The 72,089-nt window shown below is 45.9% G+C and overlaps 1 protein-coding gene across 1 annotated transcript; it reads right to left on the bottom strand.

Annotated features, from left to right (window-relative positions):
• Positions 1–42,668: 42,668 nt before the first annotated feature.
• Positions 42,669–48,830, bottom strand: KLF10 (KLF transcription factor 10). The gene is made up of 4 exons (XM_065399613.1): positions 48,720–48,830; positions 45,257–45,496; positions 44,233–45,139; positions 42,669–43,009 (listed from the first exon to the last, which is right to left on the bottom strand). Exons 1-4 carry the CDS (start codon positions 48,753–48,755, stop codon positions 42,750–42,752), a joined length of 1,443 nt encoding a protein of 480 aa, XP_065255685.1. The 5' UTR covers positions 48,756–48,830; the 3' UTR covers positions 42,669–42,749.
• Between the last annotated feature and the right edge of the window lie 23,259 nt (positions 48,831–72,089).

Raw genomic sequence — 72,089 nt, 5'->3', positions numbered from 1 at the left:
TCCCTGAGAAAAGGGAGGTGTGTTTGGGGGGCTGCAGAGATGAGATGCCTAATGTTACTCCCTGGAAGGAGGGCGGGAAGAAATTGGCAAACCCAGAGGAGTGGGGAGGCCTAGGAGGTATGGATGCAGCTCACAGAAAAGCAGCAAGATGCAGAGAACAGACCTTGGCTGTTGTGTAGAGTGTCCGTGAGGCAGAATGCAGAGTAGAAGGTAGGCCCAGTGAAGTGGAAGACTCCCTGAGACTGCTGGAGACCAGGAACCTGGATTACCTCTCCCTAACTGCTCGCCTTGGAAGGGGAAACCATGAAGTGACCTGGAGGGCGGGCTAGGTCACCAAGAGGCTGCAACAGTTCCTAGAGGGAGAGAGGGACTGCAGACAAAGAGGTGGAGGGATGGAATGCAGCTGTGGGAAGGGGCATTGACCTGGTGAGTTAATCCCCAGAAAGGCCAGGAGGAGATGCCATACCTATGGTGAGTAGGGTATCCCCCATCACACACCAATGGCATTTTGGATTTGTGGCCATCCTGGGCTCTGGCCTTCTTTTGAAGGTGAGACGATATTTGTCATGAATGATCTCGTACTGGCTTTAGATTGAGACAAAATTGGCCCTCTCGTTGGCTTTTGATACAACTATAAGATGCTACTTCAACTACTAAGAGGCATTGGGCCTGATTCTCCACTAGTTTGCTACTTACATAGTCATTTATATCTTTGCAAAGGAGTGTAAAGTTGTGGCAGGAGTAAATGGAGAGTCCTGATCTGGGAGCATTTTACACCTCCTGTACTTTGCAAAGGTGTAGGTAATTATGTGAGAAGCGAGTCAGTAGGAAAGTCAGACTTATTTCCAGTGGCCAGTTTTTATTGCTCAGCCCCTCCTTTCTGAAATTCCTTCAGAACTCTTGGATGCATCAGGTCTTGGTGACATTGCAATTTCCATTATCAGTTTGTTATTCTTCACCTGCTACAGAGACTGAAGTGAGAAACGGGATGTATTGGAACAAAGTAATTTATCTTCTTTGCAATTTCCTTCCTTCCCTCTTTATGTATTCCCTTTACTCCATGGTAGTTTTGCAGATCCATTGACTCTCTTGCAGGCTTCCTGTTTCTGATATAAAGAATTTTTCATTTGGTTTTTTTATCTCTGGCCATTTGCTTTTCAAATTGCTACTCTCCCTCCTAGTTTTCATCTTGCATTTTAATTGCTGTAGTTTGTTCCTTTCTTTTGGCATCACTTGGGCTCCATTTCCGCTTCTTGAAGGACACTTGTCACTTGAATAAAACTTTTGTACTGGGCCGTTTAACCATACTGGTTTTCTTCTTGCCTTTGTTTCCATTTTTGTTACGTGATCAGAATACTTCATATAACCAGGGCCGGCTCTGGCTTTTTGGCTGCCCCAAGCGTGCCAAAAAAAAGGGGCGGCCAGAACGGCAAAGCGCCCCCCCAAAAAAGTGATCTGTGCGCGGGTGCAGGGGGACCGGCTAGCGGGGGGGTGGGGGAGGGAGCGGGGGAGAGAGAGAGAAGGGGGGCAGCCAGAGCTGGGCGCTGCCACGCGGCCCCTCCCGCCGCACCGCGTGCCGCGAGGACTCCGCTCCAGTCGGCGGGGAGGGAAGGACAAGGACTGCCCTGCCGGGCTTGCTGCAGGGCGCTCCCATCCTCCGCGCCGCTGCCCCCTACAGGGCGGCCGGAGCAGAACCAAAAAAAAAAGCGGCCTTGCTGCCCTAAGATTGGGCAGAATGTCGCCTCGTTCAATCTGCCGCCCCAAGCACCAGCTTGCTCGGCTGGTGCCTGGAGCCGGCCCTGCATAAACTGTAGTCTGGAGTGCTTACCTAGCCTCCATGCTCCTTATAAATGTTTTCATTTTGTAATTTTGTCTTTAGGGTCTTTTTAATTAAGTCCCCTTTTTCGTTTTAAAATTCCCCTTCCTAAAGGCTCCACTCCTCACTAATGCTTCCAGTAGTGCAGTTACATCAGTGCAACATCAGAGTATACATTGTGACTATTAGTTTACTTCTTCCCTGGAGCAGCCAGGAGACCAGAAGGCATATTGTGATTGGGGGAGTTATAATGTTCCTCCCAGTCTGCCCCAGAGATATCCCAACAAACTGCCCTTCATTAACTGTTATACCACAAGCTGATGATTAGCTCAAAAGTACTAATAATGTAAATTTACATCATGTGGCTTCCTGATGCTTTTGTGTTGCCAAATGATAAAAATGCCCTGTAATGTGTTCTGTTTACAACATTAATTTGAGAAGCGGCGACTAAGGTGGGATATGAGAGGCCTATAAAATCATGGCTGGTATGGAGAAAGTAAATAGGAAGTGTTATTTACTCTTCTCATAACACAAGAACTAGGGGGCACCAAATGAAATTAATAGGCAGCAGGTTTAAAACAAACAAAAGGAAGTATTTTCTCACAACGCACAGTCAACCTATGGAACTCCTTGCCCGAGGATGTTGTGAAGACCAGACTATAACAGGGTTCAAAAAAGAACTAGATAAGTTCATGGAGGATAGGTCCATCAATGGTTGTTAACCAGGATGGGCAGGGATGGTGTTCCTAGCCTCTGTTTGCCAGAAGCTGGGAATGGGTGATGGGGATGGATCACTTGATGATTACCTGTTCTGTTCATTCCCTCTGGGGCACTTGGCATTGTCAACTGTCAAAAGACAGGATACTGGGCTAGATGGACCTCTGGTCTGACCCAGTATGGCTGTTCTTATGTTCTTAATCTAAGGTCTTTAATATCTGTCTTTTCTCCCATCACACCAAGCCCTCAATTGGAACATCTCCTGGAGACAATGCTTGATTGTAATTTGTTTTTAATATAACTTTCACTTGCAGCCAATCAGTCAAAACTATGGGCCAGATCTTGCAGTGTTTTCGGTACCTCACTGGGTTGGGCCTTAACTTATTAGAAAAACAGTGCAGTCTCTAGTTATAGTTTTGTGCATCTATGTTCCCATATCTGAGAGATGTATTTGCCAGAACTATTATTATTCACATAAATTGACATGGCACTTTACAACATGTAAAATAGTCTAAAGAGAACACAAGAACAAAATCCCTTCCCCAGTGAGTTTACACCCCAGAGCCTCAAATGTTTACCTTAAACCACTGCTCCTTTAAACCACATGGCACTTGTTAGCAGTGCCACTTATAATAAAACAAGAGTTAACTAGAGATAAGTGGGGGGAGGGGGAGGCAAATGGTTATAATACAAAATAAAAATCACAAAACATGACTTTGGGTCTATTCTTATCACTAGTTCCCTTTCCTAACTAATAAAGTAGCGCCCCACCCCCTAGTTCAGTAGGCTACAGAACTGGCTGGTTTCTCAGAAACCAGGATCCAAATGTTCATGAAAACACCTCTGCTTCACCACAGGTTTCCTCACTGAAAGGATACAAAGTGCCTCTCCCCCTGTTGTACTGAAAACAGCCTTTTGTTTCTGTTCACACACACGGCAAACCCCTGCCTTGTTGTAAAGTTCCTTTTTTACCTTTACAGTGGCTTCAGTCATTTGCAGTTGCTTTTGATGGTTTCTGATTAAAAAAATCTTAGTATTGTGCAAGGCTAAATAATTGAGCCTTGCAGTGCATCACTGCCCAAACAGGGCTGGGTGGCAACACCCCCTTGCATGAATGGGTCATCACTGAGACACATTATCTCCAGGTGACTAAATTTCTACTCTACAGCCATAAAGTGTACTTTCAGTATAAATGCATTATTCCTTAAGTATTACCCATACATACTGTGATACTCTATACCGTGGGGGAGCATCATGTAACCCCCATATTCTTCATTTATATATAATTGTGATCTTGCATATAAAGCAGGCCATGTGAGGTATCAGGGGAAAGGTTATGATCTACTGAAAGTCATTTTTATATCTAATTATGTATATCATTAATGCATATGAAGTTATGAGAATGTGTTGTTTGGTTGTGACTAAAATATGCTGTGGTTTTGGAAGAGCCAAGATACTAGCTCTCCAGTGACAATGCCAAGGAAAGTAACTGACACCCACCCAGGTGTCTGTCAACCATTGTCCAGCAAGGGAGCTACAATTCAATGACTCACCTGCATGAGGCCATACCAGGGGAAATTCTTAACCTTGCCTGGGAACTCAGCAATGCCCACCAGACATGCCTGGACTTGTGTTCTCCAAGCACATGGGACTGAGGGTATAAAACAGAACACAGGCCAAGCATGGGGCTCCTTTCTCCTGCCCCCACCCATGCTGCAAGCAACAAAGACTCTGAGACGACTGAAGACTCCAACAGAGGAGACTGTCCCTTAAACCTGGGCCAAACATGTATATTAAGGACTGCAATATCTAGTAGGGTGAGAAAGTGCTTAATCTAGATGTTGCCCAGTCTAACAGAGTTTAGAGTGTGCTTATATTTTATTTTGGTAACTAACTCTGACTTTTTTCCTTAACACTTATACTCACTTAAACAAATTTATTGACTACAAAAGATAGATAAACAGTTAATCTATCTTTACCAGTGAGTTTGCCTGAAGTGTTTGGTAATCTACTCATATTTGCAAAGGCTGGTGTATATCCACTTTTCATTGATGAAGTGGTGAACCAATTAATAAATCTGCACTGCTCGTCTTGAGCAGTGCAAGACCGTATATGCCTGATGTACCAGGTTGGGAGCTGGGGGGATTTGGCTGGTGCCTTTCTGTGTGTGATTCAGTTGTGCTGAGTGATACAGCGCCCAGAGGCGTTCACTGCTTGTCATTAGCAAAGCATTGTGAGAGACAGCCCAGGCTGGAGAGTTAAGGGGGCACAGTGGTCCTATGGTCTGAGGCTGCACCCCAGGGATCCCGTCACACACACATCTTGCAATGATTATGAATCTTGACAAATTAGAAGCCTTCTGTTGATACTCTGTATGGATAAATACCCTCCAAGACACATGCTTGGTGTAGTGAGTTTGTCAGGTCTGAGATAAGAGTTGCTGGCAAAGAGCAGGAGACTTTTTGCCAAGGGGCCTCTGTGTCACAGCTTCCACACACTATTCCTTCAGGTCACTGCAGTTCTCTGACAAATAGCAGGAAACAAATAAAAAAGGGCAGAAGACCAGAGGGCCTATGGCTTAGAACTCACTCAGCCATAGTCTATGAAATCTCAGTCACCTGCAGATATATAGTATACTTTAGGTCTACAGGACGCAAAAAGAACAGACACCACTTCATCAGCTAGTTCATTACAAGCAGAACAGTTGAGTGTAGTACACTCGCTGATAGGCCCAGATGTCTACATACAAACTCAGACCCAAATCTTGCCGGCTTCAAAGAGTTCTTTCCTTCTTTGCAGATAAAATCACCCAAAACCAGATAGGGCTTCCTCTGACAGAACTATCCACATGTGAATGGGGTACAGCACACACAACATACGGCTTGATTGCATTTGGACTGTTGATGAAGGAGCTAGGTCAAAAGTTATCTTAGTAAGAAGGGAGAAACATTGGAGAAACTGGCCAATATGCTCACTGTAGCAACAACTAGAAGCAGATTGTCAAAGGAGTGCAAAGCATTGGGGGCCTGCTGACTTATTGCTACTCATAGACAAACAGAATGCCATAGTGGCAAGCCCATCTTCCCTTGACAGCCCACACAAGGACCAGTCACAATTGTAGCCCTTGCACTTGGGCACACCATGGGGGAAGTCAGTCATAGTTTAAAGCCAGAGGGACCACCAGATCATCTAGTCTGACCTCCTGTGTACCACAGACCACCCCAACACTAAACCCTACAACCAGAGAACAACCCAAAGACAGGGCCGGCTCTGGCTTTTTTGCCGCCCCAGGCAAAAAAGCCTCCGGCCACCGCGCCCCCCCCCCCCCCAGCGGGGGGGGAGGGGAGGGCAGCCAGAGCCCCGCGGGGAGGGCGGCGAGCCCCGGCGGGGGCTCCGCTCTCCCCCCAGCGGCCAGAGCGCCGGGGGGAGGGCGGCGAGCCCCGGCGGGGGCTCCGCTCTCCTCCCGGCGGCCGGGGGGAGGGCGCCGGGGGGGAGGGCGGCCGGAGCCCTGGGAGGAGGGCGGCGAGCCCCAGCCGGGGCTCCGCTCTCCCCCCGGCGGCCAGAGCGCAGGGGGCAGGGCGGCGAGCCGGCCGTGGCCCCGCTCTCCACGGCGGCCGGAGCGCCGCGCCGCCCCCCTCCAGGTGCCGCCCCAAGCACAAGCTTGGTGGGCTGGTGCCTGGAGCCGGCCCTGCCCACAGAAGACCAGACTGTCAAATGCCACAGAGACATAATAGGAGGGACAAAGTTGCACCAAAGCCTGAAGCCCCTGCAATGGCAGTGAACTGATTAAGTGAGATATACCCAGATAATCCTGGCAAGTGAACTGCACTCCATGCAGCAGAGAAAGGGGAAAAAAACCTAAGCTCACTGCTAGTCTGACCTTAGGAAAATTCCTTCCTGACCCCACATCGGCAATCAGTTCGATCCTGAGCCTATGAGCAGGACCCAGCCAGCTGAGCACACTTCTGCATTCCTCCAAAGAGGCTAAAGATGGACAAGGAAAGGGGGGAGGACCAGAGCCCCATATCCCCTCCACACTGGTCCATGGCACAGCAGCACTGAGTAAGTTGGCATAGGCCCAGTCTCTCCCTGAGCTCTGATGGGGCAGCGCGGTTCTTCACCACCTAGCCTGGGCAATAGCTAAATATCACAGCTTGGCCGTCTGTTAGCAACAACTTTCCTCTGATGTCAGTTCCAGTATAAACTCTACCTTTTGGTTAATTCTTCTTAACATATACGCAACATGCCTCAGGTGCCATGTGACCAGGATTCATCACCGAAGATCATTCGCTTCCCTGGCCTGGCTACTGGTAGGGAGTGATAATGCTGATCCATGCCCCCTTGGGTTAATTGTTAAGAGACTTTTCCATATAAACAATTAGCTGGATGCAGTGCAGAAGACTGATGTCACAAACAGAAGATTTAGGCAACAGATGGAGAATGTGGTGATAAGCTCTTAAAAACATAGAACCTCTTTTACCACCAGGAACTGTTACAGTAAAAGAGAAGGATGGGGGAATATCAAATGTGGTATGCAATAAGAGTAGAATATAATTTTTAAAGAGAACATTATTGTGGCTTTTGTGCTGTTTCAATGACTGTAAAATACAGTGAGGTTTAGAGAAATTAAAGAAACGAGCATGAATAATGGGAGACTTGGGGCCTGGTCCTGCAAGGTGCTGAGCACGCTCAGTTCCCACTAAATTCATTGGGAGATGATGTTCAGAACTTGGCAGAACTGGGCCATTAATTTGAATACATGCAGAGCAGTTTCACTTGAGAAAAAACCCCAAACAAACACACATGTCTACAGTAGGAGAATGTTGGCAAGGAAACAATATTACCGAAATAAATCCAGGGACTTAGTAGAGAGCATATTGCACAAGAGCATATAAGACAACAAATGCTGAAATGGGATATATAAACAGCTACTAGACACAGAAGCAGTGAGGTCCTTATTAGTAAGGCCACAGCTGGGGTATGGCATGCAGTTTTGGCATCCATACAAAAATGAGCGAAAGATTTAGAAAACATTTTATTATTGCCTATAGATGACAATTAAGCTTTTTTGTCATGTTAATAGTTTGTGCCATGAACAGTGGAGGATGTTTAAAGCCATAAGTTCTTTCTGAAATGTATGAAGTTTTAATACAATTAATCGTCTGTCTTCCTCCTTGCCAGATCATCGTGACCTAAGAATCAGACAGTCACTCTAAATCCCGGGCTGCCACCCAAAGATATTTACTCTTGGTAATGCAGCAGTGTAACATGACCCTATCATTAAAAATAGCCCAAGGGATTGGCCCACTTAGTCTGTGAAACTTCTAGCTTAGCTTGTGCTCCTGTTTTGGATGATGATATTTTAGAGCATGGTGCAGTTCATTTAATGACAATACAGATGTAAGTGTGAATAAAGAACAATATTTTGTATTAAATCAAGAAGGGAAAACAAAATAAATTACAGTAAGCACTGTTTTGTACAGGGCCTAGCACAGAGTGGGGTCCCGGTTCGTGATTAGGGGCTTGCCTCTTAGGTCCTGTGCTAATACAAATAATAATTATGTTCCCCAGAGTAGAATTATTAAATAAAAGAGAGAAATATATATGTTATACTCTTCAGCATTGCATAAGCAGTTAGGTATAAGTCTCACACTTAAAAATAAGGTAGTAGCTCACAAAACCAAACAATAGCTTACTGTACACATGCAGTGTGATGGGGTAGGAGGAGCAGTAGACATATTAAATATTATGTTAGTGCCCAAAGTCCCAGTCTGCTGGGCAATGTACAGCCATAGAAAAGAGACAATCCTGCTGTGAAGAGCTTCCAATCTTTGTATGAGTCCTTTGATGTTGACTCTGGAGGGGATTCTGTTGCCCTCCATCTTAGTGGTACACCCAGAAGGAGCTCCTGGAAACTGGGTAGTGGTCTGGGTTAATACCCAGCTACTATCAGGGCCGGCCCACAACATTTTGGCACCTGAGGCGGGGAGCTCAAATGATGCCCCCACACCCCCTCGCTTGGGCCAAAACTTTGAAAGGTCTCAATTCTGCCTTCTTCCTGTTCTACTCCTCTCATGGTACTGCTCTGCTACCTACCCCAATATCTGGAGCAATGGAACAACTGGACAAAGCAAAGTCATACCTACAGTCTTACTGGTCAGATGAGGGATTTCAAAACATTCTGAAGAGTGCACAGAAGTTGGCAGAAGAACTTCACACTGAAGCTATTTTCTCACCCATTCAAGAATACAAGAGACACCGAAGAAGAAGACATTTTGATTACGAGGCACGGGATAATCCCATAAGAGACCCCAAACAACAATTAAAAGTTGAATTCTTTAACCAGGTGCTAGATTGTGCAATACAGTCAGCTGAAGAACGTTTCATGCAGCTCAAGGAACACAGCAGTATATTTGGGATGTTGTATGATTTCCAAAACTCCTCACTATACCTGAAGAAGACCTACACCAGCAATGCAGGGCCCTAGAGACAGTGTTGACACACGATGACATACACAATATTAATGCGAGTGATTTAGGTGATGAACTGAAAGCTCTTTCAAGATACATTTCAGCAGGATCAACTCAACCTTGCAACCATCTCAACAGAGCATGAGCTGGCCCAGACTGTGGTCCCTCAGGAAGCAGTTCAAATCTTTGCAACCAAGAAGGCACGGAAAGCACCACTTTAATTATCAAACAGATAAAAATGCCAGTGTTTACTATGCAAACAAGAAAAGTTACATTTACTGTTCAGGCATTTGAAAGTTAAGTGTTACTTAAAATTTTTGAACAAGGCATTTTAAGTTGTTAGTTCTCCTTTATTGGGGTAGGTAGCAGAGCAGTACCATGAGAGGAGTAGAACAGGAAGAAGGCAGAATTGAGACCTTTCAAAGTTTTGGCCCAAACAAGGGGGTATGGGGGCGTCATTTGAGCTCCCCGCCTCAGGTGCCAAAATGTTGTGGTCTGGCCCTGGCCATGGTCTCTCCACTTTGTCACCATTGGGGATTTCACGCCAGTAATGTGTTGGATGGAAACTTCTATTTTCATTCTCTTTGGGGAAAATAAAGTTTTTCACTTGCTGTGGCCCATGCAGTACAAGGAAGTCCCTCAGGCTACTGCTCAAGTGGGTCCACAGTCCTGGATCATCTAGACTTAAGGAACTAAACTCAGCAGCAGCTGTTTCTTGCACCTCCACCACAGTCTTCTCTGATCTACACTTTTCTTCAGGAATGTGCATGTTTACATCTATTTGAGATGGAGATATGGATGCTGCAGTAGCTGCCAGGTCACCTGCACTCTGACTAACTGGAAGATAGGCATCTCCTCACCACTCACATCCTCACTGGGGCCGGAAGGCTCACCGTGAACATTTGTGTCTATGCATCTCAGGAGAGCTCCTTCCTGCTTAGATAGAAAAGTTTCCTTTGCTTGCTTGCTTTTTCTGAATCTTGCCCCAGAGGGGCATTTTCTTCTTTCACTCATGACTGCTGTTCTGTGCCAGCTATAGTGGCTCTCAACACTCAATTGAAGGGGACAAATAAGCAGGCTGGTAGCAGGGCCTGAATGAGGGAAGATATCAGCATCTTAAGGGCCTAACTGGCTCCTACTACTTCAGTTGACTGCCTGTTCTCCTCAAGTGGGTTCAGGGAAGCAGCAGGAAACAGGAAGCTCCCTGAGAAGCTGGTGTTAATCAGTCCAGGCTCCTGGGGGTGCTAGAGAGGTACATAAGAGGCTCCTCCTCCTCTCTCTCCCTGCAGCTCCTGCTGCTTTCTGTTATTCCCTCTCACCTTTTCTCCTGCCTGCCTGTTATGTCTCTTGTGCCCTCCTTCCTCCAGCACAGCACTCCACCATCTCTGTGCATCTAGAGCAGAGAGAATACATATGCACCAGCAGCAGACACAATTTTCTACACTCTGGGTCCTAGTGGCGCCCCCCTTCCCCCCCGCCGCACAGTCTGGCACATGAGGCGGATGCCTCAGTTCGCCTCATGATAAGGCCAGCCCTGGCCACTATCCATGTTGTATCTACTCTGCGGATAATTCTCAGTCAGCTCAAGGACACCTTAGCTGGGAACGTGTTTAGGGTTAGCACCTTAAAGGCATGCTGGGTTGCCGCTGGGTAAAGAGATGGGAGTGGCTAGTCAGAAGCCAAGACAGGGCACTCTGGAAACATAGCTACACTGCTTGGCTCTTATATTTTTGGTTCTGGAGTTCACTGCATGTAAAGCTCCATGCAAGCAATGCAGCCAAAGAGTTTTGCCAAATGTGTATCATGTTGGTTGAGCCACCAGAACCCATGAAATAAACCTGGAACTGGCAGAGAATTGTTTTGTTTATATCTGTATCCAGTGAGCATTCACTTGCTTCTCTCTCCCAGCCCTGTTGCACTCAGATATACTGTGCTTTCACAAAACCATATAGCTGACACAGCAGTGTATGCCATGAGTGGGAGAACTATCCAAATAAGATTTACATGCAAGATAATGCCTACTTTAAAAAGAGACAAAAGTTACATAAAAAAATCTAGTGAAGGACTGGCTAGTTAAGGGGATTGGTAATAGACTATAGACCCTTTCACCTCTAGTTTATATCCAGGACAGGTCAGCAGTGACTGTCTAAAAGTTGCTGTCTGGTTTATGTGACATGTTGATTGGTATCACGTCCAGTTCCCAGGGTACTGGTGTCCATATCACAAAAAACTACCACTGCGACTGCTGTCAGTTCACTGGCAGGATCATCCCTTGCCAACATGTGGACACCGGTGAGAGCTAGCTGGTGCACTAAGCATGAGGCGCATGTCACACCACAGCCCTGGTACTAGGATATGTCTGCACTGCAATCGGAGGTTCTTAGGTAGGTATATCCACATGAGCTTTAATCTAGTTAGCCTGGCTACAAATATTTGTAGCCATGATAGCTAGCTTAAAGCTAGCACGGTATGCCTACCCAACTGCAATTGCACCTTTGATTGCAGTGTAGACACACCCATATGAGGCAAGAGTCCCAGCAGCAGCCTCCTGGAATGGGAGCAGCAGGAGCTCCACCTGATGCTGAACAGCAGTAGGAGTTTTACTATGCCCTGGTCTATACTACGAGTTTAGGTTGAATTTAGTAGCGTTATATCGATTTAACCCTGCACCCGTCCACACGACGAAGCCATTTTTGTCGACTTAAAGGGCTCTTAAAATCGATTTCTGTACTCCTCCCCGACGAGGGGATTAGTGCTGAAAATGACACCGCCGGGTTGAATTTGGGGTAGTGTGGATGCAATTTCGATGGTATTGGCCTCCAGGAGCTATCCCAGAGTGCTCCATTGTGACCGCTCTGGACAGCACTTTCAACTCAGATGCACTAGCCAGGTACACAGAAAAAGCCCTGGGAACTTTTGAATTTCATTTCCTGTTTGGCCAGTGTGGCGAGCTCATCAGCACAGGTGACCGTGCAGTCCCAGAATCACAAAAGAGCTCCAGCATGGACCGAACGGGAGGCACTGGATCTGATTGCCGCTTGGGGAGATGAATCCGTGCTATCAGAACTCAGTTCCAAAAGATGAAATGCCAAAATATTTGAAAAAATCTCCAAGGGAATGATGGACAGAGGGTACAACAGGGACTCACAGCAGTGTCTCGTGAAAATTAAGGAGCTCAAGCAAGCCTACCAAAAAAACAAAGAGGCAAACGGCCGCTCCGGGTCAGAGCCCCAGACATGCCGCTTCTATGATGAGCTGCATGCAATTCAAGGGGGGGGGGCCCTACTACTACCCCACCCCTGTCCTTGGACACCTACAAGGGGGGAGTCTCATACAACAGGGATGAGGATTTTGGGGACGAGGAAGATGAGGAGGTGGATGAGGATGAGGATAGCGCACAGCACGCAAGTGGAGAAACTATTCTCCCCGACAGACAGGAACTGTTTATCACCCTGGAGCCAATACCCTCTCAACCCTCCCAAGGCGGGCTCACAGACCATGAAGCCGGAGAAGGCACCTCTGGTGAGTGTACCTTTGTAAATATAATGCATGGTTTAAAAGCAAGCGTGTTTAATGATTAATTTGCCCTGAAGACTTGGGATGCATTCGCGGCCAGTACAGCCCCTCCTTTTAAATGGTCAACCCAACGGGTGGTTGGTATGGGAAAGGAGGGTGCTGCTGTTTGAAACCATTCCCACATGTTATGAAGGTTGAAGAAGCCAAAGACTGTGGCTTACCAGGGCTACCTGCAAGCCGAATTCTGTTGCCCGGCCCTGCGTGTGTGATCTCTCACACCAAACCGGCAGGCCCTCAATATAAGAGGCAATATGTGACCTTGTACTGAAAGCACATGTGCTATGTAATGTTAACAGCTCGGTTCACCGTGAAAGGGTCTACCCATTGTTCTCTAAAATGTGTCTTTTTAAATACTACTCTCCCTTTTTTTCCTCCCGCAGCTGCAAATGTTTAAATGCTCCCCCTATCATCTCCATCTCAGAGGCTAGCACAGATAAGAAGGCGGAAAAAACACACTTGCACTGAAATGTTCTCTGAGCTCATGCAGTCCTCCCGCACTGAAAGAACTCAGCAGAATGCGTGGAGGCAAACAATTCAGAGTCCAGGAAAGCAGAAAATGAATGCGAGGACAGGAGGGACGAGCAAGATGAGAGGTGGCGGGAGCAAGATGAGAGGTGGCGGCAGCACGATGAGAGGAGGCAGGATGCAATGCTGAGGCTACTGTGGGATCAAACTGATATGCTCCGGCACCTGGTGGAGCTGCAGGAAAGGCAGCAGGAGCACAGACCGCCGCTGCAGCCCCTGTGTAACCGCCCGCCCTTCTCCCCAAGTTCCATAGCCTCCTCACCCAGATGCCCAAGAACATGGGGGGGGGCCCTCTGGGCACCCAACCACTCCACCCCAGAGGACTGCCCAAGCAACAGAAGACTGGCATTCAATAAGTTTTGAAGTGCAGCGTGGCCTTGACTTCCCTCCTCCCCTCATCCACCACCCCACCAGGTGCTTCCCTCCTCCCCCACCCCTCCCGGGCTACCTTATCAGTTATTCCCCTATTTGTGGGATGAATTAATAAAGAATGCATGATTTTGAAACAATAATGACTTTATTGCCTCTGCAAGCAGTGATCGAAGTGGGGAGGGCGGTTGGCTTACAGGGGAGTACAGTGAACCAAGGGGGCGGGTTTTCATCAAGGGGAAACAAACAGAACTGTCACACCGTAGCCTGGCCAGTCATGAAACTGGTTTTCAAAGCTTCTCTGATGTGCAGCGCACCCATCTGTGCTCTTCTAATCGCCCTGGTGTCTGGCTGCGTGTAATCAGTGGCCAGGCGATTTGTCTCAACCTCCCACCCCGCCATGAACGTCTCCCCCTTACTCTCACAGATATTGTGGAGCACACAGCAAGCCGCAATAACAATTAGAATATTGATTTCGCTGAGGTCTAACCAAGTCAGTAAACTGCACCAGCACGCTTTTAAATGTCCAAATGCACATTCTACCACCGTTCTGCACTTGCTCAGCCTATACTTGAACAGCTCCTTACTACTGCCTGTGTATGGTTTCATGAGCCATGGCATTAAGGGATAGGCTGGGTCCCCAAGGATAACTATAGGCATTTCAACATCCCCAACAGTTATTTTCTGGTCTGGGAAGTAAGTCCCTTCCTGCAACTGTTCAAACAGACCGGAGTTCCTGAAGATGCAAGCGTTGTGTACCTTTCCCGGCCATCCCACGTTGATGTTGGTGAAACGTCCCTTGTGATCCACCAGTGCTTGCAGCACCATTGAAAAGTACCCCTTGTGGTTTATGTACTGGCTGCCCAGGTGGTCCGGTCCCAAGATAGGGATATGCATTCCGTCTATCGCCCCATCACAGTTAGGGAATCCCATTGCAGCAAAGCCATCCACTATGACCTGCACATTTCCCAGAGTCACTACCCTTGATAGCAGCAGCTCAGTGATTGCATTGGCTGCTTGGATCACAGCAGCCCCCACAGTAGATTTACCCACTCCAAATTGATTCCTGACTGTCTGGTAGCTGTCTGGCGTTGCAAGCTTCCAGAGGGCTATCGCCACTCGCTTCTCAACTGTGAGGGCTGCTCTCATCTTGGTATTCTTGCGCTTCAGGGCAGGGGAAAGCAAGTCACAAAGTTCCATGAAAGTGCCCTTACGCATGCGAAAGTTTCGCAGCCACTGGAAATCATCCCACACCTGCAACACTATGCGGTCTCACCAGTCTGTGCTTGTTTCCTGGGCCCAGAATCGGCATTCCATGGCATGAACCTGCCCCATTACCACCCTGATGTCCAAATTGCCAGGGCCCGTGCTTTGAGAGAAGTCTGTGTCCATGTCCTCATCACTATCGTGATCGCGCTGTCGTCGCCTCCTCGCCTGCTTTTGCAGGTTCTGCACATACTTCAGGATAATGCATGAGGTGTTTACAATGCTCACAACAGCAGTGGTGAGCTGAGCAGGCTCCATATTTGCCGTGGTATGGCATCTGCAGGAGAGCAGAGTTGCAGCAGAAGTGGTGGATGATGATGGTTTGCAGACCTACTGCACCATCTGCTGCCAGCAGCACCCAGGACACAACAGCAGCAGTGACGGTGAGCTGAGCTGAGTGGGCTCCATGCTTGCCGTGGCATGGTGTCTGCCCGGAAAAAAGGCACAAAACGATTGTCTGCCATTGCTTTCACGGAGGGAGGGGCGACTGATGACATGTACCCAAAACCACCTGCAACAATGTTTTTGCCCCATCAGGCATTGGCAGCTTAACCCAGAATTCCAATGGGCAGCAGAGACAGTGGGAATTGTGAGATAGCTACCCACAGTGCACCACTCCGTGAGTCGATGCTAGCCACGGTATTGAGGACGCACTCCGCCAACCTACTGTGCTTAGTGGGGACATACACAATAGACTGTATAAAATCTCTTTCTAAAGATCGACTTCTATAAATTCTACCTAATTTCCTAGTGTAGACATACCCTATGTGTCTAGCACCTGCTTTGGTACTTTATAAATAGTGAAACAAGAATAAAGAATGGGCATCCTTGTTGACTGGGTCAAAAGAGGCCAAGAGCAGGTGGAGGCAATTGGCAAAGGATGTCGAGGAGCACTGCACTGGCCATGCGGTATCTGCTCTGTGTCCGGGGTGGACTAAATGGACATTTCAGGCATTTGTCCATCAATTCAGTTGTATCCCTTTCCCAGGGTTGGTGGGGGGGTGTAAAAAACCACTGCCCCCCAAACCAGTTGTTGTTGCAGTTTCATATATACAGTACTACACACAAAAGTTGCCAAGTCATGCTGTGAGTTGGCCACCTCCTGTGCACCCCCTCATGGCCAGGATGCCTTTGCAGTGCCCTGCTCTTCATTCTTCTTCCAGGCCCCTTTCACAGACACCACACACTTTGCTTACCCACTCACAACATCCTTTTGGGGGAGGGGAGAGGGCTGAGTTTATTCAGACAAAATAAACTCAACAATCTGCCCCAGGGCATGGCTCTTACCTCAGAGCCTGGGTGAGCAGAGAGATTCCTTCACAAAGTCTTTTATCAGTTCTTAGGAAGTAACCTGCTCTGAGGCTCTGGTTGCAACTGTTCTGCTCAGAGCTGATTCCCTTGCAGACTTCCCCAAATTAGCTCCCTCTCCCCAGGGGAGGCTTCATGCTCTTTTATTGCCAAGGTGCCAACCCTTTCACTGGGCCAGGTGTTTCTGGTTGGCTCCTTTAGGAAGCCTGCTCCAGGCTGCAAGACTCCTGCCGAGTGGCTCCCTCACTGCCTCTCACTCCTTTGCTCTCTCACACATGCACTCAAAAGTTAGGAAATATCAGACTTGTGGTTGTCTGTGCAACCTTAATTTGGCTCCTATTTGCATATCCAGGGCCGTCCTTAGGATTTATGGTGCCCTAGGCGGGATTATTAAACTGGTGCCCCTATGCCTGACTTGCTCTTAACAACACAAACATAAGCTTACAGTATTGGAAAACTTGCCACATGCATGTTATTAAACCCAGTTTAACTTAATTAAGCACACTGTAATGCTGATGGACTAGCACTAAAGAAGTAGTGCTATAGAAAAAATTCTGATTTGACAGAATGATGCAAATAATATAATTTTTTAAATTTGTCAACATTTTATTGGAAATTTATATGAAGAGGTATTGAAACAAGGATTTGTTTTTAATTAAAAGCAATCTTTCTGGCTTTTTTGGCTGCAAAATCAGTAATAATGTCATTGTATGACAAAGACAAAGTGATGTCTTGTTCGACTGCAAGAACAGCAAGACCAGTCAAGCGTTCCTGACTCATTGTAGAGCGGAGATCGTTTTTAATGAGCTTTAGTTTTGAGAAACTCCGTTCTCCTGATGCTACTGTTACAGGAATTGTCAGTAGAATACGAGTGGCAATGTATACATTAGGATACATGTCAACAAGTTTGGTGGTATGAATAAACTGTACAATGTCCATCACCGATTTTGCATGTGGCAACATTTGGTGACAGTGTACTCAAATCTTCGTTCAGTTCAAGTCCATTTAAATCAAAACTATCACCATGCTTCAGGAGGCTCTCTAGGTTCTTGCACTGTGACCTTGAGCTAGTGTGAAGACACCTCACAAGGCGCTCCGCCTTGACTGAGACACAGTAGAGTTGGAAATCCATGTCATTTTTACAAAGCCACTTTTTAGTTTTAAATATATAGTGGGCATCAGTCTTAATGTTAGTTACAACTCTATATCAACCTTATACTGTAAATAGATCAATGGCATTATGAAGTTTAATAAGCTGGGTTTCCAAGCAGTGGGAAAATATAACCCTAGTTTTACTCCTAGGTAAAGCACAAAGTGACCAAAATGAAGTCAGCACAGAATCATCTCCTCTTGATTAAGGTAGCACAGAAATGTTACAGAAGTCCTATTGTGCCTTATTTTTGTTTGGAAAGACATTAGCAATAGCAGCACATTTTGGGCACTGCCAGAAATACATGATAAATCACTGCCTCTAAAGTTCCATCAGAAACTGACATTTTCACAGCTTTAGCATGATCTGCTGCACAGATTCTTCACAAGGAAGTGTCCCTGGCCTTTTAAACTCATATTAACCATGTATTTACTTTATGAAAGTTGGACAAAACATTGTGAAAACGTAAGACATCGGCTGCTCAACCTCTGGGCTGGCAAAAGCTATACTGACTCACTGGGAAAAAAAGCAAGAGAATCTTAGTACAACATATGGTCACTCTATACCAGGGGTCGGCAACCTTTCAGAAGTGGTGTGCCAAGTTCACTGTAATTTAAGGTTTCCCATGCCAGTAATACATTTTAACGTTTGTAGAAGGTCTCTCTCTATGTCTATATTATATAAATAAACTATTGTTGTATTTAAAGTAAATAAGGTTTTTAAAATATTTAAGAAGCTTCATTTAAAATAAAATTAAAATGCAGATCTTATCAATTTAGTGTGATCCTTGCCTGGGATCCTTGTCTGGGGTTCCAGCCACCAGCCCCGCTCAGCCCACTGCCAGTCTGGGGTCCAGCCTTTGGCACGTATGCCGTAGGTTGCCGACCCCTGCTCTATACACTAGTAAGGAGATGAGCATATTACAGTTGTTGGAGGGCTCTATTTAGCAGTAACAAGGCTATAGGAAAGTCAGTCAACATTTTTTGTTTCTCTGATGAAAACTGGCCCACTCCCTGCCCCAAACCAAACTTGTCACAAATAATTGTCAACAACTTAATTTTCTGTTTTTGGCTAAGATATTGATTTTTAAAAAAAAAATATTGAAATTGAATTCAGGGATTATTAGCAAGCATTTTTGGCATCCGAAGAAGTGGGTTGTAGCCCACGAAAACTTATGCTCTAATAAATTTGTTAGTCTCTAAGGTGCCACAAGTACTCCTGTTCTTTTTGCGGATACAGACTAACACAGCTGCTACTCTGAAAGTTGTTAAATGACAATCTAAATGGCAACACAATACTGCTTTCATGCTTGGCTCACCCCCAGCCTGCTGGTCCTATAGCTGCAGTAGAGGAGGAGATAGGTGGAAAACTGCAGGACCCCAAAATCCACCTCTTGGGGTGCATAGTAGCAACAGCAGCAGAAAACCCTTAGGTCTGATCACACGCCAATGGGCACCATCACCAGCCCAATGGACCATGGTGAAGTTAGCACAGCATCTGATCTCAGGGATGGGGCACCCATGGAGCCACAGCAGCTCATCCTGCCCTGTGCAGCTCCCCCTGGATGAGATGGATCGCTGCCAGCCCGGGGGAGAGACGCGCTCCCCAGCTAGGGTGACCAGATGTCCTGATTTTATAGGGCCAGTCCCGATAGTTGGGGCTTTGTCTTATATAGGCACCAATTACTCCCACCTAGGGTGACCAAACAGCAAGTGTGAAAAATCAGGACGGGGGTGGGGGGTAATAGGAGCCTATATAAGAAAAAGATCCAAAAATTGGGACTGTCCCTATAAAAGTGGGACATCTGCTCACCCTACCCCAACCCCCATTCTGATTTTTCGCACATGCTATCTGGTCACCCTATCCCCAGCCCAGCCGTGTGTGACCATTCCAATCCTGGCTGGCTGCTGAGGAAGTGAGTTACTTTCACTTTCATTCCTTCCCCCGCCCCCTAGCACCTCACCCAACCCAGCCCTGCCGGAGGGGAGGGGGGAGAGAGAGAGGGAGGTGCTCCTTTGGCGGGGGGAGAAGAATGGACGTTATGGGGGACAACAAAGGATACTGGTGCCAGAGCCGCCGAGCCTGCCTCACCTCATGCTGGGGGAAAGTCACACTCACAGGTGAGTTCCTTCCCCCACCCGTACCTGTACTCTTCCCAGAGACCCCAGCAGCCAATCCCCGACCCTCAGACTGTGCTGCATTCGGCTCTCTCTAGGACCCAGCAGCCCTGCTCTTACATGCTCCACTGCTTCCCGTCTGTCCGGGCTCCGGGCAGAGCGGTGCCCCCAGGTAGCGTGGTGCCCTAGGCGGCTGCCTGTTCTGCCTATGGCTAAGGACGGCCCTGCGCATATCCATTATCATACAGTCTTGAATTACATATTCACAGCGCATACAGCGATTGACAACAGAAGGAGACTCTACAGCCTCATGAAATCCCAGCCTGACCTAGGGAAAAGGTCGGAACAGACCTGTTCACTTTTAATGACAGGACCTGCATGGTCACAGTAGATTACTACTCCCATTTTTGGGCAGCGGACAATCTGGAGAACTGCGATCAGGAAACTGAAGGCACATGCTGCGAGGTATAGCAGCACACCTGACACTCTATGCTCAGACAGGGGCCACAGTACACTGCAGCAGAGTTCAAATGCTTCAGCACCAAATGGGAATTTGAACACAAGATGTCTTGCCCCTGGGTACTCACAAAGCAACAGGAAGGCAAATTTGTCAGTAAAGACAGCTATGGCAAAGGCAAAACTATCTAGTCCTGTTGCAACATGCACTGCCAGGGACTAGATAGTAGCCCATTACAGAGACTGATGGGTCAGAGAACCAAGACTCTCCTTCCCATGTTGGGTGGTCTGCTGCAGCCCAGCAGCAGAATAATGGACAGGACACAAAAACAGGAGAATACCAAGCTAGGCAAACAGCCTACTACTACAAAGGAGCCAAGGACCCGAGGCCATTATTCACAGGTGAGCAGGTCTGGATGCAACCATCAAGTAGCTACACAAAGCAATGGCAAGTAGCAACAATCCAAACTGCAATGGGACACAGGTCCTATGAGGTAGCTAGAGACTCAGGACAATGGAGGAGACAAAACCAAAGACAATTGTGGAGTAGTAGCAGACAATTGGGCCCAAGCCAGGACCAGGAGGACTTAGAACAAACCTCAGCCATCAGTGGGCCTGATGGAGGTGAGTCAGAAGAAATTAGGTATCTGAGCAGTCCGGATGACCAATAGGACGCCACCCAACAAAATGAAGACAGCCACAGGGAAACAAGTTCCCCATCAACAGCAATAATTCAAACTGAAACAGAAGACTGGTTTGAAGACCAGCACACTTGAAGCACTATGAGGCCTAACAGGCTGCATTGAGCTGGTGGTAAAGGCTGTCTCTCTAGGGTGGGCTATGCATTAGTAACCTCTGGCCCCAGCCAGTCAGCAAACACTTGCATAAAAGACATTTTCATGATCATTTTGCAAGGCTATAGGAATACAGACACTAGCACATTTTCTAGGAAGGACTTTTGTTTAAAATAAATGAATATTCAAGTGCATGTCAGTGCTCCTGGAAAGGAATCCTAGCATTTAAACCTAGAACCTGTGTGGTGTGTAAATGCAAGCTTCTGGGTGGCAGTAATTGTGAAGAGCTCCTTCGGGGATAGGTTTAATTGTGTCTATCAATGGGCCAGACTGGGTCCAATTCTGCAGCTCTTAATTGAGCAAAACTCCCTTTGAAGTCAATGGGAGTTTTGCACAATTAAATCCACAGAATTATGTCCAATATTATTTATTTAGGGTAAGATGGCTGGCCCTTACATAGCAGTGCAGTGGGGGTGGAGGAAGGGCACAAGAAGCCTACATCGCTCATCCCTAACATGACTCAGGTTATGCTCAGGAACTGTTTCCTCCCTGGCAGTGGATGTCACAGTGTGTATATCCCCAAATAAGTGTAAGGATGGAACTAACTCCAACTATGAATTTCTTAATTCTTATTATTTCAAGGCTCTGACCTCTTTGTGCGTGGTGAAAACAATATAAATTGTGTAGCAGCAGAACAGGTAAACCCCTAATCAATAAAAACTGGGATATCCCATGGCTGTCCACCAGCTATCATGATAGAGAAAAGAGCAACAGATACCACACTGATAAGCTTTGTGAAAAAATAAATATTTCCTGTTGCATTTCTTGGAGCTGCAAAGACTGCTCTGTCTCTGTACTTATTTCCAGGTCTGATTCAAAATGTTGATAATAATCTTTAATGTTCTAGAGGCCTGATCCAAAGCCCACTGAAGTCAATGGAAAGATTCCTATTGACTTCAATGTACTTTGGATCAAGACCTATATGTCTGGTTTCCTGCTACACAAGAAACCACCTCTCCTTCTGCACCACTGGAGCTCTCGCAGTGTCTAGCTTTGAATGTCTTGGGGCTAAGAAAGTATTTTTGATAGAGGATCATGGACTCTGGAAGTCACTTCTGCATTGATCACACAGAGATTATCTCTGTGTGTGTGTGTGTGTGTGTGTGAGAGAGAGAGAGAGAGAGAGAGAGGGTGGGTTACAAAGTTGTTATTATGATCAATTTCTCATGAGTGTACATATATTCTGGTAAGGCTCTGATTTGTTCCTGTGTCATCATTCTAGGACACAAAATCAATACCAGCGCAGTTGCTACAGTAACTGGAATCCTATTTCAATTTGCTTTATATAAGATGATTTGTTTATTTCAAAGCTAAGAAAAACAAAATGACCATTTTAATGTATTTAATCATCACATGCTGTAAATAGTGCGTAACTAGACCCAGGCTTTACTAAGCATCATATGGAGAAAATCTAGCTATGTTATTGGTAACATTGCATATCGCTGGGGGAGGGGGACATGGACAGAAAATTCCAGTCTAGGATTTCCCATTGACTGCTACTGGTGGAGTGATAATTAAATGTATTATAAGTGATGGAGACTTTCTTCGAGCTAACACTAATGCAGTTTTCTTTGACTTACTATTTGTGCTAGTTTTCCTTGGATAAAAAAACTCACTTCTGAGAGTCAAAGGTAAATCCAGATGTTTGTCATATATTCTCACTTCTTGACTAAAACAGACTTATTCGAACTCTTTTATAATCATTATTCATAAACCATTTTCTGCTTTATAGAAACAGTGTAAAATTCACTACTATTCATGTAACTGATTAGAAGTCATTTATCAAGCATCATTTAACATTATGTAAATACCCAGCGAAATACTGGTCCTTTTGTAATAGCATTAGTTTGTCCTTTTGCATATACATTCACCATACTTCTGCTCTTCCACTGTGCCTATGAAAAGATAATAAACGCCTTTAAAAGGTGTTGTTCTTGATGTACCAGCATCATGTAAACAAGCTAAACTAGGCTGGATAGCTGTGCATCAGTTGCTTGAGTAGCAGGCTCCCTAGGGAGTTACATTCTAAAATTTTCTAGAGGCACAATGGAGAATTTTAGACCCTTTAGGTGCAAAGGAGCATTGCAGAAAATCTTGAAGAAATCAAGGGCCATAAGTAAAAATCCACCTTTGCAGCCAAATAAAGAATGAAACTTTGATGGCAACAGCTTTGATCCTTCTCATCTTCTCCAAGAATAATTATGCTAGAATCATGGCAGATAGCAAGGGAAGGAATGAAGAGAGGAAGCAAGATAGCCTTTCAGCCAGAGCTGCAACTGGTCTAGAGAACACAAGGAACATATTTTGGCTGACCTACCCTCGTAGTCACTGATCAGGCAAAGAACTAGCTTTAAAGGATCCAATTAAAGAGAAAGAAAGATGAAAGAAAGCAGAATGTCACCTCTTGTATCTAATACACTGAGTGATGCCAGAAGCAATTTATAATCTATTAGGTCAGGAGCTTTACTTAAACCAATATAAATAGCCCAACTGGTAAATCATTTGAAACCAAAACTGAAGCAGTGGGTTTGTTAAAGATTTCTGGCTGTAAAAGCCAGACTGGCAAAAGCACTTTTTAAAACAAAAACAAAAACAAAAAATATTAAGTGAAATATCCTTTAGTTCTAGTCAACTCCACACCCTAATGTGGATTAATTAGGGTTTTACCATAGCTTTAGTTATAGTTATAGTTAGTTATTAGTTAGAGGAGGTAACTGGTGCAGAGTCTGGATTATTCATTGTCATAGATAAATGACAGGCAGTTTGGATCTTGGTCTGGCATTTGTTTACAAAGAAGGAGCATAAGAAAACTCCTGCCACACACAATGCTTATCTATTTAGCATGCTTTCCTCCGCTACCTGAAAGACAGCTGCTAGTGGCTCAAATTTATCACAGGGCCAAAATTCATACCAGTGTAACTACAGGGAAATCAATGGTGCTGCTCGAGAGGTAGATTTGGTCTCCAGTACTCCGCATATTCTGTTGGAATACCCAGTAGTGGACTGGATAGTACATTACTTAGTTTAAAAGCTTCCTGTGGCACATGTTCTTTCTCTACACAGGGGACCTGATTCTCATTTTCATTAATTATGTCCTTTTAAAGGCCCCTTTAAACTGCCAAGATGTAAGAGAGAATCAGGCCCTAGACTTTTTCTGAAAGTTTTCGACTCATTTTTGCTTCTGCATTTTACACATGTAGAACAGGAGAGAGGAAGAAAACCAAGGGCATCTCCAGAGACCTACAGTAACATTCACTGGAACAGAGGATGTTTGCTTGGCTGTCTAAACAAGAGACCTCAAGTACCCACGTTAACACAGGAACTACTCAGAATTCAATCAGATCCAGCAACTCTACCAAGAATAACAATTTGCCTATCTAATGCCAAAAGGAAAATCAATACAAGCAGCTTTCCTCTGATTTTTTGGAATTGCAAAACAGAATATCACATGGCAAATATAAGCCCAGGAGGGATGCTGTCATGCATCAAAATATCACACTGATTGATTTTAAAAGTTGTTCTGAATGCTGAGAAGAGGCCCTTTTTTAGCTAATAAGATACCTAAGCATACAAGAGGGTGCACTATGGTAGAGAGACAGGAATAGCATATGTTAGGGTGTAACAATAATCAGATGGGCCCTTAGGGTGTAACAATAATCAGATGGGCCCACACAAAAAGATTCTACTTTCCCCCCATCCACAACTCTTCTATGCCCTGCCCTACCATTCACTCAGCATGTTTGTCCCAGCTGCCCTCCAGTCCTCATGGTCCTGGTAGCTCTGTCTTTCACCTCCACCTTGTGGTGCCTTGACTCATTGGCAAAAAAGGCCATTGCTGTCTGCTGCTCCCCTAGGCAGATGTCAACTGCTTTGCCAGAAATATACACTCCTCCCACGTCTGGCTCCTTCAGGGACTGCTTCAAGGTAGATTGATGGGTGGTGGGTGAGTGAGTGGCTTAAAAAGAGCCACCACCAGCTGCTTTCCCTGCTCAACAGCAGGAGATTCTTGCAGTGGCAGTGGGTGCTTTCTCCCGCTCCACCTCCTCTGGGTAGTCCTAGCTGTTTCTTTCCATCCCTCACCATCTGCAGACTCATCAAGGAGAGGGGAAGGGCATTGCTTGGAGCCTGTGATAGCGGCTCCTACAGGGCCTCCTGGATGCCTGGATTCCAAGCAGCTCTGGGGGATGCTGGAGAAAAATTTGTGTCCCTGAGTTTGTCTCTCCAAACAGGGGGAAAGGAAGAATATTCTCTGGACTACAATCCTTAGTTTATGTTCCCTCTAGCACAAAACCATTTGGGATAAGGGATGGGTCACTTGGGATCCAGATGAGAGAGGGTGAATAACCCCTGCACTAGAACTGACAGGGTTAAGAAGCAACTTGGGGCCCAAGTGATCCTGCCCAATGACACCTGCAGAGCCTGTTCCAGCTGGACATGAAGCTTAAAAGGGAGCCAGACAGCTCAGAGGGGGCCTGACAAAGTGGGGAGTAGGCTCTGTCCTCAGAATACCTGAAGAAAGATGCTTCAGAAACCTTCTCTGGTAGAGGAAGAGGCCTGCTGAGCCCGGAGGGGCTGAAGGGGCAGTCGGTACCTTTTCTCTTATGACTTTGTGACCGTCTGCAAGACTTTGACAAGGGTGGTGGGAGGCAGCCTTAAGATACTCCTTGGTGTTAGAAATTTGGTAACCCTTATAGGCTCTGAGCTGGAGGCTGATGGAATGGGAAGGCCTGGTCTCCCCACCAAACCCTCACCTTCTGGACTTCTCCCTAGAGGGAAGGAAGGAAAGGATTAATACCTCTTGCACCCCCCAGCTGGGATCAGACACTCATGGATGGGGGGGTGGTCCATAGCCAAACCCTGTATCTCCCAGAAACAGATAGGACTGAGTGATAACCTAACTGGAGGGTCAAGGCAACCCCCGATAAAAGACAGATTAGCACCAGGTATGAAGGTGGTCCAGGGGAAGAGTTGAGATGTGGTAGCCAGGGGCCTAAACCCCTAACCACCAGGCAATGCCACCTGCCCATCACACCAAACACTATGAACTTTGACTCTAACCCCTAACTCTAATGGGTTGAACCAATATCCTGGCTCTGAACATCCCCAAACCTTGAGAAAGTTCAGCTCTAGCTCTGAACTTTGAGGGTCAGGCTTGTCTTGATCCTGAGTAATATAAGGGAAGTGTGGAGTATGGAAATGGAAATGAAAATATTCTCTGTGCTTCTTAATGGGATTATTGTCACAGCTTTGCTTTAGTGGAACAATTTGGGGAATCTATACAATTTATGAATTCTGTTAGATGTTATGAGATCTCTGTATGTTTATGCCCTTATTACTCCCGGGGGAATTCTGCATCACTGTGCATGCACAGAATTAATGTTTTCTGAAGATTTTTCCCCCTATAGAAAATAGATTCTGCTGGGCTTTCACTAGCAGGGACTCCTGTGGCATCAGAACAGAGGGCAGCTAGCTCATAAGGAGGGGTGGCTGAGTGGGGGTGCAGAGCCACATGGGGACAGGGGGTGCAGGGCCACATGGGGATGGGGGAGGAGGGATGGCTGAGTAAGGATGGGGGAGGAGGGTGCTGGGACACATGGGGATGGGGCAGTTGTGCTTAACTGACTGGGAGAGACTAGGGGTCAGCCAGGATCTGCATGGGGGAGGTTCCCAACTCCCTAACAATCCCCCCCCCCCGAAAAAACCCCCAACCTGTTCCATACTTCTCCCACCCAAACCCAACAATCCTCCAAGTTAATTCCCAGCAATTACTTCCCTCATCCTGTGCTCCTCAGTTACTCCTGACACACCCAAGCCTTTGTTCTGCTTCTGAGGGGTGCGGGAAATACATTTCTGTATTGTAGTTTAAATTAATTATTCAAAGTTCTGTATTAATGTGCCTAGCAAGGAATCTATTTGTCAAAAAACATTTCCTGAATCTTTCTTGTTGTCTGTATTGTTACAGACATACTATATTGTGCACAGAATGTTTAATTTTTTGGTGCAGAATTCCCCCCAGAAGTACCTTATGACTTTATTGTTGCACCACACTTCTTGTGCTCAGATGATGGGGAGTGGTGCCTGGGTATCTGTCTCTGAATGGGACAGTCATTAAAGAACATCATCAACTGCATAGAGCTTGCCCTAGCAGAACAATGTGCTGGCTACAACCTAAGTGAAACCAGTTCTCTTCAGATTGCCTACAGAGGACAGAGTGAAAATCCCCTCAAAAGGGGAAAAAGACAGGTGTGGGTACGGGCCTTTAAACCCCCAGCATAGAAGATGGTCAAGGATTGAGACAAAGGGGCATGCTTTCTGAGCAAGAGGGAACCTTCAGCTGCTGCACCAGCTGAAGGAGGTTGGCTGCAGGGTCAGAGAGGAGAATCAGTGACCTAGAAGAGAAGCCTGAGCTGGTGGAGTGAGGTCCAGGAAAGGGGACTGGGGATCCTAAAGGACACTGCCCAAAGAACCCTCAAGAGTGGTGAGGAAACTGAGGCAGGGAATGGTGTACAGGTGTTCATTGTTTTGACTACATGTATCTCTCTTGTGCTGTCTAAAAGAGAAGAGTGTTTGTTTTGTGGAAACCCCTCTGCAAAGGCTGAGCCTTATTTGCTTCAACTATCATGTATCCCTGAAGGGTTAAACTATAAATCACAGTCTCCATGAGGGTGGAGCTCTGAGGAAGGTGTGCTTAAGCTAGTGGTGGGGTCTTATGGAGGGAGTGGGGAGTTCAGCACTGGTCTAAGGCTTAAGGCAGCTGGACCACAGGGTCTCCTGAGAAGGGGTACAAGACAGAGTTTGTGCACCCAGAAAGTATACAAAGGGGAGCCTGCTCTGGCCAAGGGAAGCTTAAAAGCACATGAATCCTGCATCTGGATCCAAGCACAGCAGCCTGGTGAGTGTCCAACAAGTGGGAGCTCAGCCAGGTCTGTGACAAAAGAATAAAAGGTGGCTTTGAACCATGGACTCTTGGAAGGGAAGAAAACACAGCAAAAGAAAAATATCCCTCCCCCCCCCCCCCCCGCCCCCGCCAACTTGTTACAAAAAAGTAATCGGAAAATTGAGCTACATCTAATTTTGTAACTTCTATGGCTCTTGTGTATTGCCATAGCAAGTAACCATAGTCACTAATTTAACCTTTACCTGTGCAGCATGGAGAACAGAATCCAGAACCTGATCCTCAAATTCATAACAGCTAAACCATAGGAGTATCTTCATTCGTTATCACCAATATATTCTCTCATAAGCTGATCCTGAATACAAGATGGCAAATCATTTAAAGCCACATCTGTATAGGCCAGATTGCTAAGGGTTTGAAAGATGTTTGGATATGGTGTTACAATACATGATGGTATTTGTCCCTTTCATGCACACACTTGTTGAAAGTTGTGCAGTTACCTATCCGGAGTAAATCTTTAAGCCAAAGCTATTTTGGCTGTTCTTCAAAAAACAAAACAAAACAAAAAACTCCTATACACATCTCTTTGAAAAATAAGATATAACCAGTAGGTTTTATTTCTGTTGCACCAGTAATATTAGAATGTAAAGCGTTTTTAAACAAGAAAACCCTTTGTTTGAACAGAGCAGCAGGAAAAAAGGAGGTTAATTTTCTTTCTGCTTTCTTTAAGTCTGGAGAACTTCCCAAGATTTCCTTACAAAGAGGAATGTAATGAGAACTGAGATGTGTGGGGGAATTTTAAATATTGAAGCATCAATGGATAAATAAGGGAAGGGAAGGACACCACTGTGCTGACAGAAGTCCAGTTTAAATGACTGAAGAGAAATTCTTCCATGTTTGTCTTTTGATGGTGTGAAGATTAATTTTCTGGACAGTTAGGCCTGCAGCTGCTGTTCAGTTCAGCACTTCACAATATCAAGTAGCAAGTTTCCAGATTTAAAATTCATTGGTGCACGCTTCCTGGAAGGAGGGTGAAATCAGTCCATATAACGTCCGGAAGCCAAGCTGATTTGGATCTCTGCCAGAGCAATGTGTGACTTGTTGGAAGAGTTCTTGTGCTGGTGGTCACCTTTACTAGCAACACTAATAAATCATACTTTTCAGGGCTTCAGATCACGGCTGATAAATTTAGCTAGCAACGTTTTTATAGTGAAAAGATTCTTAGAGCATAACTTTGCATTTCTATAGGCTTTTGCAAACTGCTGGAATTAGCAGTAAGAAAGAATGGTATCTTCTATGAGAGCTGCTGAGGACGACCACTTTTCATTTATCTTATGTTTCTAGAGTGATTTTAGTACTGGTGAAAGGTCCTGCTTCATCACCCAAGAGGACAAAGTCCCCTATTTAGCCACAGAACAGTTACAGCAGTGGTAGCAACAGGCTTCTACCCATACCACCCATCCCAGACAATGTGCCTCCCCCAGGAGGGACCACCACTAGGGGAGGGAAAAGGTAGTTGCCTCTGCTAAGAGAGTCTTTTGTGATAGTATTGTTTGTGACATGGATAGGGTCACTGTGAGTTGTTCCATTTACTGCCATAGCACCCCCAGATGTCAGAGCATGGCATTGCAGGTGTTCACCTCTAGCATCTCCTATTGACCACTTGTTTGGCCCTGCCATGGCCAGTTTCTGTCTACATCTTCCATGGCCAAGCCCTCCAGCCAGGTCACCTCTTTCCAGTTCTGTCCCCTTCTGGGTAACAAGAGTCCCACTAAAGAATCCACACCAACATCCAAACAGAAGATCCTTCTGCCCCTCTCAGGAAACATTGAAGTTTACTGCTCTTCACTCTCCGCTTCCAGGGACTACAGATTTCCTTCTTCACTTCCTTGGTTGTGCACTGCCATCCATGGCACTTTTCCTGGAGCAGGAGGCCCTTCTTCCTAGCAGGTTTCCCCACTGCCTCACCTGCTCAGAGATTCTGGCAGCTTTTTCCAGGGACCTCCTTGCTTCTTCCGGGCCCTGTGTCAAGGCTTCCCACAGGAGCCTGACCTGCTCCCTGTAGTTCTCTTCAGCCTGGCTTCACAAGGCCTTTCCCAGAGAGAGGGAGGGAATGCCCCATGCTTCTCATTCCTGGGTCTACTCCTTACTGAGTTCTCCCTGACCTTTCAGAACAGGGCTCATTAATTGTAATTGGGTAACTGTAACATTTTTGGGGATCACTCAGACTAGCACAAGGTTCTGTCACTGCCTGCCCTGTGACCTCGGGTACCTTAATGCTGTGCTGCTATGGGTCAGAGCCCTGACACCAGTAGCCAGCCTATAAGCATAAAGGTCCTGAGTCTCCCCAAACCCATCTACCCCAAGTATTTAACCACTAGACACTTTTCCCCTTTGGTTTGTGACCTCCCAAAGGAGTGAAACCTGCCCCCAGTTATCAGTTCACTTGGGCACATGCACACTTCACACAGTTTGCACTATAGTGACGTGCCTGGGGTAATAATAAACAAAAGGTTTAGTTAATAGAAAAATCAGATTCAGAGATGAAATAGTAAGTTACACAGAAAATAAACATGAAGACAAAATTTCAGGCTTTACACTTCTATATTAGCTAAATTCCCTTTTCTAATATGTTACCTATTGCCTCTGAAGAGTTTCTCCACATACCCCCATCACAGAGGGGCTTCAGCATTTCACAGACAGCACCCTGCCTAGATACTGCCTCTCAGTTTCTGGATGTCCTTCACTTTGAACCCCTTCTCTTCTAAGGGTTTGCATTTTTTTTTCTTTCTCTCAGACTATAGTGATTCGTGGTGGGGGAAATTCTTTCCTCTTAATTTTTCAAGACAGGGGTTTTCTTTTCAGTTTCAAGTTGATTCAGTGTTTTCCCCATTAATTCTAGTGGTCCACCATTATCTCTTTCTGGCTGAACAATGGATAGGTATTTGACGTTAGTCTCATATAAACAACTGGCTTGGGAGTTCCTCTCTCCATGCAGTGAAGTGCACTTGAAATTATAATACCAGTTATGAACATACTATTCTATGTACACAAACACATCATTCATAACCACAGTCTGTGTACATATCTCATGACCATAATGTTCAGACCATTACAAACTTTCACAAAAGCCCTTACTTGATACACTTTCATAGTACAAGAACATTGTATACAATCAGTTGAGTCAGCTGCTTACTCTTTGGGTTTCAGACCCCCTGTTCTGCTCTTGGGTTGTCTGGATCCTGATTGACACAGACACCCAATCAGGATCAGCTGGGGGGCTAAGTGTTTGTGACATACCAGGGTACAAGGCAGACTAATTAATAGCTGTGTCATCCTCTATCTTGGGATGCCCTTTACACTGCTTTGCTGCTGTAGCCTCTAGCCTAGGCTGTTCACAAACAGCCTCCAGCATGTAAGTCACTCCCAGCTCTGTCTCTTACCAGCCTGGGTTGTACTGCAGGGTGACCCCAACACACCCCCAGTCTCAGATTTTCCTCCAGATATGTATATTCTGTACTGCCCAGCCCTTTCCTGGACAATACAAGTGTATATAAAGTCCATTATTTCTGTAATAAAATAATATGCACACAACTTGCCACCCCAAATGGAGATTCCCAAATACTTCAATTTAAACACCCTGGATTAGATGAAACAATAAAATAAGTTTAACTACAAAGAGATTTTAAGTGAGTACATGTAATGATGCATAAAAGTGAGAAATAGTTACAAGAAAATAAAGTTAAAAAGTTATTGGTGCTTAACTTAACAAACTGTATCAGATTCAAGCAAAGTTTCTGCTTTCGGTGGTCTTACTGACCAAAACCTCTAGGTCAGGATCCCTTCCCCAGAAATCAATGAAGGCTTCTTCTATTGTTTCAGGTCCAGAGAATCAATGGGCAGGGAGAAAGGGGGTGTCTTGGGTGTTCTCCCGTCCTTTTTATAGTTTCAGTCCTCCTTTTGAAAAATACTTCCTGCTGGGTACTAGGAGACACAAGTCTATGTGGAAGGATGTTCCCTGCTACTTTTTACTCACTTGTTTGAGCTTATTTTGTCTCCCCTTCCTGCTTGATGACTCTGTTTATTGATTAGATGCAAATTAAGCAGAGCACACATTCCTTTGTTTGAGACAGACCTGATTGCCAACTTCTGTTTGGATCATGTGTTAATAACACCATAGAGTGGAAGCTTATAACTTCACATACAATGTTGCCCCACACATGATATTTTATCCGGACAATATTGACCAGCAAATTATGAGGATTCAAATGATACACTTTGTACAAAGATTATTACAATGGTGTGTAGGGTGAGGACCCAGGGGTACATTCTGTCACACCACTACTGAACAGACAAGGCTGAGAATGACTCGCTTTAAAGGGCCAACTATCCTGTGATAGTCATCAATGCACAAGGGGTGGGGAGGGTGCACGGGGCTCTTTACAGTGGTGTGTGGGACCCCTTCCTTCCCCTTGTAGCCAGCCCAGAAAACCCCAATACTCCATTGCAGCTGTTCAAACACTCCCCAGTTTCTACCCACTTACAAGTATCCTGACTCCCCGTACTGTCTCAGCTACAATGATTCTCCCCAATCCACATTGACAAGCAAGTGATGGCTGCTCATGCACCTCTTCCCAGCTGTCAAAACTCACTCTGACATGCCCCACCAACATCAAGCACCCTTCTCCAGTTTCCCCAAACCTTCTTTGATTCCTCCCCACTGGCAAACACCCCAGCAAACTTCCCACTTAAACCTGTCCCAAACCCTAACTACCCATTGAGATTCCCTCTCACTCCCTTCCAACCTTCCTGCTTTGCCTCTGTAACTCTGACTCCTGTCCCAAGTGCCCTCTTTCCCATCAAGTTCCCTCTCATGAGAAGCAGCCCGACCACCCCCAGCTTCCTAAAACTACTCCAGTTCCCACTGACAAGCACTTAATGCACTCCACTCCTCTTATATCCCATTTCCAACTGCCTAAACTCTTGGATTGCCCCCAAATGTCCCATCCACACACCACAGTTGTGCAAACCTTCTGTTAAACCCCAAAGTACTTTATTCTCCCTTTCTATATCTCCTGACCACAACCCTTGTCTGTAACCTCCCTCTTTTCCATCCACCCACAAAACTGTTCCAACCTTTTTTCCTGATGTCTCAATCCTCAACAACTAAAAACCAGAAGCTATTAACAATATTGTTTATATACCATATGTGCCTCTTGCTGAACTTGTGTAAATTAATTATTGTAACTGAGTTTTCAATTGTTATCAACATTCTATTTGATAAAGTGTTGATTGACTGATTTAGCAACACTCCTCACAAATAACAAGACACTGTACAATATGGTATATGCAGATAACTTTTCCTGCCAATGAAATATAAACACTTTGAAAGGTGAGATGCAGCAACCATTCTATTCTAGCAACACTTCCCAACATATCTGAAGACCGAGAGAATAACTTATTCTGTTGAACAAAAGGGAGAATTTAGGGAACGAGTGTAATCATCCAAGTTGGAATTTGCAGGACAATGTTGCTATCACCTCCACTTTTCTGAGAAACACCATGAGATTTTTAATGTCTCATCTGTGGTGAAAAAAGCTGTTCACAAAAGCAGTTGATATTGTATATTTGTGTCTTTTTCTTTAAAAATGAGATTATGTTCAGTGTATGTGTATCCTTGTATTATTGTTGCCATAGTAAATATTAGTGTTTTTGTGAATACTGTCAAATACAATCGAGTATAAGGCAGCATTCCATTTTCCTCCTGAGCTGAGCTTATACAACAGTTAGAACTATTTATTAAAACGTTAGATTGATCTAGAGGGTTTAACGACTCATTTATTGGGCAGGAGGAGAGGGAAAAAAGAATCAGAACTTGAGACAAAACTTTTTAAAAAGGGCAATGGTTAAAAACCCAAAGAATAAGATTATGGGCTTCATCCTTTCCCCACTGAAGCAAATGGCAAAACATCAGTTGACTTTCAAGTGAAATTAAGATAAAGTTCTGTGGCTCCAAATGCTGTGCTTAACTTACATTTAGCATCAGTGCTTAAGGTTTTAAAGTGGCACAGTATACACCAGTATGTATTAACTTAATCAATGGCTAGACTGTGAGTTGGACTATGTACTCACACAGGTGCATAAAGGGGAATACATTTCCCTCTCATGCCCTTGGACAGACTACATGGGCCTGGGCACACAGGTCTTAACAAGCACAGTATTCCTGTTATTCTCCCTCCCCTGTCAGTTGTTAGGCCTAGTAGCTTTTGACTCAGCAGACTGTATAGATTTTGGTGATCAAAGTCTCTGAGACCATAGGCGCAGGAACTAGAGGTGCGGGGAGTCCCAGCTGCCAGCCCCGCGCCTGGCGTTCCGGCTGCCGCCCCGCGCGCCCAGAGTCCCGGTTGCCGGCCCCGCGTGCCCGGCCTCAGCTCTGGGGGGTGGGGGTGGATAGGAGTAAGGGGACTGGCTTTCAGCACCCCCACTATTAAAAATGTTCCAGCATCACTGACTGAGGCTTAGGTGAACTCAGCCTAAGCTTTTGGGAACTCTCTGAGTTTCTCCTCAGTGTGTTTCTATGGGGACTGACCTGTTTAGATTTAGTTTGTTTTTCTTTATTTGTTTATGTATAAATGTGAAGATAATGTATTTGGATGATAAAGTAGCCATGTTATGTTATAGAAATTAAGGTGTAGTTTTTATTAATTATTAATTAATTATTTATTATTAATTATTATTATTATTTTATTGTTTTTTTATCATATGATTTCGTAAAGTTGGCACTCAAGAATTAATTCCTTTTTGGGCCCTTGAATGTGGGGAGGTTGACCCTGAGCAATCCTTGCTGAAAATCCTTAGAGACCAAATTCAGGGTCTCCAGGTGCTTTTCTATGGGAGTTGGGGGTTTTTAAGCACTGAGAAGGGCAATGAAGTAAACTCTAGCCCACCCAAAGGTTACACTTGCTTCTGATGATGAGTTTGGAGGGGTTGTGGGGGTTGTTTGAAGGCCAGAAGAGGACGTTCAGAAAAGATTTCTTTCAGGATGGGTTCCCCATTGAGCATGGTTGTAGTTAGTTGATGATACCTGTTATGGGTTCCAGTGCGGGATGCTAGGTGACAACTAGGGGTGTGCAGTGCGGGGGGGTATTTTTGTATTGAAGTAGGTTCTCTCAGGGTATTTGTGTGGCCCATTCTACTTCATGATCTATTTCTCTGGTGCAGTGTCCTAATTTGGTGAAAGCGGTTTTGTGTGTGTTGAGATGTGTATCCCAGTCTTGCTCCTCAGAGCCTGTTCTGCGGTATCTGAGTGCCTGGCTGTAGATAACAGATTTATGGGCGTGTTTGGGGTGGTTACTGGCTCAATGAAGGTAGGTGTGGTGATCCATGGATTTCTTGTATGTAGTTGTCTGTAGGGTTCCATTAATGGACCACTTCACCTTGAATGGTCCCTTGAAATACATGTTAATAATTTATGCAAAAAAATCTGTTCCACCTTCTATTTAGCTGCGACACTCTGAGTAAGTTTCCCAGACCTGAAGAAGAGCTCTGTGTAAGCTCGAAAGCTTGTCTCTCACACCAACCAGAAGTTGGCTGAATAAAAGATACTACCTCACCCACCTTGTCTCTCTAATATTCTGGGACTGACACAACTACAACAACACTGCATACAGGAAAGAAATTGTCAGACACAACACAAGTCACTGGCAATCAGAAAAAAAAAGCAGGATTGATATATACTGGCTGATGATATAAAAAACACAGATGAAATCCTCCTGAATGGCAACAAAGTTAAGCAGCTAACGTAATTACTTGACACGTTTTGAAGTTTCTTTTTAAAATCTTGTGCATGGGCAGATTTACTAAAACTTTGTGAAATTAATTAAGCACTCATTCAATTAATCCTTTTATTTTAGCAGGCTAAATATAGCAAGAACAAAATGTAATGAAATAAATGGTTTGTTTATATCCTGTTCATGCCAATCAAACATATTACAAATCCACAGTAATGAGATACTATGACTCCTAACTATCAAGGCTAACTTTATCTTAGGGTATGTCTACACTGGCAGAGTTACAGTGCTGGCAGTTACAGCGCTGCTCAAAGAGCACTGAAGGGAAACCGCTGTTTGTATTCACACTGTCAGCTGCCTGCGCAATAGCATGTTCACACTTGCGGCACTTACAGCAGTATTCGGAGCGGTGCACTCTGGGCAGCTATCCCACAGAGCATCTCTTCCTCTTCTGCCGCTAAGAGTTGTGGGAAGGCAGAGGGGGTCGCGGGACATCCTGCATCCTGTCCCAATGCCCAGTGGTGCATTGCTTTGCATCCCAGAAATCCCTGTGCTTCTGTCCACATTTGGGGCCATCTTTCAACAGTTTGTGTAGTGCGCACTTTGCCTCTTCGGACTGCAGGAATGGATCCCGGACTGTTGACCAATATGCTGCTTACTCTCACTAACATGTCATGAGTGGAAGTGGAGTTATTATTTAAACTATAAAGGCAAGAGGAGTTCGACATTGATTTTGCCACTCATAGTAGCTACAACACAAGATTGCTTGTGGCATTCATGGAGATGCTGACCACAGTGGAATGCTGCTTTTAGGCTTGGGAAACAAGCACTGAGTGGTGGGATCACATCATCATGCACGTCTGGGATGACGAGCAGTGGCTGCAGAACTTTCGGATGAGGAAAGCCACATTTAAGGAATTTTAAGGAATAACTCCACTGCCCCTCGTGACGTGTTAGTGAGAGCAAGCAGCATACTAGTCAGTCTCTAGCTAATTCTAACTCAACTTATTTGCATAATCACTGTGGAACTAATAATGTGATACCTATCAGCAAAGTACTGAAGCCTTCAAAATGGATGAAAAAAGTACATGCACCAGAATTCTTTCTGCAAGGAAATTAGCATGTCTTTCACAGCAAGACACAAGTAAAGCTAGACACAGCATCAAAACAGGCTTCTGGACTTTTACTTTGATACTTTTATTACCAGTGCCATTTCATGAAATATCAGGTTTTCTAGCAAATCTAACCTCTTTATAGGTAGGGCACCAACCATTACAGTATGTAGTTACTGCAAATAGAGAAAATGGGAGGTATGAAGGTGGGCTACATTCTTGCTGTCCTGATGATTCGCTGCTTAAACATTTTAAGATTTCCTTTAATGAAAACAAAACAAAATTCCAGATCAAAATATCCTCTAGAAAAAAATCATATAGTCTATTAAAGAGCAAGACATTTTTCAGCAAAATGTTTTGTGGCATTTGAGTACCGGCTGCCTGACCTCATTTGACCCCGGCCACACACACATGCTCTCACTTCCCCCTGAGGTAAACTCAGGGTTGCGGTGGAGAATAGCAGGAATGGTGGGCTTTTAATTGACTTCTGCATTCATCATTTATCCTGCCTTGCGTAATTGTTTTCACTTTTCTGAGGACTTGTGAGACTCTGCTAAGTGGTGCAAATTTCCTGGCAAAGCAGCCAGTAAGTAGCTTATTTACAGCACAAATGGCAAGGTAAGAGAGGAACCCTATGTTTCTTCATATTTTGTATATGTCTAAGACCAAATCCTCCAATCAGCTCTACAGGCTGATGCCACGTCTGCATTGTGGCATCCAGCCTGGCAGCCAGAAGGAATGCTAGTTTCTGCCAAGACGATAGATCTGGTTGGTTAAGGGAGGTTTGAAATAACACAGTTTAACTGTAAACTCCAGCAGCAACAACCTCAAGAGGATCAGGGTCCAGTGGTCTCGACTGTCATACAGGAAGTGCCATGTTCTAATCTTAGCTGTGTGGCTTGGGACAAATTGCTTAACCCCACTGTCTCCTCATATGAAATAAAGGGATTTTAATTTATTTGTATAGCACCTATTGTTCCAGCAAATAGTGCTCCAGTCTCAAAAATTACCAGTGAGCCATCTGTAAAATGGGAAAATAATACTCTTTTCTCCTACTCTTTATTTTATCTACATAGACTGAAGCCTCCAGGGAAGGGACACAGTGTGTATGTTGTAAAGTACGTTGGCCCATACTCAAGTGGGTCTGGGATTACTTAACTGTTCTACTCTAAATAAAATTAGTTTGATAGAAATGTTAAAGCAGTTTTCCGTCTTTACGTTAGAGGGTGCTGAGATAAGCTATGGACTTGCATCGAGGTGGGGCTCTCAGAGACATTTCCTTAATTTCTTGCCTAGTAACAGTCATGAGTTAATATGAGTGAGAATGGCTGACAAGTTGCTAATTATTTTTAAATAAATGAAGTGTGGGCCCCAAGTCCATCACCCGGAGTAGAAGCCTGTTGCCAATCTCTCCAGCAGGAGCCCCACACGTGTCCTGGTTTTGGTATTCTTGGAAGAGCCCCAGTCTTTGGTCGCCACAGTGGATCTTGCAAGACTGAAATTTTCCATTATGACTGAAGACCTAGAGACTGTCAAAGCATAGGAGGCGAATTATATGGACTGTGGTGCCTGTGCTCCACCAATATTCAGGAACGTGGGCCCGACTCCACCAATGTTTGGGCTTATGTTGTTGAGCTGTCCCATCCATAAGATGGACCAGGGCAACCTCCCCGTGCTTTCGGGGGCCCCGCGCTTCAGGGGGAAGTGGGGTCCAGGGCGGCCTGGGAGGTTAGTAGGGGGCCTGGCACCGGCAGCAGCGAGTGACCTGACCCCAGCCCGCCCCACCTTTTCCCGCCCCTGCTCTGCTCCCGCCCCCACGCCACCCCTTCCCCCAAACCCTCACCCCGCCTCTTTCCAGCTTCTGCCTCCTCCCCCGAGCAACACCGGGATCCAGTGGTGCGGAATGGAGCGGGGCAGGCTGGGGCCAGGTTGCTGGCTGCTGCTGGCACCAGGCCCCACGCTAACCTCCCAGCCCGCCCTGGACCCCACGTCCCCCTGAAGCGTGAGGCCCCCAAAACACAGGGCCTGGGGTGGTTACCCTAGTCTGTCCTATGGATGGGACGGCTCTGCTTGGACCCGTTCTGGGCATCACCAAAAATTATACAAACCTGACGCCCATGTGCCAAAGGCTTGGGGCACAACAATCATATCTAGCATGCAGGGACCATCTAACTAGCCTTTGAAGATACAACGGTGGCCCCTGAGGTGAAGTGAATGGGATACTGACCCCTATAAAAATTAACATCATGAAAATTAAATGTGTCTCTCTCGAGACATTAGCAACACCAGACACTACATGCCCCTGTCCTCCTTTGTCCATGCCCCTTGTCCAAGCCATCCAGAGAAGACGAGGTGAAAGACCTAGGCCTTTGGCCATGCCATCCTGACCAGTCTGCAACCAAATGAGACTCCCCACATACACACACACCAGGTGCCTAATCTTGTTCACAGCAAGTTTACACAACATAGTACTTGAAATATTAGAGGCTTCTAGCACCTTATCCACACAAGCTCACTTACCCTTGCTATCACTGTTGCCGCTCCACCATTGGCAGAAGTTTTAGCAGGAAATTTTAACAAGAATTTCTTAGGCCATGTCTACACTACAAAGTTTTGCTGAAGCAATTACGTTGGCATACGGCCACCACAGTTAGCATATTGCTTTTGTGCAGGCATACCTGACTCCTTGCATCAGCGCTGCACGTACTCACCAGAAGTGCTTGTGTTGGTGCACCATGGGTAGGTATACCACTGTGCAACCTGCCACTGTTCAGTCTTTTGGGTAGTTTTGACAATGCATGGTGGAGCGGAAATGAGTCACAAAGGGGTGATTAGGAGCAAGGGGTCAACTTCCCATGATGCAATGTTGTCCATCCCATAATATCATCTATAGCCCATAATTTTCTAGAAATAGAGACATTGTTCTTTGACCAACCAAGGAAGTAGCAGTCTTCTATGAGGGCCAGATATATTGGAATTGGAAAAGGTACAGAAAAGGGCAACAAAGATGATATGGGGTATGGAACAGCTTCCATATGAAGAGAGATGAATAAAACCGGGACTTTTCAGCTTGGAAAAGAGACAACTAAGGGGGGATCTGATAGAGGTCTATAAAATCATGACTGGTGTGGAGAAAGTAAATAAAAATATGTTATTTACTGCTTCTCATAACACAAGAACTAGGGGTTATCAAATGAAATTAATAGGCAGCAAGTTTAAAACAAACAAAAGGAAGTATTTCTTCACACAGCGCAGTCAACCTGTAGAACTCTTTGCCAGAGGATGTTGTGAAGGCCAAGACTGTAACGGTGGTCAAAAAAAGAACTAGATAAGTTCATGGAGGATAGTCCATCAATGACTATTAGCCAGGAGAGGTAGGGCTGCAAAACCATGCTCTGAAGTGGCCCTAGTTTGTTTGCCAGAAGCTGGAATTGGCGACGGGATGGATCACTTGATGATTACCTGTTCTGTTCATTCCTTCTGGGGCACCTGGCACTGGCCACTGTCAGATGACAGGATACTGGGCTAGATGGACCATAGGTCTGACCCAGAATGGCTGTTCTTATGCTTTTATCTCCGGACAAAAGGAAAATAGGAGCTAGTGAGGGCCAAATTCATAGGAAAGGCTAAATTGATGCAAGACTTCCCCCCCCCCCCGGCCCTTACCATGCAGATTACCATCAACCCTAGTCCCTTGAGACTTACAGCCACTTAGCAACTGTACCTTTATGCTGATTGCCGGTCTAGAGTTGCTTTCTGTGATGTTCATCTTGGTGTGTGTTTAATTTTCTCTTTCTGTAAAATTCCCAGTTAAGACTTTAGTTTGTCTTAAAGCAAAGAACTGTTGGCTGGGTGCACAAAAGAGTTAAGTGCTGAGATGCTGAACATCATTGTGCCTAACTTTTAGACATGTAAGAAAACACTGATTCACAAAGCCTGAGTTAAGCGCATTGGCACTTTTGACTGCAATTCACAAAAGACAGTATGCTAGGCAGGAAGCCACCTAAACTGTCCAGAAAGGTGTGTGCTAAGCCCTGCCCCTCTATAGTGATAGTTGCTTATCTCTGCTAGAGATTTTTCAACTGTGAACCCTCTCCTGGAGCCAGGTGCTTATGCTCTTTTAGCAAAAAGCCAAGGGCAGGGAAGGACCTCTTAACTTTTAGCCCAGTGGTTAGGGTATTCAGCTGGGATGTGGGAGAACCCCAGTTCAAGTCCCTCTCTCCTTGACAGGGAGAAGGGTTTTGAAATGGGACCTGTCACCTCTCAGATGAGCACTCTAACCACTGGGCTATGGGATATGCTGATATGGAACTCCCTCACTCTCTCCTCTTAAAGCTGTTGCACTGTGGATAAATAAAGAGTCATTGGAGCTGGGGAACTGGATCCTACTAGATTGGGCTCCACACATGACTTAGGGGGCCAAATGCCTATCTTACCCCAGTTTGTGAATAGTTCTGGGGCTTAGGTAAGAGATAGGTATCTGGAGGCCTAGAGGGTGAAACCAATACACACATTGAGAGGCAGAAACGTAAGTGCCTATGGAATTTATACGGAAAAAACTTAGGCGCTGAGTGAATTTAAATACTTACAGGGTTCAGAGGGAGTTTTGTGCATCACAGTGGCCCAGAAACTGGGACTTTAGTACCTGAAACAGGGACTTAGGCACCTACCTCCTTTTGTGCATCCAGGCCTTTGTACCTGACTTATATGAGCCAGATTTTGGTTGATGCACTCTCAGAGCTGGTCTACGCAGGGAAATTTACAAACAGAAATACAATTTTACTGCTATAGTCATACCGGTATAACTCCCTACATAGACACTTATTCTGGAATAAGAGTGTCTTGGAAAAAGAGGGCACAAAAGAAGGCTTCTAGAAGTAGTGTATGCTTAACTGTACATTCAATTCAAGTTAGTTTTACAAGGTTTATAAATAAGAGGGCAACATCTCGCCTATCACTAATCAAGACTAATGCTGATGGGCATTGTTGCACTGGCTGTGCTTTGTAAGCAAATAACCCAATCAACATGCATCACACGGAGGTCTGTATTAAAATTGTTCTTTATTGTAAACAAGGTATAAAGTACGACATAAGAAGTATTGTGCAAAATTTTAAAGTAGTCATAAAAGATTATCTAGCACATTATTATCCAACTGTTTAGTTGTCTATATTTGTGTACTAAACATAGTAAGATACAATAGAAATATGGTTAGTGAAAGTTGATGCATTATTTGTCACAAAATCTACACTATTAATTCAAGGCTGGTGTCTTTACTGCCTTATGTTTACTTTACAAATAACTCCTAATGTTCTAATTTAATACAGTATAGATTATATCCTTATTACATAAAGACCATTATTCCATTTCTAATAGAAATCATCTTCAAAAGTGACCTCCACATCAAGTAGCCTAGTATAACATATTTGTTCTTGCCTTCTTAGTAAACCCATGTAATTTATTATTCTTATAGTTACATTTAAAACCAAACAAACAAACAAAAAAACCAACCAAACAAAAAACAACAACAATATACTGTCTCAGTGTTTATGAAAAATGCAGTGGTATGGAATTTTGAAAGGTATAAAGGAAACCATAAGCAACTTGAAAGCAGAAGCATCATAGGATGCCTAAATATAACCTATTGTAATAATCATGAGCTTTCAAGAGGAATAGCAAAAATAGTATTAGCTTTCTATATTATAATAAATTAATGGGGATTTAGGTACTTTTGGCTCTCTCTAGCCACATGGCAGCACTCAATCTATTCCATATTTGGACAGTAATGTAAAACTGGCATGACTGATATACTTGATACATTAAATACTGTATCAAGAGGTGGTGAGCCTCAATGCCCATCTCTCGTACAGATGCATTTCTGATCAACAAGTCTGTACCATACATTGATATTTCTCTCTAGTCTGTGCTCTACTGAAAACTCATTACATCTTTGAAAGCTGTAATTTCGGTTGGTTTCAAGCATTAACATCAGCCAACAGCTCTGCATGACTTATGTCTGACCACTCTATAGTACATACAAGTAATCTGCATAAATTCAAAACCCTTTGCTACCTGTGCTGCTCTGCTCTCAAACCTTCAAGCTCTTTCTCTTTTCACCAAGTTGAAAAGAAACCTGACATTCCATTGTTAGTCGCTGGTTCTCTCAGTAGCATTTCCTGTGACCAAGCACAGACTGCCTTTGCCTCTCTGCTGTAGTGCCATCAACAGCTGGCACTGAAGAACTACAGACCTGGAGTAGGAGCTTTTATACATCACTGGTGGTATACCATAGTGACAACAGTTAGTTCCGGTAACTTTTCAGGAGTTCTTTCATTGTGCAGGTGTAGATGCAGGTGGCACAACAATGTCATTTAGCTTGCTCACTTCCATTTGCCAGTTTGGTAGCTTCTTAGCTGACAAATGCCGCCGTGCATGCTTTGTTAAATGGTCACTCCTCATGAACCGCCGATCACACATTGGGCAAGCAAACTTCTTCTCACCGGTATGCGTTCTGCGATGCCGAGACAGTTCATCAGATCGTGCAAATCTCCTGTCACAGCCTTTCCAACTACAGCTAAAAGGCTTTTCTCCTAAAACAAAATAGAGATGAGCATTTATTTAGCAACAACTTTACTTTTGACTGGTAATATTTGTTTGACTTTTTTAGAACCAATTTCTACTGTGCCAATCAGGACACAAAAACAAACCAACAAACCCAGAGACATAGAATATTAAGATGGTTTTGACTGTGCTAATTCGAAGAATCAGCATCACCAGGTAGCCAGCTGTACAAAGAAAGGGTCATTGCACTAGACCAGGGGTAGGCAACCTATGGCACGTGTACCTAAGGCAGCATGCGTGTTGATTTTCAGTGGCACTCACACTACCCGGGTCCCCCCCGGGTCTGGGGGGGCTTTGCATTTTAATTTAATTTTAAATGAAGCTTCTTAAACATTTTAAAAACCTTATTTACTTTGCATACAACAATAGTTTAGTTATATATTATAGACTTATAGAAAGAGACCTTCTAAAAACATTTAAATGTATTACTGGCACGCAAAACCTTAAATTAGAGTGAATAAATGAAGACTCGGCACAGCACTTCTGAAAGGTTGCCGACCCCTGCACTAGCCTTTCATCACTGGAAAGCAGAGTTCAGCTTGTGCTTTATGTTTCAAAACAGTTTTATTCTCATCCTTATCTTCATTTATATAAATTATAAAACCACGACAGCTTTGCATGACCAGCACCCACTGCTGAAAATGCTATCTGTACTAAAAACAGGAGGGATGTTACATGACAAGGCTGAAGTGTGCTAGTACAGCTGTGTAAACATACATAGCCCCTTATCCTTTGCTAGTGTGATTAGATTCACTACCATATTTTTTTTTTAAGAACTGCGGGGACACCTGAAGGAACGACTCTCTGGGGTGTTAATGTTGAAGGTGAGAATGCTGGTCACCTCTCCTTTTTGAGGCATCCTACCAAAGATTATGCCATGTATTAACACCTACTGGCAAAAGCAAGCAATAGCACTCTGGGGCTGCCCCACAATGCTAGATTCTGTTCGGTCAAGACAAAAAAAAATCTTTAGAGATGTATAATGTTAAGAGAGCATTGACTGAGGTAACTAGAAAGGTCACTATTATCAGGAAGCCAGCTGTACAAAGGATTAGTGCACTAGCCTTTCACCTCTGGAAAGCAGCAAACACAAACAAAATCACAACTCACTAGAACATTGATTAAACATTAGCATAAATATACATGAAAAGCTTTCTTTGAAATTCCTGCTATCCACTGATTAATGACTTACCTGTGTGTGTTCTCACATGGGCCTTCAAATGAGAGCTCTTGAAATAAGTCTTTCCACATCCTGGATAGTTGCAAATGTGGCTTCTTATTCTTGATGAGTCAATTGGTGGAGTGATTTTTGCTGCAGAAGGTGTAAAACCTGGAGCAGGAGCAATAGGAGAGAGTCTAGTGCCATTTGGACTAATGATTGGAGCCTTTGTGTTCTGCACAACCGGCTGGGGCACAACAAACATAACGGCACCTTTAGGAACTTGAGTTCCCATGAACACCATAGGCTGGCAAAGGGTTGATTGTTGGCTAGAAGGAGTGTTGGGCACTATTGCTGTCACAACAGAGTTGTTAGTAGACAGAGGAACCATCTGGCAAATTACTGGCACAGGTGAGACACCACTTGCTTGCACAGCAGGTGAAGATACTATCGTCGATGACTGCTGTACTGATCCAGGAACAGGCTGAGGTTTACTGGTTGAAGTCTGGATCAGGGACAATGGACTGACAGCTAGTGCTGTACTTGTTTTTTCTTCTAAAACTGGCAGTTTGTCACTTTTGTAAGTTGCTTTGTTTGGTGACACAATTGCACAAGGTGGATTTTGTTTTGCAGTTCCATTATTCTGTACATTTATTTCCCTTGAAGTATTGTCCTGATATTTCAACACACTAGCTGCTCTCACTGGACATGTTCTGTGATTACAAAGCTGAGCATCAGCTGTATGGCGAATAACACTTGTTGCTTGAGCTTTCATTGGTCTGGATGCTGGAGACTTTTCAGTCTCTTTAAAAATTGCTGAAGGAACAGGCTTTGAAATATCAGAGAATAATCTGCATTGTACAGCAGATGGCGCTGCTGCTGGCAGATGAATTACTTGAGACATCTCAAAATCAGAAGGGCTGTAGGGTGGAGTCAAGCACTAAAAGGGGAAAAAAGATGCAAGTAATGAGACAGCTATTCAGCACGATTATTTCTCACAGTTAATGTGATCTAAAAAACTTTAATAAGGCGGGTACAATAATAGAATAAAGCTTACAAATGCTGGTATTGCATGAAAGTCAGCTGCACCAGGTAGCAGGTTATCATCAGTTTCTTCTGACATATCAGATGCTGGTGTTATAGGTCTCAGTTCGGCATATTTTTTGAAGTCTGATTTCCAGTTGCAGCTCATAGACATAAGGGCTTCTACGGCTTCAAAATCACTCTTTTCAGCAGTATTGTTCCAGGAACGTCTATTATTGTTTTGCTTTTCAGTAATCATCTCTATTCCTTCCTCCTAAAGGGAAAAAAGGAATATTTTTCAGTTTACTGTTAAATTAACTAATTAACAGTTCCTTGTTTAAAGAAAAATTACAAAAATTAAATGCAACCTATAAAACATATCATACTTCACAGAGCGGATTCAATATTTTTAAAGACACTCTACATTCCTGTTTCTTCCCCTATTATATAACCTTTATTAAAATGTTAATATGATATAGGGAATCAGACTATCTGATGAATATTCTGCCTGCACAGTTGTCTAGTGAAATTAGTTTTTGAAAAGCAACAGTAAGTTAGTCCCTTACTGCAAGTTTTGAATGACTGAAAGAAAGCAAAGCAAAGCAGAGCAGAGCAGAGCAGACAGGGATAGCTCAGTGGTTTGGGCAGTGGCCTGTTAAAGCCAGGGTTATGAGTTCAATCCTTGAGGGGGCCATTTAGGGATCTGGGGCAAAAATCTCTCCAGATTGGTCCTGCTTTAAGCAGGGGATTAGACTAGATGACCTCCTGAAGTCCCTTCCAACCCTGATATTCTATGTTCCTTAAACTTCACTTTGAGTTATTTTGTACTTGCTGTTCCTTTATTCCACCCTACAAGGATTTTAGTTAGGGTACAATCTTAATTTTTTTGTTTGAATAAACTGAAAAGGGTTGAGGCACAAAATTTGACTGACTTGAATTGTGACCTAATAAAGTTTGTCAGATAATATGGAAAGTGTTTCTGTTGTTTTATGCTGTGTGAGTATATATACGCACACACACTCATATCATTTGAATATTAAAAAAAGTTAGGTAACCACTATTTTGTGTAGCTGGAGGGTGGGTAGGGAATGTTTTGGACTCTGCATGATCATATAACAGCCACCATTGCTGAAAAGCCATTGATTTTAGAGTGCTGATGCACAAACAGATGTTTGTGTGCCTGAGCTGGTTGGTGAGTGTCTTCAGTGGACAATTTACACCTCAGAAAGCTGTGCCTAAAGTGCTCTTGCTAGGGCCCAAACTAGTGGAGCTTCAGCATGCATTAAGATGGAGCTATTTTATCAAGCTCTTAACCAGCCTCTGGATTATTCTTAGGGACAGGACAAGTAAGGTTTTATAGATGCTTTATTAAAGGCCTATGTTTTGCAGATTTTTGAATTTTATAAATACAAGAAAATATGGAACATGCAATACTCAGAAGATGGACCCTGAGAGAGCTAGGGAAAGGTTGTCCTCGTTGGTTCTATAGAGCACTGGCCTATATTAACAGAGACATGATCAATGAGCAAAAGCAGCGCAGGAAAAAACTGCCTCTGGCTCACAAGGGAGGCAGCAGAGGCTCACGGAGATCCTCGCAGGCAGACGGATCATGTGTTTGAGCCACGCTCACCTCAGTGAACCTCTGTGACTCACTCTCTCCATCCGTGCACTCAAACCACGCAGTACCGCCCCCGCCTCTCGCCCATTGGTCGCCAAGGTCAGGGGCCTCAGAAGCCGAATGGCTGGCACAGGGCCGAGGCGAGGTTGGGGCGGAGGCATGTGAACAAAGCGTGATCAGCGGCTGGTCCCAGGCAGTCGCGAAACGTGGTGAACTGGGGACTGCCGCTCGGCGACCTTTCCCCTACTTGTGCTGCGTGCGGTCTCCCTCTTCCCCCGCCTCCCTCCCCAGCGGGCGGGGGCTGAGCCAGGGCCCGCCGCCAGGCAGGAAGGGAGCCCGCCTGCTGCAGCAGTGGGCAAGGCTGACAGCCAGCCAGCCGCATGCTTCCCCGCAGCTCCCGCCCGGCCAGAGCCACACATGCGGGAGGGCGGCCTCAGTCCACCCCCGCGGCTCCCAGGAGAACAAGGCGGAAACAGTCCCTCCTCTCGAAGGGTTGGGGCCGAGAGGTTCAGCACCACCACACCCGACGCTTTCCCGCGCCGCAGCTCGGGTTACCAAAGCGAGCCCTAGGAGGGGGCACGGCTGCTCGCGGGGGGGGCTCTGAAGGGAACGGAGACAGGGCGCTCCCTGCCCCCAGGCTGCACAAGAACCATTCACCCAACAGGCACAAGCCCTGCCCGGGGACTCTTGCATGGCGGGAGCTGGCCACGGACTCCCCCGCCCGCCGCCGCCTAGCCTCGCCCGCCGCCGCCTAGCCTCTCCCGCCGCCTTCAGCCAGTCTCGTCTCGCCCACCCCCTGGCTGACCTCCAGCCCCCGCAGCCTCGCCCACCGGTTTGTCCCAGCCTCATCCCTCCCCGTTCCGCTCCCCCTCCCTGAGCCTCGCCCACCGCCTTCCTCCTGTCTCACCCCCCAGGGAATCCCCCAGCGTCGCCCGCGGTCAGCCCCCACTCACCCGCCCCTTTCCCTCACAGCCCCCCTCAGTCTTTTACCGTAACCCCACTGCAGTCCGCCCCCGACCAAACCCTCCCCACCCACCTCCCCGCCCTCCAGACAGGGCTTCTCCCCAACTACCCTCATCCTAGCGGCGTGCGCCCATAACTCCCGGTACACACCACGTGCCCCCTCCACTCACCACAGGACCCCCCAACAACCTTTCCCCGCCAGCGCCCGCAGACTGACACCCTCTGACATCCCGCTCCCCAGTAACCCCCCCCCCACTGCCTCCCTCTCTGCCATCCCCTCTCCGCAGATCACCACAGGTTCCCCAATACCACCCCCCGACTGCCTCCCTCTTTGCAGATCACCACAGGTTCCCCAATAACATTCCCCCAATCCCTCCCCCTCTCTGCAGGTCAGGCTCCCCCAAAACCTACCCCAGCCCCCCCCCCCCACTGCCTCTGTGCAGATCAGACTCCCCAATAACCTATCCCAACCCCCCCCCCGACTGTCTCCCTCTCTGCGGATCAGGCTCCCCAATAACCTACCCCAGCCCTCCGCCCCCGACTGCGTCCCTCTCTGCCATCTCCTCTCCGCAGCGCACCGCAGGCTCCCCAACAACCCCCCCCCCCAAGACCCCGATCCTCTCTCCAGATTCCCACAAGCTCCCAGTATCCTCAGCCCCAGATCGATTCCTCCTCTGCCACCACAGGATTCCCAGCTACTCCTCCCGCAGCTCCCCAAAGGGAATCCCTTGTTCTCGGGGCTCCCGCCCAGAAAGGTGGCATCGTACCCCAGACAACATCTCTCCCCCTCCATCCTCCCTGGGCTGAGCCCCTTCTCGTGCCCCGCATCCACCTCTCTCCAGGTGCACCTGATGCGGGGAGGGCTCGCTGGGCACCAGCCCCCCCAGGACTAGGAAGCTGGAAGAGCCGCACTTACAGCTGGCTGGTAGAGGGAAGATGCGAAATTCAGCATGGCCCGGCTGGGAGACGCGGTGGCTGGGAGCTGCTCTGATGCTGCAGCTGTTGACAAGAGCCTTCACCCCAGGCGCTCTCTGGCCGCTGCCTTGATTTTCCTCTTTTTGTTCGCAGCTGCCCATTCAGCTGGCGGTTCCACCAGCTCGGCGTAGGGGGAGACCGGAGCTGGCCGCGGCCAATCCGCTGCAAAGGTGTGTGAGGCGGCGGCCAATGGCGAGCGGGGGCACGCGTGATCAGCGGCTGCCCAGCGGCATGGAGAGCGTGTCAGCTCTGCGTGTGCACTAGCCCCGGCAGTGTGTTCCCGGCGCAGCCCTTGGGTAAGTCCCGATGCGGGCTGAGTCACTGTCACGTCTCCGCTCTGTCTCTCTCTCCGGATCCATGTGGGAGAGGCGCGCCCGAGCGGGGGAGGGGGCAGCAAGATACTTCCTGTCAAATGAGATCATACCGCTGGGGGAGGGGAGGGCATAGATCATGTCTCCGCATCTCCCTTCTCATCGACTAGCCGGGACTTGTCCTTGCGACTCCCTCGAGGTCTCAGGCTGGGTAGGGGGTACTTTGTCCAGGATTTTTTGGAGGGGGGGGGTATCCTGTGGGAGTCCAAATGGCTATACCTAAGTGACATCAAATGGAGCAGTTTACAGTCACCAGTAATAGCTGCTATTTATTATTTTAGTTGTGGCCTCCTTCTGAGCAAATGTTAACCAACTTTTCACGGCAATACCCCTGTGAGGTATGCAAGTATTATCTTAATGTTACAGATAGGGAACTGAGGCACGGAAAGATTTGTGACCCTGGGGTAAGTGTGGCAGAGCCTGAAAGAGATCTCAGTCCCAGCCTTAACAGAACCATCTGATACGCTTACCATTTGAGTGGGCTGGTCAGTGTGATCCATGGAGGCTCCAAGTTCCAATATTCATTGCTCCTGGGGGGCCTCCAATGCAGTCAAAGGAAACAGCTGCTCAGGCTCCTACGTGTGTATGTCACCACTCTAAATCCAGCCAAGGTTTGAGTCCCAGTGACAATGAGTTTGCAGTTCGTAGTGTAGAATGTGAATGACCATAATCATCTGTAGAACCCAGCTAAAACCTCAGTCCTAGCCTAGCCTGCTAATGGAACACTCAGAGGATAGCCTTGGTGTAACTAGGTTCAGTCAGCTGTCTTTCTAGTGGCTGGGCCCTTAATGAACCCCCATCCAAGGCAAGCTCTACTGGGCCTAGCTCCCTTACTATTACTCAAAGGGAAGATAATTCAATGTTTTACACACATGCTTGAGAAGAGGCAACTTATGGCTTGATTTCTCCTACTGGGAAGTTGGGACATAAACTGTAAGGCCAGCCTCTTCTTAATCGGAATGGTGCAGTTTATGTGGCTGTTAGTACCTATTTTACAGGTTCTTATATTGTTACCAAAACTGTGGTATCTGAGTGCCTTGCATATATTAATGTATCCTCATAACACCCGTTATTTAGGAAAGTATTATTATTATTATTATTATTAATCTTTTACAGATGGGCACACAGAGATTAAGTGACTTTGCCAAGATGGTACAGAAGGTCTGTGGCAGAACTGGGAACTGAAACTAGATATAGTCCCAGTCTAACGCCTTAACCACAGCATGTGCTGCTCTGTCTTGATCTGAGAAAACGACTCTTGCTTGGATCTAGTTGGAGTATCTCTCAGGCTAGGACCTGTTGTCCCCACAGACTATAATTCTGAATCAAAGATGTGATGACTGAGGGTCATACTGTTGCAGTCAGTTGGCTGTGTTTGATAAATGGACCGTGGATTGGTCCCTATATCTCTCGGTGATTACACTGCTTTACTGTAACTGTTGTTGGGGGGGGCTTAGTAGTTAAAAATTCTGTTTCCCTGTGGAGCTGGCTAGAAACTTGAAGAGTGAAAACATCTAAACTTTTAAATTTTACATTTGTCAAACTTTATTCCTTTCTTTGTATTATTAAAAGAGCTGAAGTCAGCACTGTTTTAAAATTAGTGTTCTATAGCATCTTTGTCCAAAACGTCTTTGATAGTGATGCTGTAGAAAATAAATATGGGTCTGACTTAACTTCCATTAAATTCATTGGGAGTTGGATTGGGATCAGTGGCAGTTTAGATGCTAAATAACAAACTTTTTTCTGCATTTCATAAAAATTGTTACTGTTTTTCAATCCTTGAATGTTAAACTTTATTTCAGACATTATAATACTTTAAATCTCTCTAATTTCTTTCATTTTCATTTTGTTCCAAAATACTTGGTTAACTATATACATCTAATACCAATGAAATGCAAGCCTGTCTTGGTTGGAGGCTGGCAGTCAACTGACACATTGCATAGCAACAAGGGATGTGGGAATTTTGGCTAAGGACACTGGAGCAGAGCCTCCTTCTTATGAAAAGTGCTATGGGATCTTTAACTTTCACACACAACAGGCAGGATGCATTCTAAAGGCTCTAACACAAGCAACTTCTTTTGTTGTCTTTGGGAGGATGAAGAATTGCAGTGCATTTTTAGATAGTACAGATATGTATTTAGAATCCAGAGGGCGCCCCCATAATATGTGTAATGATTTAAATGCATACCAAATATTAGGTTAAAATATTCACAGTGTCCTTTTAATTAACTCTAGGGGCCTGATTCTCCACTTAGTTGCACCATTGTAAATCAGAAGTAACATAAAATACACCTCTACCCTGATATAACACGACCCGATATAACACGAATTCGGATATAATGCGGTAAAGCAGTGCTCCAGGGGGGCGGGGCTGCGCACTCCGGTGGATCAAAGCAAGTTCAATAAAATGCGGTTTCATCTATAATGCGGTAAGATTTTTTGGCTCCCGAGGACAGCGTTATATCGAGGTAGAGGTGTATATTGAATGATGTCAGTATAAAACTAGTGTGAGAGGAGAATCAAGTCTTTTGTGCTTACTTTCCTTCGACAGAAACACATTGGTTAATCATTTGGGCTCTAGGAAATGCACACAGAGCAGTGCCAAATTCAGCATTCATTTACATTAAAGTAAATGTGGAGTCACTCCACAGAAGTCGATGGAGTAATCCATCCAGATTTACACCAGTGTACCTGAGAACAGAGTTTGAAACACAAGCTTTATGTTTCCCACCAGAATAAGAATAAATTATTTAACTACTACCTTTCTTCCCATGTTGGAGTATTATGGATCAGGTTTCAGCAACCATCCTTCCAGCCAACATGGACTGGACATGGACTCCTTTCACAGTCACTCCTGAGTCCTAATATCTTCTAGAGAGGTTACTGTTGAGAAATGAATGTATCTTTTCCTCCTTGGCTGTCTGTGTCTTTCCTCTCTGTGTGTCCCATCCTCCTATGCACGTTGTGCTGCACTGGACCAGTGTAGCTGGACATAGCACCGCTTGGAATGAGTGTTGTCAGGTCTGAACTCAGCACTTAATACAGTGCTTTCTGTCATTGATTGACAGGGAGTGCTGCATTCAGCTACGCCAGGGGTCGGCAACCTTTCAGAAGTGGTGTGCCGAGTCTTCATTTATTCACTCTAATTTAAGGTTTCGTGTGCCAGTAATACATTTTAACATTTTTAGAAGGTCTCTTTATAAGTCTATAATATATAAGTAAACTATTGTTGTATGTAAAGTAAATAAGGTTCTTAAAATGTTTAAGAAGCTTAATTTAAAATTAAATTAAAATGCAGAGCCCCCCAGACCGGTGGCTAGGACCCGGGCAGTGTGAGTGCCACTGAAAATCAGCTTGCGTGCCGCCTTTGGCACGCGTGCCATAGGTTGCCTACCCCTGAGCTATGCCATTTCAGAGTGATATGTTGTCGTCAGGACAAGCGATAACTAACTGGTGTTTCAGATAGAGGCCCCGTCCTCTCTGTTGCGTGTGGTAGGGTCTTCCTCTGTCTGTTCTTCTTTACCCCCATCTCTTTAATGGAAATTATAATACAGTACCAAGATGTATTGGGGGGGAGGGGGGAAGCTTTTCTGAAGCCCTCAGGCCCTGGTGCTCTCTTCTCTTGCTGCTTTTTTTTTTTTTTTTTTTTTTTTAACTGTGGTTTCTCATTATCATGGCAAAAAATGTACGGAGTGCAGGACACAAAAGAAGAGCACAAGTTATGAGGATGAGAAGGTGGTTGAGTTTGGCAGCATCTGAAAAAGTATCACCTCCTCCGAGGCTGTTACTTTGGTGGTTCAGTGCACCATCTCATTTCTCCTGCATTGGGACACTCCCCTCACTCCTGTTCTGCTCCTCCAATAGCAGATCACCACCTGCAGATGGGAGCTGACAGCAAGTTGGTTGTATCTTGCTGTTTGCTTGGAAACATCACATAATACTTTGCATATCTGAAGGTGTGAAGTGACATAATAATAGTGCACAAAACACTCTGGGATATTTCAGTCTGAAGGTAGAGTGAGGATACAAAGTGAAAGCTGAATGCACAAATTCAGTGGACAAGAATAATTTAAAAAAATTCTTAAATTATTTATATTTTTAGCTGAGAAGACACATTCTGAGTTGTTACCTTTATTCTGCACTTGCCACTGAAATTCTGTGCATGGGGGTTCCTCTCAACACAACTGTTCATACTCATTTCCTTTTGGGCACGCCTTCCTACTGGGGCACTCCATGCTGGGCACCATTGGTGTCCTTCTGTCTTTCCTCTATTCTGTTCTATTCAGGTTATTTATACTGCTTTCATCACCATGGTATATCTGAGAGACCCATTATCTCTCTGAAATGGGAGAGCCTATGTATTTTGCCTTTTGGTTACATTATGTGGCTTGTAGCAATATTGAGGATCTGCTACTCTTTGGCTGGTTCTTTAAGACCTCTAATCTAATTGTAAGGAGCCCAATCGGCTGAAAAGCCCTTCTCTAGAGGTCTTGAAAGTGATTTAGTATACTCTGAGTCTCCTTCCCTAACAGCAGCAAACAGTTGTTTATAAACTAATCCTCTGGTTCCCACAACTCCAGTTATGCTTCAGCAGGAGAAATTGTATTAACTGTTACTCTTAGGGCTCTCAATCTTTCTCTCGCTGAAGTCCGTGGGAGTCTTCAGTGGGAACAGATCAAGCCCTTAATGTACTGTACTTCATCAAAAGGCCCAAAAAAATCCCTTAGGCATCCTCATAAGCACAGATTCCCCTAGCTGCTGCCCCAAGCCCCCACTCCGAGTTACATAAATAACTGTTATGAGATTGAGGCAGGGGTCACTCGGTGAAATTTTATGGCCTCTCTTATGCAGGAGGTCAGACTAGATGATTGTAATAGTTCCTTCTGGCCTTAAAATCTATGAAATATTTCATTTACTAGTATGCTAGGGATTAATCCAGAATAATTACAACAAATAACAATTGTCTGTAAATGAAATGAGTACATTGTATGAAACACTTTTTCCACTTTTTTTTTTTTTTTAAGAGTTTGTTGACTTACCCCCTGAGGCCTACTGCAATTACAGAAAGAAGTTGTTGTGGTGGTGGTTTGGTTTTTTTTTTTGAGGGGGGGAGGATATTTGGGCAGCCCCACCCCCAAATACAAGGTTCATTTGTAAAACCCTGCTGTAGAGGGAGCTAACAGAAATACCCCTAGGAGATGTTTCCTTTCACTCCTTACAAGAGGGGAATGGCAGGCAAGAAAAATATGGAAGTTGCTGGTATGTCTACACTGCAGCTGGGAGCTACTCATTAAAAACAGCAGCATGGATGTTGCGGCTGGCAGCAGCTCAGGCTCTCAAGTCCACCTGACCCCCTTGGCTTGAGAGCCCGAGCTGCTAGCTTAAGCAGAGCTAGCGTGAATGTGTCTACCCGGCAGCAGTGTAAACAGACCCTCAGTCATCAGTGAAAGCTAGTGATCTACAGTACTCTCCTAGTGGGGAGAAAGAAACTACTCAGATAAAATATCAGAGGGGTAGCCATGTTAGTCTGGGTCTGTAAAAAGCAACAAAGAGTCCTGTGGCACCTTATAGACTAACAGACGTATTGGAGCATAAGCTTTCGTGGGTGAATACTCATGCATCTGACGAAGTGGGTATTCACCCACGAATGCTTATGCTCCAATACGTCTGTTAGTCTATAAGCTGCCACAGGACTCTTTGTTGCTTTTTACTCAGATAAATTACATCGTTATGTTCATACATAGGTAAAAAATAGAATATTTCTTTAGTTTATCTATATTGAGGCTTGATTCAGTGCTCACTGAAGTCAATGTACGGACTTCCATTGATTTCAATGGGCATTGGATCAGGCCCTTAAATTGTACGCACTTTGGGGCACTGTGTCTTTGTATTTATACAGCACCAAACATGATGGGACACCAAATCTGGTTGGAGTCTGTGGGCACTTCTGTAGTATAAATATTAAATCCTAACAAGGGCTCACTCACATTCTCAGGTGGCCTTTCTCAGTCAGTTTTTCCTTTTCTGCTCTTTCTTCCTCTTTTTCTCCCTTCCCCTTTTCTTTCTTCACTGCACTTCGTTATTCTCACACGTTTATTTTGGCTTCCTCTTAACGCTTTCTTTCTGACTCACCCCTTTTTTGTTGCCTCCTCAAAGGGTGACTTGCTGCTGTTGCTACACCATCTTCAGATATCCACTATTCACCCACTGCTTTCCAACTGCCACCCCCAATTAACCCCTCCTAACCTGGCCCCTCCCAACTGCCATTTTCATCTGGCCCTTCTTAATTTGCCCTCTCCTAAATGTTCTCAGATGCTCCTTCCCATCCATCATTTCCAAACTGCCTTCTCCCAGTGCGCTATGTCCCACACAGCCCCCTCCCAACTGTCATTCCCAACACTCTCCCTTCCAACCTGCCCTGTAACAACTGTCGTTCTCAACCCACCGCCTCCCTACTGCCCTTTTCAGTTAAATTCTCCCAACCTGTCCCTTGCCAACAGTCATTTCCAGCTGCTCTCTTCAATGGTGTTTCCCATCCTGCACCTCCAAGTGCCATTTTAAACCTACCCCTTGCAACTGTAATTCCCAGCTGACAACTTCCCACCTGCCATTCTCACTTGCGCCACCTAACCTACTTGTTGCACTCTAATTCCCAGATGAAGCTTTCCCAACTGATATTCTCAACTGCCCCTCCGAGCTGTCATGCCCAACCTGACCCTTGGCTACTATCATTCTCACTTACCCCCTCCCAACTGTCAGTCTTGTCTGTCCCCTCCCTGTTGTCTGTTTCCAGCTGCCATGGCACCTTCAGAGTCCAGCATGCCATTCCATCTCTTGTTCAAGGGACAGCATCCAAAACACACTGCATGCTGCTTGAACATCAATACAGAATAGAATATCACCCTATCACTCCTGTTACAATTCTTCTTGGATCCTTTGGGCTAGATTTCAAATGAGATCTGGCCAGCGGCACAAAGGGGCTGAGTTCTAGCTGCAGTGGCCAGCAGGGAATTTTCCTGGTGTAGAGGAACTCCATGCTGGCATAAAGCTAACACACCTGAGTCCTATGCCAGCTGCTCCTCAATCCCGCAGTGGGGTTATATCAAGGGAAAAGGGAGGGGAAGAAGCATGGTGGAGTAGAATTTTACTACACCTATCCTCCGCTTACAGAGACTCCCTTAAGGACCCTATGCCAGTGTCATAGACTTGTCAGGGCTGGGATTGATGTAGACCAGCCCCTCGGAATGAGAGAGCCGTAACCAGCTCGGTGACACCCCTGCCGTTATCCTAAGGAAAGCTGCGTCTCAAGAGACTCTGGTCCTTTCTGTGTACTCAGAACTTCCTATTGGGCTAAACCGTTGCAGGGTAACGGGAGTGGGCTGGTGTATGTTGTATTGTCATTTCCCCCTACTCTGCATGTTGGTTCCAGGATATTAGAGAGAGGAGGTGGGTGAGGTAGTATCTTTTATTGGACCAACTTCTGTTGGTGAGAGAGAGAGAAGCTTGCAAGCTGCACAGAGCTCTCAGTTCAGTTCAGTGTGCTGCTCAGAAATACCGTCCCTGCTTGCTTCCGAGAGAGGAAAATGTGACAGCTTCATTTTCACACCTAGAGCAGAGCAGTAGGTGTCTGAGGCATAGAAGTTTGAGGGGGTGGGAAGGGACGCACAGTGCTGAAGCAGCAAAAGAGTGTTGAACAGTCAGGGAACAGGAGAGGAGAGAAGTGGGAGGAAAGAGAACAAATTAGAAAGTGAGGAGGGGAAGGGGAAGGGAGGAGACAAAGGGGAGGTCAAAGTGGGCCAGTATGTGGCCGTTGAAGGGATAGATAATATTTCCTCCCTGACTCTAGTCTGACTTGAGGAAAAATGAATTGAAGCAGCATTCATTTCAGAAGTGTTTTGTTGGTGGGGGCAGGTGACAAGTGGTGCAAAGGAGGGGACAGTGTAGGGTGACCAGATGCCCTGATTTTATAGGGACAGTCCCAATTTTTGGGTCTTTCTTATATAGGCTCCTATTACCCCCCACCTCCTGTCCTGATTTTTCACATTTGCTGTCTGGTCACCCTAGGACAGTGTAATGATGTGTGGGTGTTGTAACTGTGTGGTAGAGGTGGAACTTACAGTTTGCAGGGGGGTGGATTCAAGGGAGGTGACAGCATGTGTGAGGATGAGAAAGTGGATAGTGTGCATGGACCTATGGGAGGGAGGGAAAGTGGGGAAAGGCAACAATGTTCACATGCAGGAAAACAAGGCCATGATCAGAGATGATACAGGCCCTAGGAAATGTTTGCAGTGTCGTGGTTATAGAAGAGATTGTTTTAGTGTCAGAGAAAAGACAGAGCTTAATTGTAATGAATATAAAGGGGATTCTTTATTAAGGCTCTGGAGACCGGCAGCTCCCTGTAGTTTCTTCTACCAGCCTGACTCCCAAACTAACCAAGCACTGTTTGGCTGACAATATTTTTTTTGTTTCTTCCCCATTCTACATCGCATAATCTACAGTCATTAAATGTAACTACTTCATATGTGCATTTCCCAGAATACCCCTCATGGCTTAGGGCCTCTTGTCTAGAAGCACTTGTGGCTGGTCCTGAGTCATCACTGCTCTAGTTTTGCCTCTCCTGATTGGTGCCTTTCAAGGGGAGGAATCAGAAGAGGTTCATAACCAGGACATTTTCACTCCTGCTGGTAGGAGACCAAGGCTGCCAGGAAGGGCAGGGACTCTGACACCCATGATGATCCTTCCTGAAGCCTATGGAGAGCAAGAGAAACTATTTGTGCTATCAAATAAACTTTTTTCAATAAATCTGTGTTTTGTTTTTTTTTCAGTATAGCCATTGGAAGCATTTGAACTATCACAATAAGCTCAAACTTAGCTATGCTTCTCATTCACTTTCCCAAACATGTTAACTACATTCATGTTTCTAAGAGAAAATTTGTGAAGAGTTTGCAAGTATGACTTCTTTAGCACTTGTGCCGGGGTTATCTTATTTGTATACAGGTCTGTCTCATTTTACGCGGGGGTTCCGTTCCGCGGTTACCGCGTAAAGCGAAAACCGTGTATAGCCAAAACCCCATTGAGTTCAATGGCGGGCGAAATCGCCTGCACTACAGTTATATTATTGAAATTGTTGTTTTTCTCTTTTTTTTTTGTTTTTTTATTTTTGCCGACCATGTAAAGTTGAAATCGCGCATGTTAAATGCGCGTAAGATGCGACAGACCTGTATGCCTGTTGCACTGGATTGCATATCTCTTATGCTGAATTTCCCAGAAAGCATGCAGCCAGGAAGTCCAGCCTGTTGATGCAGAAAACTGAAATACCATGGAATTGTGAAGTTATGCTGCCAATTATCCTCCCAGTTTGTTGGGTTTCAGGTGGGGAGTTCCTGGGATTGGGATCCCAGGTCCCAGCCATGCACCTCTGCACAAACATCAACCCTCCCTTCTAGGGGGGTCAGAGTTAACCCGAGGAACAAGCACCTCAGGTAACTATTGAACAACGGTTCTATCTATCCCAGGCAAAGCCAGGAATAGACCCATGCGAGGATCTCTAGCAGGGCTTACACAGACTCCCTTGTCTCTGACACAACATATAGAAAAACAGCACCCTTTTCTCCCCGCTCCCCCCACGACTGGCTAGACACACATAAGATCTCTGCTGCACACCAATGAATTCTCCCCCTCCCCCTGCTCCTTGGGTCAGTACAACCTGTCTGTGCACTCTGATGCTGGCATGTGGTGTGAGCTCAGAATGGTGTGTCCTGTTGTGTGGTCTCAGCTGTTCTGTCAGCTCCAGACTAGGCATTTATAAGAGTCCCCTTTTGCAAACAGCTGGCTCTCCTCCAAGCAACTCCCTCGCTGCTGTAGCTGAGGGTTTCTGCTTCCTGTGCTTGCTTCTTCCTTTGTTTCCTCTGAATTTTCCCAGGCTTGTTCCTGTCTGTGCATTTGCTCAAACCCTGGCTGAGTTCAGAGTTAGTTCTGGGTCCTTAGTTTGGAAAATGCCCGCCCCGCCCCGCCACCAATCAGGTTTGTGCAGAGTATCAGGAAGCGGGGGAGAGGAAGGAAGGGAGGAGCTTTCTGCTTAGCCCCACACCTGCCACCATGTAACACACATGTCACCAGGTAGTAGTCATGCCCTGTAGCTTGGTCACCCTCACTACTGCTATAACAGACCTAAAAGTGACAATTCTTCAACAACAAAAACTTCAAAAACAGACTCCAACATGAAGGTGCAGAACTGGAAACCATCAGATTAGGCCTGAATAAAGACTGGGAGTGGTTGGGTCATTACAAAACCTAAACTTAATTTTCCCAATACTAATTTCTCCCTAGTGTTACTCACACCTTCTTGTCAACTGTCTTTAATGGGCCACTCTCTTACCACTTCAAAAGTTATTTTTCCTCCCTTGGTATCCTGCTGATAATTGATTTATCTCGTTAGACTGACCTCACACTTGGTAAAGCAACCCCCCGTCCTTTCATGTATTTATACCTGCTGTAGGGTGACCAGACGTCCCGATTTTATCGGGACTGTCCCGATATTTGCTTGTTTGTCCCACGTCCCGACCAATGTTAGGTCGGGACACTGGACAAACAAGCAAAGGCTCTGCGCCCACCCAGCTCCTCTCCCTCACACACCCCCATCTCATCCCTCCTGCCATTGTCCCTGGCCAGCCCTTCCCCCGCCCCTCTGCTGCCGGTGCCCGCCGGGCCAGGGCTTGCAGCTTGGCAGGCTGAGCAGCAAGCGGCCACCCGCCCGTCCGAGCCCGGCTGCGCTCCTCGCCCCTGCTCCGGCAGCCGGGCTGTTGCCGCACTGAGCCCAGCCAAACGGAGCCTTTCCCTCAAGGCTGCTGCCGAGGCGCACAGCCTCCTCCCCCCTCGCCGCTTCTCCCTCCGGCCCCCCTATTGCCAGGCGGCATGCGCCCAGCCCAGCCCCACTGCCGCACATGCTCCCCCCGGCCTCCCGCTGCCGCACATGCTCCCCCCGGCCCGGCCTGAGCGCTCCGGACCCGAACGGGCCCAGCAGCGCAGCACGTCCCTGCTTCTCCCCCTGGCCGCTGGCCCCCCCTATTGCCAGGCGACACGCGCCCAGCCCCGCTGCCACACATGCTCCCCCCGCCGCTGCACATGCTCCCCCTGGCCCGGCCCAAGCGCTCCGGACCCAAACGGGCCCAGCAGCACAGCCCGTCCCCGCTTCTCCCCCTGGCCCCCCTATTGCCGGGCGGCACGTGCCCAGCCCAGCCCCGCTGCTGCACATACTCCCCCCGGGCCGAGCGCTCTAGATCCGAACGGGCCCAGCAGCGCAGCCCGTTCCCTGCTCTCTACCTGGCCACCTGGCGTGCTCCTCCGGACGTGCCCGCCACCCCCACCCCCCATGGCTTCTCTGGCCGTGCTGCCCTTCAGAGAGGAGCAGGCCCCACCCGCTGGCACCATATAAGGTAACCCCTAAGGTGCCGCTTTTGAAAAATGCGCTGAGGGGAAGCGGCTGCTTCCCCTGCACCCCACTAGTTATGCTACTGCCTCCAGCGTTTGTGGAGGGAGGAGGAATGGTGGGGGGGGTTGTTGGTGTGGGTTTTTTTTTTTTTTTTTTTCTCTGCCACCATTTTTTTTCCCCCTCTGTCCCCCGCCCGCCCCACCCCTCCCACGTCCCGATATTTGACCTGGGTGATCTGGTCACCCTAACCTGCTCCTGTATTTTTTACTTTGTACATCTGATGGAGTGGGTTAGGGTTAGGAGTGTCAGAAGCCCACAAAAGCTTATGCCCAAATAAATTTGTTGGTCTCTAAGGTGCCACAAGAACTCCTAGTTGTTTTTGCTGATACAGACTAACACGGCTACCGCTCTGAAAATAGACACAAATGTTCACGGTGAGCCTTCCAGCCCCAGTGAGGATGTGAGTGTTGAGGAGAAGCCTGATCTTGCAGTTACTTAGAGTGCAGGTGACCTGGCAGCTACTGCAGCATCCATATCTCCATCTCAAATGGATGTAACCTGCACATTCCTGAAGAAAAGTGTAGATCAGAGAAGAGTGTGGTGAAGCTGCTGTTGAGTTTAGTTCCTTAAGTCTAGATGATCCAGGACTGTGGACCCACTTGAGCAGTAGCCTGAGGGACTTCCTTGTACTGCATGGGCCACAGCAAGTGAAAAACTTCATGTTCCTCAAAGACAATGAAAATAGAAGTTTCCATCCAACACATTACTGGCGTGAAATCCCCAATGGTGACAAAGTGGAGAGGCCATGGCTTATGTACTCATAAGCCCAGAATGCTGCATACTGTTTTTGTTGCAAACTCTTCCAGTCTAATGTTCCAGCCACATTGGGTTCTACAGGAACAAAGGACTGGAAAAATCTGGCTAGAAATCCAGCATGCCCTGAGAAGGCAGCAAATCACCAGAGAGCCTTCCATAGGTGGAAAGAGCTTGAGATGAAACTAAGTTTAAAGGCCATCATAGATGATCAGCATCAAGAGAAGATTGCATCAGAGTCTCTTTACTGGCAAAATGTTCTGAAAAGGCTCATTGCCATTGTGAGAATGCTTGTGTAAGCAGAGTCAGGATGAGCTCTACCCTGACATCTGGTGGTGAATTATGGTGAGGGTGGAAAAGAACTCCAGGGGCTGATCTTGTTTGCATAGGCACACCCACTGGCCTAGCATGAGCCCACAACAACTGAAAGTGGTTACTTTGGCTGGTGTGGGATCCCCAGTTTCTCTGTTATTGGGGCAGGAAGAATAAAGTTTTGTTACCCTGATTCTGTGAATCAAGGCCAGTGGAAAAGTTGTATGACAGAGGGACTCACCATTAACTATGTAGCACTCGCTAGACAAGGGGCATGGGTTACAAAACCCAGTGAATTGAGAAAGGCTGAAGACAGGTATTTGTACCTGATGGTATGGGCCCCCTGTGAGGGTCTGTAACACCAATTGTACCATCTCCTTTCTCCACTGTTGAATAGCAGAGCTCATTTTTATTTCATTAAGAGTCTAATTACAGGTTACTATGCTGAATTCACTTTGGGCCAATAGTGCACTAGCACTGGGGCTCTTCTACTACAAGCTGAAATCACTAAGAGCTGAGATCACTGAGTGCTGTGTTAACTAGTGGGAGAGCCTAAAGATTTATTGTTAAGTGGCTAGCGGAGTGGAGCAGTTTGCGGGATGGTTGGCGTGGCCCACAGGACAGCGAGCGGAGCAGTTTGTGGGACAGTTGGTGCGGCCCATGGGATGGTGAGCGGAGCGGAGTTGAATTGAGTTGAGCTGAGCAGTGCAGTTTGTGGGACAGTTGGTGCGACCCATGGGACGGTGAGCGGAGCGGAGCAGTTTGCAAAATGGCTGGAGCGGCTCACGGGACTTGTGGCCACAAGTACTCCTGTTTGGTGTTTTTTTTTTGCGGATACAGACTAACATGGCTGCTACTCTGAAACCACCCAAGAAATGTACACACACCACTACATTGGAAAAACAATTCAAAATGAGATCATACACTTATGGGCAACAAAAGTCAAACAGAAGATTGTGGCAGATCTGAAGTCAGCAAGATATTACGCTGTTATTCTGGACTGCACACCTGACATCAGCCCTACAGAATAAATGACTTTAATAGTGCGTTTTGTAACAACCGAACATAGTGAAAATGTCCCTGCAATGGTGACTGTCAGAGAGCATTTTCTAGAATTTATTGACATTGATGATACTACAGGAGCTGGTATGACAAATGTGCTTTTTAAAAAGCTGGAAGATATGGGAATTGCAATAGCTGACATGAGAGATCAGGGCTACAATAATGGTGCCAACATGAGAGGAAAGAACAGAGGAGTGCAGACATGGATCCGAGAGTTAAACCCTCGAACTTTTTTTATCCCATGCAGTTCTCATTCATTGAACTTGGTGGTCAGTGATGCAGCATCAGCTTCTAGTGAGGCTGCTGAATTTTTTAATGTAAGTCAAAGCATCTATGTATTTTTTTTTTTCTCTGCATCAACTCATCAATGGCAAATTTTGAAGCAACATCTGGGAACATCCTCTCTTGACACTGAAACCACTGAGTGCCATATGATGGGAAAGTCGAGTGGAGGCAATAAAACCTATCAAACACCAAATTGGGATGATAGATGATGCCATAGTTGCTGTCACAGGGTCCACACAAGTTTTTGCCTTCTCGCCCTGTGCCCTGTGCTCAGGCTGGTAAAATAAGAGTTCTCATGCCTTCTTCTGGTGTTTCACCCTTGTGCTTTATTTTACAGTGCCACCGTGCAGTCCCCTTTATCCCCCAACAGTTATCCCCTTTTTAACCCGTTCCAGGGTCTCTTGGCCCTTGAGGCTCCCTTCCTGTGGTGAGGAGACAGAGCTATAGCCTCCTGTCCCCTCCCAGGCTAGCCTCCCAACTGAGTTTTGTTCAGGGCTTTTATAGCCCTCCCAGCCTTCAGCCCAGCTGTCCCTGCTTAGCTCAGTCTATTGCAGTGAGCCGTTAGGGCCTGCAGCTGGGCTCTCTGCTGGCTGCTTTGAGCCTCTGCCCCTGGCCTTTCTGCCTGAAAGCAGGGCTTAGCCAGCATTTTAGCAGGGCATTCAAGGGGTTTCACCCCTGCCCTGCCACAGTTGCCATTATGGAGGATAATGCTATGACAGGAACTGTTCGTGGGAGAACAGTGGCAGAGGGAAATGGAATCACCAGAAACATACATAACTTCAAATTTCTGTGTGGCTTAGTGTTGTGGCATGACATACTGTTTGAAATAAATGTTGTAAGCAAGAGACTCCAAGGTGTTGACCTTCATATATATATCTGGAGCAGGGAAACAACTGGACAAAGCAAAGTCATACCTACAGTCTTACTGGTCAGATGAGGGATTTCAAAACGTTCTGAAGAGTGCACAGAAGTTGGCAGAGGAACTTCACACTGAAGCTATTTTCCCACTCATTCAAGAATATAAGAGTCACCAAAGAAGAAGATGACATTTTGATTACGAGGCACGGGATAATCCCATAAGAGACCCCAAACAACAATTCAAAGTTGAATTATTTTAACCAGGGGTTAGATTGTGCAATACAGTCAGTTGAAGAACGTTTCATGCAGCTCAAGGAACACAGCAGTATATTTGGGATGTTGTATGAAATTCCCAAACTCCTCACTATACCTGAAGAAGACCTACACCGGCAATGCAGGTCACTAGAGACAATGTTGACACATGATGACATGCGCGATACTGATGCGAGTGATTTAGGTGATGAACTGAAAGACCTTTCAAGATACATTTCAGCAGGATCAACTCCAAAGGCTGTTCTGGAATATATGTGCACAAATAAGATGACAACCCTCTTTTTCCAAATGCTTTTGTTGCTCTTTGCATGCTTCTAACACTTCCTGTAACAGTTGCCAGTGGAGAACGCAGCTTCTCCAAGCTGAAGTTAATAACACATCTATGTTCCACAATGACACAGGAGAGGCTGGTCGACCCTGCAACCATCTCAATAGAGCATGAGCTGGCCCAGACTGTGGACCTTCAGGAAGCAGTTCAAATCTTTGCAACCAAGAAGGCACGGAAAGCAAACTTTGAATAATCAAACAGATAAAAACGCCAGTGTTTACTATGCAGACAAGAAAAGTTACATTTGCTGTTCAGGCATTTGCAAATTAAGTGTTATTTAAAATTTTTGAACAAGACATTTAAAGTTGTTAGTTCTCCTTTATTGGGGTAGGTAGCAGAGCAGTACCATGAGAGGGGTAGAACAGGAAGAAGGCAGAATTGAGCAAGGGAGCATGGGGGTGTCATTTGAGCTCCCCGCCTCAGGTGCCAAAATGTTGTGGGCCAGCCCTGCTGCAGGGGAAGAGGAAGTCCCGTCCCTCCTCAGTCCAGCTGGGACTAGCATCTGGAGACCAGTGCATAGTTAGAACCCCCAGCCCTGCCCTCCCCTACACTAGCCAGATTTCTTGGGTGAGACCAGATTTCACGGTCTGACACATTTTTAATGTCTGTGAATTTGGTAGGTCTTATTTTTGAAGTTATGCAATATAGCAGTCAGGTGGAAACTTGTGAATGCTGGTGACGTGAAGTACTGGGATGACAAACTACAACAACATTTACATGTTGACTATCATGATTAAAGTAGCCCATGTGCCTAGAATTAAAAAGATCAGTCTTCCAACCCAGGCAAAACCAAGGGCTGCTGTGTACTGGCCCCACACATCCTATAACTTTCCTACGGTGTTATTGGAGACATTGGGTTAGTGTGCGCTGCTCTAGTTAGATTGTTTGTTGTCCTAACTCCTTCACATTTAGAACTGCAGGTAGAGCACACAGATTCAGAATTAGCTTTTCCTCCTCACTGCCACCCAAATCAATGACGCTGTATTCTTGAGCTTAAGCTCTTTATAGGATGATGATAATTTGCATCTACCCCATAAATGCAAAACCTTGAGTCTTGATCTGAGATGATAGTTGCCCTGGTTTTCTCAAACCAATTGGCTGCTGCCCAAAATAGCTGCATTAGGGGCCAGCTTCAGATGCAATGTATTAGTGAAGCAGCCTTCTGCCCACACTTATGGGAAATAGCTCCTTATGTTGGTTCCATTCTGTTTGGGGTTAAAGATGAGTAGGAGTGCCTGTATATAATACAAGCTCTACATCTGTTTGTAAGAATTGCTGTTTCAAGTGGGTACAGCTAAATGTATGCCCTCTATCTTCCACGGTAGCTTTTGGTTCTGAAGCCCAGGGTTCACTATTTGGAGTATAGTCTTGGAAATGTTCTTATGGATAAGATATACACTCTTGTTTAGAAGGCCTTTTGGGTCTAATCAGCCCAGGCGAGAGATCTGCAAAGGAGTGTTCCCAGATGAGGGTATATGGCATGTGGAAAATGGGGGGGATGGGACACAGAACCCTTGGCAGGAGCAGAATAGGAGACCCTGGTATGAGGGTGAAGGGGGCACAGAATCCCTGGTATGGAGGGGAGGATTAAGGGAGGGAGCAATAGCCCCTGGTATGGGAGAGGGAGGAAGGGGGACACATACAGAGCCCCTGCTATGGGTGGGGGAGGGGAATGGGGAGTACACAGAGCCCCAGGTGGGGGAAGAATAGGGGACCCTGGTACGGGAGGTGGGATGCAGGGGTACAAAGTGCTCCTGGCATGAAGGAGGTGGTCGGAGAAGATGTAGGGAGTCTCTGAAATGGAGGGAGATGGGAGGGTGGCACACAAGGAAGGAGTTTGTGGGAAGAATGGAGCTATGCGGGGAGCTCCTGGTGTATGTGCAACCTGCTCCGTCTACAGAAGCAACAAAGTTACAATCTTCTAGTCAAACTTGCAGATAGGGAAGCTGAATCTCTCTCTGCCCCATTGCTTTGAACTCTCATTCTGGGGGATTGCCTTGCCAGGGAAACAAAGCACATATATGGGCCAACTCTTTCCCATACCACACTGCAAAAACTCCTAGTAAGAGCTGAAGGAATGTTTGTCTTCACTAAATTAATGCAACCAACTAGAGGTAAAGGAAGACTTTGCAACCTTTGGAGGTCTAATCTAAACATTTCACCTACTCTCCCTTCTTCAATTATCTGTTTAGATAAACACTTGCACTCCCAGATATTTGTAGCCTTTAGGGTTCAATCACATTAGAAGTTAATTATGGATTGATTTGCTGATTCATTCCCTATAGGCAGTGTTTCAAATTTCTCCATGTTTACCTAGAAACTGAATACGGCACTGTTCTTCTAGAGCTATATTGAATAGAGTTGCCAGTTTCAGTTAGGGATACCAAAATATCACACACAAGTAGTCAGAACTTGTGTTCATATTCCACTCCTGGGGGAATTCTGTGCCAAAAAACTAAAAATTCTGTGCATAATATTTTAAAATTCTGCAAAATAACACTATAATCATGCCAGTTTCAATTATTTTGGTAATTTATTTCAAAATACTTATCAGCAAGTATGTCTGTAGCAATCCAGATACCAAAAAAAAAAATCCTTTTTTTTTTTTTTTTTTTTTTTTGACAAATAGATTCCTTACTAGGCATATTAATACAGAATGTTGATTAATTCATTTAAACTACAATACAGAAATGTATTTCCTGTGTACCCTCAGAAGCAGAGCAAAGGCTTGGAAAAGTCAGGGGTAATAGAGGAGCTGAGGAAGAGAGAAGGAGCCTGGGAGTGAACCTGGAGGGTTGTTGGGTGTGGGTGGGAGCAGTATGGAACTGTTGTTTTTTTGGGGGGGCAGGAGGGGAAGGATTGTTAGGGAGTTGGGGAGCCTCCCCTATGCAGATCCTGGTTGACCCCTAGCCTCTCCCGTTCAGTCAAGCACATCTGCCACCTGTCCCAGTGTGACCCTGCACCCCGTCCTCATGTGGCCCTGCAGCCTCCCTCCCATTCAGCCCCTGGCTCAATGCTGTCACCTCACTAGCTCCTGAGCCCACGCTCCAGTCTGTTCCTGCCACTAGCCCTTCTGAACCCCAGTTTGTGACCCCCTCCCCCACAGCAGCTCCTTGTGCCCTGCTGTCCATCCCGGGTCTCCTCACTTAGCCCCCTTGTGAGGAACGCATCCTCTCTGGCTGGCTGCCCTCTCTTCTGGTGCCACAGCAGCCTCTGGTGGGCGAAAGGTGTAACTGTAGCGCCTCTCCAGCAGAATCTATATTCTGTGGAGGAAAAAAAGTTTTTTGGGGGGGAGGACGTGATTTTGCACATGTGCAGTGGTGCAGAATTCCCACAGGAGTAATACACAAGGCACTGATATAAATGAATATCTTGCTTCACTGAGTATAAACTGCTAGTGGTTCTATAAATAAGACAAATAAGGGTAGGGACAGTGGGCAGTCTTGTCAGGTCCCATATCATAATTCAACAAGTTCTAAATGTATCCCATTTAAGAATGTCTTTGGATAGTTACAGAAACATTCAATAGATGTCATAAATTATTGGATGAAGTTAAATTACCTTTTTGCAGTACTTGAATAATCTCATAACCTAAGTTCCCTGTAAGCTGCGTGGTTGGGCAGCTGCCCAGCAGGCTATCAAGTGCCACACAGTTCAGGGGTCCCTCCCCCCACTGCCGTGTGTTGCTTCTGCCTTGGAGCTGCTCCCAGGAGCCTCCTGCTTGCTGTGCAGAGTAGGGGGGAGAGGAGAGCTGATGTCAGGATGTTCCCCCCCCCCCTCCCTGTACTCCCACTCCACAGAGCAGGAATATGACAGGGCTCAGGAAGGAGGGAGCTTGCTGGCAGCTGCTGCTGTGTCTGAACTTGCTGATCTACTTAAAAGGACAGCATATTTAAAGTGGGATCAGCGTACTTAAAGGGGCAACATGCATCTCTATCTCTGTCTGTCTGTCTGTGTGTCTCTCTCTCTCTCTCTCACGCACACTGTCTTTCACACTCACCTCCCAACACATACATCATGTTGTTACTTCTTGATACTTCTTTCAAAGTGTGTTGTTTTAGTTTTTTGGCTGTTCTATGCATTTCATAATTTTTATTTCTCTCTTACGCTTAAATTTAATTCTTTCAGTAATGAGTTCTAAAATACCTAACCTATCCTGGATGGAGTAATTATCCCTATGGTAACTCTTAAAAAATATATATTATATCTAGGTTTTTGGTTTCTACTGGTGGCGCACATCCACACATACCTCGATATGGTGCACATAACAAAATTCATTTTGCACATGGATGGAAAAAATTACAGGGAACGCTGCTCATAATACACAATCAGAAATGTTGTTGTTTTTTTCATGGAAGGATAAAAGAAGCCTGTATGGTGTATCATTGGGAGTGGTGTAGGACATTCAAAGGTCTCCTGCTATAATGATTTGTTGATCTGCCATATGTAAAGCCCACTTGATCAATGTGAATTAGGGCTTGATCTTGCCAAAACTAATAATTGAGCTGTCAGCCACCTTGGTTGAAATACAACAGCCTTTAAGCATGACAGAATGATGGGCTTTCATTGAGCACAACACCATCTGTCTGTACTATGATCAAATAAGCAAATTTCTTGGCAAAGTGCTAGATGCAAACTCTGTGTTTTTTTAATATCAAAACCACAATTTATTGTGATATAGGTGACTTAATTACTGCTATTCTTGACAGAGCTCCTTTGATGTGATAAGCTCAGGATGTAGGAAGTGGGATTGTTTAGTGATCTAAATGCCACAATTGGCATATTGATATGGATTCAAATCCTAGCAGGGACAATTCAGCCTTTCATCCTTCTAAGGCAGATAAATAGAATACTGTCTAGCTTCTCTGTGTGTAAATGTGTCTTTTGAGGCCTTAAAATGAAGGTCTTGTCTTCCCTCTTTACCCTAGTGTCCTTGATTTTCACCTCTCTGCCTTGATGTGCAGCATACTGCATGCCTCCACCCCAGAGATGGTTGCGTATCAGTGGCATTGTGTGTATAAGCCCTGATGCTGCAGTAGTATCACCGTATGTGAACCCCTGCGCCTATGTAAAAGCCCTGCTGACTTCATTGTCAGGTACCAGTGTCTGCTTCTGTGGCTCCTGTTGCCCCTTTTTGACCTGAGGGGCTAGTCAAATTTTGGGGCCCTGGGGTTGTTTCAATTAGAAATAGAAATTGATGGTGTGTGGTATTTTCTTTGATGCTATCTTGTTTGTTTACAAGGAATGTACAAAGTCCTGCTGCAACAAACGTAAGAGGAATCAAAAGCAAAAGGAGCAATTCTTAGCTTCCATCCCCAAGCCTCTTTAGCCAACAGCCTCAAAAGGTCTCTGTAGCTTTTCCCAGGGTCAGACTGTGCTTGCAGGTTACTGGTTGGCTTGCTTGCTTTTTGTCTTTCACCTGCTCTCTGTTCTTGTCTGTTCTTCGTTTCTGTGCGTTCTCTCACATGCCCATCTGGTCACAGTACCCGGTGGAACTCCTGCCCACGTGGTGCTAGTTTCTGGGAAGACTCTATTAGGCCTTGTTTTTGGTGTGGCCCCTTAACTGTCTCTGACGACTATCTTAAAATGCTTTTATTAAAACAATTGACACCCAGCTTTGTTTGTGAGCTGTCAAAATCCCATTTAGTGAGAATACTTGTTTACTTGTATGATTACTTTGTTAAATCTTCCTGGAATTAATTGTTACAAAATATATTATCTTAGCTCCCAGTATTTGCATTTATCCATTTCAGTTTTTTATTTTTATATTTTCTTGTTTAATGGTTAGATTGTTTAAACAAATTCTAGTTTTATTAAGATATAAATGTGCAAAGTAAATGTATAGCAATATCAGTTTTTATCTTTCAAATAGCTCTTTGTGTCAGTGGAATGGCACTATCTAAATTTAACCATCTGTTTCTATAGCAATGACAGGACAAAGTGATTTGTTGTACAAACCCATTTCACCTCACTTCAACCTAAGGACAAGGAAGGATTGGTGATGGTGTTTGTGGTACGTGCAGAGGGCCTGATCCTGCAGTTCTGCTCAGAGGTTTTCTTGAGCAAGGGCCCTGTGGCTGAGAGGAGTGAGCAGTGGGCAGGCAGAGCCTTGAAGGAAGAGGCGGAGTGAGGGTGGGGGCCTTGAGGGAAGAGATGGAGAGGGGGAAGGGAGGCTGGTGGCTCCCCCACTTCTAGGGAGCTTCGCTTCTGGCACTACAAAGGTGACAGGCTGGCGTGCCTCCAAAGGGAGGTGACCCATGGCGCATCTGTGGCATTTGCCCTCCTGCATGGCCAGCCTTTTTTTTTTTTTTTTTTTTTTTTGGGGGGGGGGAGGCTTAGCCTCCCCAAGCCTCTTGTACACACTGCCCACACATTTGTGACACAAGCTCTTTGTTCTTAGAGACCCTTTGTGAACTGGTTTTCTTTCAGAAAGTGCTGTCAATTTGTGCATGCAGTGCAAATGCTTGTGTGTGCGGTTGATGGTTTCTAGATAAATGGATTTTGTGCATGTTCAGTCTATAACCTGTGTTTGCAGGTACTAGTGCTAGAAAAGTGCACTTGCAATTTTACACATACAAACACAAGCAAGTGCACAAAAGGAGGATGGGTTGGAGCCCTTTGAAATTCAGACCTTTGATCTCCATTGCCCTGAGGAAGCTTTGAGGTCAGACTTAAACTCAGGTCAGTTTTGTAACAACAGAAAGCACTTTGTGCAGGGTGACATTTAGTGCTCTGGAGCAGGAAACATCAGTGAATCCTTTCCACCCAAACATGCTTTGTCTGTTTTCTCTCTTCTGTGGAACAGCAAATGCTGGTGAAGGAATCCCTGAAGTTCCAGAAGTCCATGTGAGTGCTGTTTTGTGAGTGAATTTGCTGGGATTACCCATAACCTTGTGAACTGAGCTGTGTTATGTTTGGTATGCCCAGTGGCAGATTATCCAATGGGCCCGTGCCCAGTGGCCCTGGCCAATTGGGGAGCCCCAGAAAAATGGGAGCTCCAGCAGAAACCTGTCGTGGGATGGCAGAAGCCCAGAGTCTTTGCAGAAGCCCCGGGATGGGCAGGGAAAGCCCCAGTGCCTTGACCCAGGGCCCCTGCAAAAGTGTCAGGTGGGACGGGGGAAGCCCCAGCATCCAGAGGCTGGCTGCGGTCCCAAAACTGGAGTAGCTCTCATTCCTGGCTGCAGCCCCGGAGCAATGGTGGAAGGACAGAGCTTCTCCGGTCGGGGGTGGGGGTGGGGGGCACAAAAGGAGGCAACAGGTTGCGGGACTGCAGTGCGGGGAGGGAGAGTGGAATGGTGCAGGACTGTGGGTGAATTGGGGACTGGGCTGCGGGGGAAGGGGTGGAAGAGCAGGCAGTGGAGGATTAGCCAATGGTCCCATGGGGCCTATGCCTAGGGGCCCTGGCCAATTGGGGGGGTGGGGCAGAAAATGAGTGCACTGCCCCCAGCAGACAAGCACCAAGGTGGGGCAGAGGAAGCCCCCGACCCCGCTCTGCTCCCCAGCAGCAGTGCCAGGCGAATGGGGCGGGGCAGGGGAAGCCCCAGTGCCTAGACCCTTGGTCCGGCCCTGGGACTGGAG

The sequence above is a fragment of the Emys orbicularis genome, chromosome 2 (assembly GCF_028017835.1).
Source record: "Emys orbicularis isolate rEmyOrb1 chromosome 2, rEmyOrb1.hap1, whole genome shotgun sequence".
NCBI classification, from domain to species: domain Eukaryota; kingdom Metazoa; phylum Chordata; order Testudines; family Emydidae; genus Emys; species Emys orbicularis.
The sequence above is the reverse complement of the archived record's forward strand: the minus strand, read 5'-3'. Positions and strand labels throughout refer to the sequence as shown.

Bases quoted from the DNA above. Each gene is read 5' to 3' on its own strand.
- KLF10 (XM_065399613.1), bottom strand. From the start codon at position 48,755: ATGCTGAATTTCGCATCTTCCCTCTACCAGCCAGCT. The intron at 45,497-48,719 runs GTAAGTGCGGCT...TTTTCCCTTTAG, and splicing joins CTTCCCTCTACCAGCCAGCT to GAGGAAGGAATAGAGATGAT. The intron at 43,010-44,232 runs GTAAGTCATTAA...ATTTTGTTTTAG, and splicing joins CCATGTGAGAACACACACAG to GAGAAAAGCCTTTTAGCTGT.